Here is a 72,089-nt window from a genome sequence, read left to right as displayed (position 1 = left end):
CTAGAGGTAGAGAAGGCTGGAGATGGGCTGGACGAGTCTCAGATATTAATCTGAGAGTAAAATTTGTTCTGTGTCTTAAAATGGCTGGAAAGTTCTGGTACCTGCCTGCGATGCTGTCAAGGGGAGGGGAAGGAGAGCCAGCCAGGCTCGTCTGAGAGCATCGAAGGGAGAAATATAAAGCCATTTCCTGTTCGTACCCCATCGGGTTCAACCCATTCAATATATGGTTATATATACAAGAGGCAACTAGGGACCGAGGCAGCACAATATAACATCAAGTGAATTAAATCAACTGTGGAGAAAAAAAAATGCACGGAGAGAAAATACTAAGATAGTAGGAAAGGAAAGGCCCTTCAAGAGACCCGTGTGGCTGGGCCTTCCGGTGGTGCAGACTCTGCCCAGAGGGCAGAGAGGTAGGTGTGGGCAAGACCTGTGTGAACAGAGGCACAGGAGCCAGACCCTGTGCCAAAGCTGCAAAAGGCCTGGATTCTATCCCAGGAAGGTCTACGACCCTCTTAAAGAACTTTTATGGCCCCCATCCTGGGCGGCGGATGCAGATTTTATGTGTGTCTGCAGGGGACTGAAACTGTCTTCAAACACAGAATTATAATGATCAGACGTCTGTCTCTGGGACAGGAGCATTTCCTCGAGCTGACGGAGCTGGCAGGCAGTGCCAGAAGTGGATTATAAATAACCTGCGACCACTCCACTCCTTCTCTCTGCTGAGGGCTGGCCCACGTCTCTCTCTCCCACTTGGCAAGAGCCCAGAAGGGCCGTAATGAACAGTTTTGCTTTCTCAGCTGCATTCATCCAGGTTTCTGGGATCAAAGATGTGCTGCCTCCTCCTCCCCTCCCCTCCCCTCCCCTCCCCTCCCCTCCCCTCCTCTCCTTTTTTCTCCTCTCCTGTCCTCTCCTCTCCCCTCCCCTCCCCTCCCCTCCCCTCTCCATCCCTCTCCTCCCCTCCCCTCCCCTCTCCCCTTCCCTCCCGTCCCCTCCCCTCTCCTCTCCTCCCCTCCCCTCCCCTACCCTCCCCTACCCTCTTCTCCTCTCCTCTCCTGTCCTGTCCTCCCCTCTCCTCTCCTCTCCCCTCCCCTCCTCTCCTCTTTTTTCCTCTCCTCTTTTCTCCTCTCCTGTCCTCTCCTCTCCCCTCCCCTACCCTCCCCTACCCTACCCTCCCCTACCCTCCTCTCCTCCCCTCCCCTCCCCTCCCCTACCCTACCCTACTCTCCTCTCCTCCCCTCCCCTCCCCACCCCTCCCCTCCCCTCCCCTCCCCTCCTCTCCTCTCCTCTCCTGTCCTGTCCTGTCCTCCCCTCTCCTCTCCTCTCCCCTCCCCTCCTCTCCTCTTTTCTCCTCTCCTGTCCTGTCCTCTCCCCTCCCCTCCCCTCCGCTACCCTACCCTCTCCTCTCCCCACCTCTCCTCTTTTCTCCTCTCCTGTCCTCTCCTCTCCCCTCTTCTCCTCTCCCCTCCCCTCCCCTCCTCTCCTCTCCTCTCCTCTCCTCTCCTCTCCTGTCCTCCCCTCTCCTCTCCTCTCCTCTCCTCTTTTCTCCTCTCCTGTCCTGTCCTCTCCCCTCCCCTCCCCTCCCCTCCGCTACCCTACCCTCTCCTCTCCCCACCTCTCCTCTTTTCTCCTCTCCTGTCCTCTCCTCTCCCCTCTTCTCCTCTCCCCTCCCCTCCTCTCCTCTTTTCTCCTCTCCTGTCCTCTCCCCTCCCCTCCTCTCCTCTTTTCTCCTCTCCTGTCCTCTCCTCTCCCCTCCTCTCCTCTCCCCTCCCCTCCTCTCCTCTTTTCTCCTCTCCTGTCCTCTCCTCTCCTCTCCCCTCCTCTCCTTTCCCCTCCCCTCCTCTCCTCTTTTCTCCTCTCCTGTCCTCTCCTCTCCTCTCCTGGCTTGGGAGTAGAGTGGGGACTCTTTGGGATCTTAGATCGTGGGAGAGAATCGAAAGATGTCACTGGCCTATCAGTAAGGAGTATTTAGAGGAACTACCCCCACAAAGAGGAGGCCTGAGACTGAAGTTGTACAAAGAGGCCCTCAGCCAGGTGCCCACCTTCGTTTCGGAACTTTGTGGGCTGCAGGAAAGCAGTGATTAGCTGCTTTTCAGTGGAGACCCCACGCTAAGCCCCTGCATGCTGCCATGAACAGACCCAAGTTGTAAGAGCAAATCTGGGCTCTTTTTCCAGCCCCATGCATCCCTTCTGCCCTTTGAAACCTGCGAGGCAGCATCAGCCAAATCAGAGCTGTGCTGTTCACACCCACAGGCCTTACATGCCCACCCTCCAGCGCTGGCTCATGCTTTCATGCAAAGCCTCTCACCCACCAGGTCTCAACCCTCCCTCCCTCCCTCCCAGACCAAGCCTCAGGCGGCCCTGCCAGACATTGCCCCCCCCCCCAGACCCTGCTCCCCTTGCAGACCTTACGTCCTTCCTTCATCTGCTGTCCTTCCCAGGGCTTCTTTCTATAAAGCGGAAGAGCCTTGTTCCCCCAAAGGGGCGTTGCTGCGGACAAGAGCTCACAGAAGGGCTTTTAGGAGTAAATGAGGCAGAGAGCCAAGACAGTAAAGCCCCCTTGGGAGAGTAACTAGGGCTCTCAAAGTTCTGCCTAAGGAAACAGCTCAACCCCATTCAAGTCAGAATTTCCCAGGCTCTTGGACCACGGAGGTCTCTGCTCCCATACCATCACTACTAGCCCACAGGTGTGGTGTGTGCTGTGCTGCGGGCTGTGCTTTGGGAAGAGTCACATGAGGACCTGTGGTGCCGTACAGCCCATCCACCCTGGCAGATCCATGGCTCTGGTCTGATTGGTCTTTACCCTGACGCCGTGCCTGGCACGTGGTAACTGGTGGCCATGAACGGACAAATCCCTGCTCACCCTGCATGCGCAAGGAGAAGTTAGATCGGTGCTGGGGTAGAAGAGACACCGATGGGCTTGCCATCTACCTGCTTCAGCCCACCCCCTCTGCTCTGCCCTCTGCCCCTCCCTTCTCCCAGTCAGGACCCTGGGCTTCTCCAGAAGGCTGCAGTTTCCAAAAACCCCATGAAGCCTAACAGACAATGAGCTGCAGTGGGGGAAACAGGGGCTTTGGGGCCAGACAGACCAGATCCTGCTCCCTCACTATGGATGGGTGATCTTAAAAAAGTTATTTCACCTCTCTGAGCCTCAGTTTCCTTATCTGTAAAACAACCATTTGCACCAGGTCGGCATGACTCCTCACAGAGATACCCTCCAGGTGGGAGATACCCTCCAAGTGGGAAGGAGCCCGGTCCAGCATGGGGGTGGGGCAGTGGGGGGCCCTGAAGCATTTCTGGGGTCTCCACGGGGGATTGCAGCACACTGGCAGCTGCTGACCCACAGGGTGTACATGTGGGTCTTCAAGCCTCCCTAGGAAGGCAGCAATACTCCTAGACAGATTCCTGGGATCAAGTAGAGGAAAGCCTGGGTTCTGTGGCCCAAGAAGAGCTGGGAAGGAGGTGAGGCTCTGGAAAATAAGTGGCTGCAGGTTATTCCCAGGCCGATGGGGCCTCAGGCATTCTCACAGTCTTCCATGCCCCATGCGCATCAGAAGCAGCAGATTGGTTCTGTGGGTGCCAAGACTGTGAGGAAGAAGAAAGGATGCCGCCAGTCTGAAGGGGATTTGCAGACATTGTAACATCTTCACACCACCCGTGGGAAGCAAACCTGGGGCCAAGGTGCCTGAAGAACAGGCCCAGGAAGCCAGGTGTCCTACCAACCCCAGCACCTGTGTTAGCTCCCAGAACTCATGTGTCCCCAGAAAGGGGAGGACCACAGATGCACAAACGCACAGGGTCTTATGTGTACCACTTTGGTGGAATGGAAACCAGACACAAAAATTGAATTGTTATACAAAAATAGAGAAAACTGCATTTGTTGCATGCCAGAACTTTTTTGACCTAGTCTCCCAGCCACTGAATTGAGTGAAGCTGCAGGCGCGCCCCCTGTGACCATGATCTCCGGAGGCTCCGGATCCAGAAGGTGGTCGCTGGGGACCGGCTGGAGCACAGAGCACCATCCTCGTCACTGGTCCCTCTGAGCGCCCAGAGGGGGGCAGATTCTTGCAGGCCTTTACACTGAAACCTCACACTACCTTCAGACTCTCTGAGGCCGGGACCCTTGTCCCCCTTGGTCAGAGGTTTCTAATGGTACAGATTTAACAAGATACTATGTAATGTCAGGCTGCTAGTGCTGCGCCTGGTACAGACGAAGCAAGCTCTTGATAAATGGTGGCCACTATTGTTGCCATGGTCACAGAAAATACACCTTTCTGCCTCTCCCCTCTTTGGTGTGCTGCTCACTCTTACTATCCCCACCAACACTCCCAAAAAAGGCCACCAATAGTCGACGTGATTTGTCCTTAGCAAGCGGTCATTAACATTTCTCCTGGCTATTATGTTTCGCTAGGGACAAGGCCTTTTTGTCACAGCCTCTATCCACAGAGCCTGTCAGCAGGGAGGGAGAGGGGACCCTGAGCAGATGTGGGGCAGAGGTAGGTCCAGGCCCACCGCTGGTCCCTGGGTGGCACCGTGGAGATGCTAGACGTGGAGGAGCCCCCAGAGGAAGAGGCACTCACTCCTTGGTTCCACAGACGGGAAGGCAGCCCAGAAGACACGGGGCATTACTCTGACCACTGTCTGGGCAAAAGCGGAGACCAGGCTGGAAGCCAGCTGCCTCCCCACCCTCGGCTCCTCCCCAGGGCCAGGTTCACAGAGGAGGAGGACTGCTGACTCCTCCTCCTAATAGTGGTATCACTCATTTACTTGGATCGACTCCCAAAAGGGTGGTTCTGGGAAGTCAGGAGGCATCAAAGCAGCTGGATAATCTCCCTACATGCTCCCTAAAGACCTGCACTGAACTAACGGACCCAACTCGGCCTCCTTTTCCAGGCCCTGCAGAACAGCAGGCGGACCCTGCAGCTGCCTGACAGCTTAGAGGACCTGGAGGCCCCACGAGGCCCCAGCAAGTGAGCAGGTTGGAGCAACGGTGTCCCTGCCTTGTCTTCAGGTTCCATCGTGGAAACTGTAGCCTGCAGGGATGTCGCCTGTTATAATTGACACTGCCTGTGGGCTTGCCTGTGCCAGGCATGGAGGGGCTTCAGCAAAGAAAAAAAGGGGGTCTGCTCCCTATTTCTGTAGATGGCTGCACCTTGGCCACACCCCTCCTGGTTTCTTCTCTTTGCCTTCCCATCCTGTCCACACCCAAGTCCTAACCTTGTGACTGCCTCAGTGTCCCTGCTGCCATCTGCACACTCGAGACCATAGTTTCTCATGCCTGCAGGTGAGAGCCTGCCTCGTCCTCCCCTCTACCCATCCTGTCCTGACACACTTACCTCTGCCGATTACTTAGTCTCACTAGTCCTTGAATCTAGACTTGCTAGTAAGGCTCACCAACAGGCCACCCCAAAGCCTCAAGGTAGGACTGCTTCCTGGGTGACAAAGGTCACTCAGTTCGGGTGCTCTCTAACCATCCAACCAATTAACTAATTAACTAATCAATCAACCAGCATTTTGTGCCCACTCTTATATAAAATAAGATCTGTCTGAACCCCTTCCATAATACAAATGGGGAAACCGAGGCCCAAGGAAAAGAGCTTGTCCAAGTTTACTTTGTTACTCTTCCATGGGAGTGCCTTGGTGCGCATCTGGCCCCCCTTAGGGGCCAGGATGGGGTCTCTCACCCCAGCAGCCCCACAAGGCTTCACACAGACTTGCCCTTTAAAAATTTGGTTGTGGGGTTATTGAGAAGCTTTCTTCTTTTGAAAAAAGACTTCTCACAGAGCAAGGTTCAATGTAAAAGGGGCCCTCGTGGGGTGGACCCCAGGCTTGCTGGAGGAGGTGAGAGGACAGAGCGTTTCTGGGGTCTCGTGGGGATCATAGCACACTGGCAGCCTTCATGCTCCTCTTTGCAGGAGGTGGGCTCAGATGGCATCAACCCCAGACTGATTTGCAAAGCCATGCAACCCTGCCCCGCTGTCAGAGGATAGATGTGATTTGTCCTTAGCAGGTAGTCATTAAGATTTCTCCTGCCTATATAGGGCTGTGCCTTCCCCTCTGGCCCCAGCCCCCAATGGCATTGAGAGGGGACAACTCTGAAGCAAACCCCCAGGGGCAGTGAGTGCAGTTCTTGGGACCAGTGAGCAGGACTGGAGGTGGCAAGGGAAAGAAAAAGGAAGAAGCTTTGCCCGTTGCCCTTCTGAGCAGCGAAGGCCAGCGCCTCCCCCTGTTTGCCAGTCTCACTCGGCTCGTTCGCTCACATCTCGCCCACCCCTCCATCATCCTCCAGGCTGCACTCAGCCTCATCACTCCTTCATGCATTCATTTATTCACTTGCCCATTCATTCTTTCAACTGTCCTTTCACTCCTCGGTTGCCCATCTCCACAGTCTCCTCTCTCTTCCTTCAATCATTCCATCAACTCATCTCTTCACCCAGTCCCCTCCCCCTCCTTTTCTCCTTCACACACCATGGTGGACATCACTGGTTCCAGTATTTCCAGCTCTCCTCCTTCTAGGCAGGGGGAGGACTTTGACCTGCTGGATCCCTTGGGGTAGATAGTCAGCTCTGGCCAATGGGCTACGTACCAGTGGAGCTGACATGCATCTCTTCTGAACTAGAGCCTTTAATTGTCAGATGAGGCCCTCTAAGGTATCTGTTAACTCTGTCACAGTGACCAGTGACATTCCAGATAGCAGTTTCTCCAAAGAGCCTGAATTGCAGAGTGTGGGGCGCGCGGTGCCTAGCTCCCGCCCACCCGCAGCACGTGGAGATGCCCAAATCAGACCCGCTTCCAGAGAAGCCGCTGTGGAGCAAAGAAGGCCGCCAGCTGTGGCCCTCACATGGACCCATGTCAGGCCACACACGTTTCCCTACAGCTGCTCTCCACAAATGACTAGTCTCAATGGCTGGGACGCTAGAGCTGGGCCCCTCCTGCCAAGTGGGGTTCTGCTCACGGGCAACTTCGGTCTCAGAGCTCCCCATCAGCCAGGTCCACACTTTCTCAGAACTTCATTGGTCAGGCTCTCCCTGCCCAATCTTTCCATTCCTCTCTCCTTTCCCATGTCTCAGACCTGCCTCGCCGTCTAGGGTTCTCCCTGTCTCTGCTCCCTCCCCCTTCATGCTGCAGGGCCACTTCTAATAATGGTGTATCTAGTCCCATCCTGGAGCCTGTTTCTCAGAGGAACTAAGTAGACAAAGTCCATGGAGCACAAGCAAGCACTAACCATTTCTTGTTTGTTTGTTGCTGCGTTATAACCTAGCCTTATTCTCTCATTCATTCTCTCATCCAGCCACTCAACCTACGCTCAGCAACAGGAGGCTTCCTCACCTGTCACCTCTTTATTGACCCAACTCTCACGTCTGCACCTGCCTGGCATATACACAACTCTGGCTCTTGCTATGTAGACTCCCTTGGGAGCCCAGGTTCCCAGTAAAGGTGAATCTCCTGTCTGCCCCACTCCCGGCCCTTTCTAATGTCTATGGACACTGTCAAGGCTGACCCAGTGCCTGACCTTGCTGAGTGAAGTGCAAGACACCAGTCCTCCTAGTCAAAAGCCACCCAGGCAAAACTTAAACCATGTCACCCAGCCCCAGGCAGAAAGGACCCTTATCTCATGCTGGAGGTGGAGCAAACATGTGCAGACAGTCCCGCTGAGATTTCTAGAGGAGACGCAGCAGGGAGTACTGCCATGAAACCAGCTCCTCATTCCCCAACCCTGTACTCTCTACTCCCACTGAGTGATGCGCTCATTGGCAGCCCCACCGCACACATTGGACATAACGTCCTTCTTCATTGGCCTGGGAGGTGGGTTTTTATAGGATGTGTACTTCGGGGATCCAGCAACCTTCCAAAGGCTCCCGGGACCTGGAGCTCCCCTTTTCCTGCCAACCTTTCCTGGCATGCTAACAGATGAATGACTGCTGACTCTTCTTGCCCTGTTCCTTCCTGCACATGGTCTCCAGCATGTTCTGCTCAAAGATCCATTCATGTCTCACTAAGAGCCCTCCATAGCTCCCCATCACCACGTCTCATTAAGAGCCCTCCATAGCTCCCCATCACCACGTCTCATTAAGAGCCCTCCATAGCTCCCCATCACCACGTCTCATTAAGAGCCCTCCATAGCTCCCCATCACCTTAAGGAGGAAGCTGAACACTTAGCATGCTTTTCCTGGCCCTCCTGAGCCCAACACCAGCCAGCCCCCTCTGGCTACTCCCATAGCTCCTCAACAAACACACTATGCACAGCAAGTTGCCCTGGCTGCCACCCTGTGCCAACGGAGCGTGGACTTGGTAGGCTTTCATTCTTTTGACTTTGTTCATTCCTTTCCTATTCTTGGAGTGCTTCTCCATCTGTCACAGTCCACTTTGTTCCTAAGGACACTGGTCAAGGGTAAGCTTCTCTGTGACTCCTGATGCAGCTGCCTGAAGTGGGGGACCTGGTCAGGTTCCCACGGCATGTGGGTATGGCTGGAACAATCCCTAGCTGCCCTGCCTGTCTCCCTTGTAGCCACCAAGGTTGAGAAAGAGCTCTGAACCTGCCATCAGCTGGGCTTGGGTTGCATCACAGTCCTGCCACCTTGGAAAAGTTACCCTAGCTCTGCGTCTCTGCTTCTCCACCCATAAGGTGGAAATAGTAACAGTGAGCACCTGGTAGAGTGTTTGTGAGGGCTGAAAGATAAATGGTGTGTGCTTCATTTTGTCTCTGTGTTTAAATATGCATATCCACAGCACGGGAAACGACCCGGGGGAGTGCATCCCACGGTGCTGACACTGGCTGTCTCTGGGCGGGGAGAGTTATGGGGATCGTTTCTGTCTTTGTTTTCCTTAGCTGAGTTTTCTGTTTATATATTTTTAAATAATAAGCATGAACTGCTTTCATAATGAGAAAAAAATAAAAGATAGATATTTCAGGGGGAGAAGAATGAGTGAGTGAGCACGCCTGGCTTGCAGCAGTTACCTGCCTCCAGGAGGGCTGTGGGTTCGTATTCTGGTCTCTGTGCACCCTCAACACTCCTCCCGGTGCCTAGTTCCTTGTAGGTGCTGGTGAACTTGTCTGGCCCAACTCCTTTGCTCAGGAGATGGTGAGCTCTAAGTCCAGAGAGGGAATGATTTGCACAAAACCACACTGAAATGAATTTCTGATCCCCAGACCTCAGGCCCCAGCCCAAGCTCTCCCCCTTCTGGAACAGACCAGGCAGACAGGTGACGGACAGGGGCATGTCTGCCCATCTCCTCCTGCATGGCCTGCTTTGCCGGCTGGGTCAGCGGGCTCCATCCTGGCCCAGGCCAGGCTGGTTCTAGCTCTAGAATGATCGCAACCCATTCCCGTAAACCTGACGTCAAAGATCATAAGGCCCGCCAAGGTGCTGGAGCACCTCACAGGGGCAAAATCACTGAGACAGGCCGAGGCTCATGTGTAAGGACTGGAGCCCCCAGAGGAAGTGGGGCCACCACATCACAGGGCCAGACACAAGGAACAGAGCTCACAGGCCCCTGCCTTCCTCTGCCACCAGTACCTCCCCTCCTCTTCTTCCTCTTCCTCCTTCTCTTCCTCTTCCTCTGCTTCCTCCTCCTCCTCCTTGTCTTTCTCCTCTTTCTCATTTTTTGGATTAACCTCAGGAGAATCCATTTAAAATAAAAGCAAAGTCCACAAGGATTATGTATCCTGAGAGTAACATTCGATTTCAAGAGCAGCAGAACAGCTGTCCAATGACAATGACACAGGAGTGGCCCAGGGTTGTCACCCAGGGTCTCAAACTCCGCTTCCTGACAAAACCTTAATAAAACAACAAGAATGCCCAGCATTCAGGAGACTGGGGCCTGTTTGGATCCTCTGCTTTTTCAATCCTAAAGAAATCAAGTCATTTTAATATCAAGAACCCCATGTGTCAACCCCATACCATTGGAGACGGCTGGGATGAGCTGGAGATTGCTGGGACAGGAGCGCAGGGGTCCTCGAACATCTGGCCTCGTTGTGAGATAGGAAACCCACATATGCGGACATCACACACACATGACCATCTCTAATAACCTGCAATTCCAGTACTGCATGTCTTGAATACAGTTTGACCAAGCCCTGGCACCCAAAGAAACTGGCATCCGGAGACCACCCATAGCACTATTGCTCATTAACTTCCTTTAGCAGCTTAAACCTGCTGGGAGCCCAGCACTGGAGAATGTATGCGGAGGCTCACACCCTACAGAGAGAATGGGGTAGAGGGGCTGGGACAGTTTCCATATGAGAGCAGGTTTCTATCAAGCAGGATATGTTCTATTTAGAGCCCTTCTCCTTTCATAGAGCAAAAGGAGGGAGGGAGGGAGGGAGAGAGAGAGAGAGAGAGAGAGAGAGAGAGAGAGAGGCAGTGAGGGAGGAGCAAAAGAAGAATGTGAACTCAGACAAGATCTGTTATGAACTGAATTGTGTCCCTGAGTTAGTATGCTGAAGTGCTAACCCTAGCACTCAGAATGTGACTATATTTGGATATAGGGTCTTTAAAGAGGTAATTAAGCTAAAATGAGGTCATTAGGGGTGCCTTAATCTTAACTGGTATAATTGGTGTCCTTCTAATAAGAGAAAATTAGGACACAGGCAAGTACAGAGGAAGACCATTTGAAGAATACAGGAGGAAAAAGCAGACATCTATAAGCCAAGGGGTGGGGAACCGACCCTGTTGACACCTTGATCCCAGATTCTAGCATCCAGAACTCTGATAAAGTAAGTTTTCGCTATCTAAGCACCCCATCAGTGGTGTTTGCTCTAGCAGCCCCAGCCAACTAACCCAAGAGCTAAAGTCTACTGTGACACTATGACTCCACATGATTTTGGTGGGCATGTTTTCCCATTATGGGTCCCTTCCTGAAAAATATGCAATTAATATTAATATATTAATATTACATATTAATGTTCTACTGTTATTGTTTTATAACTGCATTAGCATAAAGACAAATATATTAATATGATATGTTGAAAGAGTTTATTCAACTTAAAAGTTTATATTTTCTTTTAATTTTAAAAGAGATTAAAATGTTTTTGTGGGTGCATGTTCACTGTATCAGTTAGAGCCACTGGCCCTGCATGTGCCTCTTAAAGCACTCCTTGCTGACTCTGGACCTCCGGCCAGGCCGAGACCCCATTCAGGCAGTTATGAGAAGCAACGGCTCAACTCCTGGGTGACGATGCCTGGCCCAAAGTGAGTGTCCGGCGTGGCCTCTAAACCTCTACTGAGTAAATAAACTGCCCTCCACCTTCCCAGCCTGCCTTCTGGTTCTCATCAGTGACCAGGGCTTGAAAAGCATGCTTTGTGTAGCTCCTGGCTGCATCGTTGACTGTTTTAAACAGCTTTTTCTCCTGAGTGACAGCAGACAAAGCCAACAGGGAGAGTGGGTCCTGCCTCTCTGAAGCTGTCTCTCCCCACTGCCTGCCCAGACCTCAGCCGCTCCTGCTACACTCTGGCTCTCCCACTGATCTCAGGGACCCCAGAGCAGTGCTGGGGGGAGAGGCCCCAGCAGAATGCACAACTGGACAACATCAGTGGTTGTAGACATTTTTTTCCTGCCACAAAGTCTTTTCTTCTGGTGAATTCCTATGTAGAAACCCAGTGGGTAAGAAAGAATAGAGAACTGTCTTTGTGGAACCAGGGGCACACTCACTAAGGGGCTCCCACAGAAGCCTAAAGGCCCCATGGAGCACTTTGAAAGCCACTGTGCTGTATAATCTCTGAATCCTAGAGTGGGGAAGAAATGGCCTAAGAGTCCTCCTATTCCAAGTAGACCAAGGCCGGAGCAGGGGTGGGAACAAGAGGCCAGAGCAAGTTGGGGTAGCACCCCAGAGGGATGAGCAAGAGAAACTAGAGTGAGAGCCAAACCTTGTCCTGAGTACAGAGGGTCTGATCCTCCTACACACCCATCATGTGCACAGCAGTCATGGACACAATGGCCATGGGCATGGGGGTCATTAACACAGAGGTCAGGGACTACATTCATGGGCACAGATATGGACAGAGTAGTTGTGGACAGAGAAGTCATGGAGTCTGATCGTGAGCACTGTGGTCCAGGGCAGGGCACAGGGCTCAGGGGATAGGAGTCGTAGATATCATGGTCATGGACACTGCATGCATGCACACAGCAGTCATGCACAGAACACAGAGGCCTTTCTGCTGAATCCATTAGTAGACTGGTGGCAAGTTCCCACCCCTCCTTAGGAGATTTCTGGCAAGCTAATCCCTGCATAGCTTGGATGTTAAATCATTGCTCCTTCTGCCTGTGGCCTGCCCAGGTACATCTGGCTTCATTTAGTCTCCCCCATTGAACAGAAACACATGTGGCCCTGGCGCGCCTCTGAGGTGGGAGTCTGTGTGTAAGGGCTTCTGGGGTGGACGGGGTGAGGGGCTGTGAGGAGGGATCTAAGGCATCCCTTTCAAAAGTGTGGTTTTTGGCATACAGTGTCCTATGAGATGTTCATTAAGTTCTATGGAAAAAAGGTTGCCTCGGTCAAGTAAATTTGGCAAACACTGCACTGAACAAAAGTAAGCAGAGAATTGTGGGATTTCTCGCGACTTTGATAGGTGATCCTAAATGGAGAGGAGAGAGTACAGTGTTTCCATCTTTTGTTGGAGTAACAGGGAGGATTTTGGCTGCAAGTGAACATGAAATCCAGTTCTAAACAGGTTAAATTCTCCAGGAAGGCATTAGCTCGTACAGTGGGCAGTCCAGAGATGGGCACTTCCAGGATCTGGCAGCCAGATACAGTAATGTCACTGAAGCTAGAAGCCGTCCATCGCCTCCCCTGCCATCCTCCGTGTTCTCCGTGGACGGCTACCAGCAGGCGTCCAAGAAGGCAGCTGCAGTATCAGTACGGACACCACAAGAGTCAACACAGGGGGGTGCCTTCCTCCCAAACACCTTTCGTGAGTGGGTTAAAGTTTCCCACAAACCTCCCCAAAGACTTCCTTCCACATTTCATTGGCCAGAATCATGACACATGTTCCTGTCAAAACCAGTGACTGGCTGCTTTAAACTCATGGTTCCCACACTGTGGGCTGAGGCAGCCCAGACTGCCACACGCAAAAAATAATCACGGTGCTGCAGGATGTTCACAGTCTTCAAGGGAAGCACAGCAATACTGGACGCCAAGTGAACTTCCAGCTCGTGTTACTGCGTAGTTTCCACATTAGGTCACACCACATTCCTTTGACGGTATCATATCTTTGAGAAACAGTCTGGTGGTTGCTATGATAAAAAAACAAGCACTGAATGAAAACCATCGAGGGAGGTGATGCCTAATGTAAACCCAACACTGGAGAAGTCGCGCAGTCCCAATAGGTGCAAACAACCCATTAGTAAGTAATTGTCGTTACTCAAAATAAAAATTACTTCTTTCTTTCACTTCATGTATATTGTTTTTACAGTTGGCTGACAAGTTGTTCCAGCATCAATATTTATTAAGTTATTTGAGCCTCACCAAGCAGAGTGTTAGGAGATTTTTGTTTGTTTGGTTGGTTATTTTTTATTTATTTATTTATTTTTAGCATAGGCACACTGAGAGAAAAATTACTGAGACAAAGGGCCATCACAGAAGAAGTTTGGGAACGTCTAGGTGAGACCTAATCATGTTTTACTCCTGGTGAGAGGGGCTGGGGCTTGAGCCTGCTTCACCTGGAGCCCACGAAAGGGGACATATAAATAGCAAGCCCTTATGAAGAAAGAAGGAAGGGACTCTGTGAGGGAGACACCCAACGTGGCTGCTGAACCAGGGCTCCACTCCTGCCCCTCGCAGGAAACCAAGGTTCAGCCCAGCACACGTTCAGAATTGCTGATCCGAGCAAGTGCTTTTGTTCAGTGGGCTTCTTTCTTCCCTGCTGCATTGTCACTGCCAGGACTTGCTGGTCCCACCGCTGCGGAGTGCCTGCTGCCTGGGACGGCTCCGGGCGGTGACTGCAGCAGTTCAAGTTCCCCAGCCTTCTGCTTCAGGAGCTCTGCGCCATCCTGTTCACTTCTTCGTCCACCAGACAAGCTCAGACACCAACTCCCACCTTCCTGGCAGGTCTGAATGGGCACCTGTGCTCTAAGGGAAGCCACATGCCAGCCTGTTCTGCCCAGACTCTGGCCAGGGCTTGTGAGTTTGGGTGGTCCATAGGGACCCTCCTCAGTTTCCTGCATTGGCTCCAGCCTGAACGCCAGTGAGCATGTGCTACAGGCCAGACCCTGCTCAGCTCTCACACCTGGCCCGGCTCCTTCACCACAGCCCTCCCCATTCTCACTGCGCTGCAGCTGTTGGCCATGTTCCTGCCCCAGGACCTTGGCACTTTCAGTGTCCACAACCTGGGAAGCCCTGTACCCCCTGCTTCTCTCTCATCAAGATGTCTACCCAGCCCCATGCACTTCTTCGTGTTGCTCTGCTGTATTGTCATCTCCATGTGAAAGAAGCCGATGTGGTCATTTCCTGTGTGTCTTTTGGCTGTCTGTCCACTAGAGAAGGAGTGCCCTCATAAGGAAGGACCCCCCAGTCTAGATCACACCCATTCTCCTTTCTGGAGCAATGACTGGTAATTATAAAATACCCTTTCAATATCTGTTCAGTGAATGGTCAATCCTCACAATAGCCCTAGGAGGCAGGAGTCATGCTCCCAATTCACAGGTGAGACGATGGAAGCCCCGGAGTGATAAAAGCCATGCCACAGCTTATAGACAGCAGCTGGGCTCCTCCTCTCCCCATGTAATCTGGCTTCCCCTCCCGCTGTCCAGTTGACATCAGTGTCTCTGGTCACCTATAGGGAAATGCAGAGTACAGGCCAAGTGGGCAAACACTCTGGATTCCTACAGCAGCCCCCAGGCCAAGTGCCCTCAGGGGCCCACAGGTAAAGTCCAGTGTCCAGTGTGGTGGCAGGAGACCAGCAGTAAGGTGTGCCCTGGTCATTCCCCTTTCTGTGGTCTCTGGCAGACATATAACAACCCCCACTGTGGGCCTCAGTTTCTCCATCTTTTGTTTTTTCTGAAAGAGAGAGAGACAGGGAGAGAGATGAGAAGCATCAACTTGTAGTTGTATCATTTTAATTGTTCACTGATTGCTTTTCATACGTTCCTTGACTGAGGGGCTCAAGCAGAGCTAGTGACCTTGGGCTCAAGCCAGCAACCATGGGCTTCAAGCCAGTGACCTTTGGGCTCAAGCTCAAGCTGGCTAGCCTATGCTCAAACCAGATGAGCCCACGCTCAAGCTGGACACCTCTGGGCTTTGAACCTGGGTCCTCAGTGTCCCAGGTCAATGCTTTATCCACTGTGCCACCACTGGTCAGGCTCAGTTTCCCCATCTTGACAATAAGAGTGCCAGCTTGACTTAACACATTACTGTCTTCCCCTTCTGACACCAGAACCCCTAGTTCAAAGAATACAGTGGGTTCACAGCAGGAGAACTGAGAGGCCTCTGCTTCCACCAGCCCCCAGTACTCCACTGCCCCTTTCCATTCCCAGGGCAGTTCCTTCACTCTGCCTGAGCTCCAAGAAGCAGCTCTGCTTTGTCCCTACACACTAAACTATACCTTCTGGGGGACAAAGTTACACTGGACCAGCCCTGTTCACAATGAGGACCCCAAACCCTGGGGCCCTACCTTTCCTAAGGTCACACTGCAGAAGGTGGCAGGCTCGAGTTGGAAGCCCAAGACACCATCTGTGAGACATGCAGCTTCCACACCAGCCAAAGACTCACTCCCAGGTCCTGTGCAGCATTTCTCCATAGGTGGCAAGTATCAGAGCTCTGAAATTTCTTAGCAACAACGAAAAAGCTCTTTCATGAGGAGCTACAATGAAAGAGGGGAGCACACTGTACCACATTCCTCATCTGAACCCAGAGGGGACAGCTGGCCTCTTCCACAGGTGTCCCTGTCCATCCCCATTTGGCTGAGTTCATGTGGTTTTGGAAACTTTATTGACAATGCAAATGGTTTCTGCATCTGCTTTTCTGAGTGATGGGCTTCCTCTAGGGGTGGGGAGAGCTGGGCTGTGTCTGTTTCTCCTTCCTTCTCAGACACGCTGGGCGGCAGGGCCTTTAAGGGGCTGCCGGAAGTTGATTTCCATATCCACTTTTAGACTCTGGCCTGGTGGACAAGGGCCCAGTGTGACCATGGCCCAGGGAGGGCTGGCAGTCCTGCTGTGACCTCTGTGTTCCCAACAAGAATACCCCACAACGGACACAGCACTGAGTCATCAGTCACGTCAGCCCCCAGCACTTCCCCGGCCTGAGGAGCCAGCTGGTCACCACAGAGGTTCTTGGTGACAGAGTCTGCGTTTCTCAGGCTGGCTTGTCTGCAAATGCTGAGACCTCACACAAGTTACTTGAGCTCTCTGAGTCTCAGAGGTCGTTTCCTGGTTTTACTGGAGAGGAAATAATTGTGCCCTCCTCAAAGACAGTCATCCACAGTAGTTTGGAAATGGAGAAGTGAGGTCAGGGAAATGAAATGAATTGTGTGTCTTCTCAACTGGACAACCCTGGGGCATGGCTGGGCTTCAGCGTGGCTTCCCACCAAGGAAGGGGCTGTTGTCATGGTGCCGAGTCCTGGAAGAGAAGCCAGAGACGGGAAGGGGATGGGGCAGGTGTGTAGAGACCTTCCAGTGAGAGCCTCGAAGGAGCTGAGTGTAAGACAGAGACCAGAAAGGACCTGTCTTCCAACCTCTGGGAGCCTGTCCCCAAGCAGGAGGACCCACAGGGCAAAAATGAGGTAAATGTTCAGAAGCCAAAAGAGGTCCTTCCTGATCCATGGAAAGAGGAAAATCTTTCTAGCATCTCAGCAGTGCAGAGTGGGGGTAAGTGGACTTGGGGTTTGTGTCGCCCATTACCCATTTCTCCAATGTTCAGGTGGCAGCCGGACCTGAGGTCCTTAACCAGGTGTCTGTGGAAGCCGCTGTGGCTGAGGGTCCTGTAGTGGACATCAGTGCAGGACACTGGAGAACTGGGACAACCTGCTGAGACTCAGGCAAGCTGCCATTGCTGGCCCAGGCTGATCGTGCTAAGTGACAGCACTCAGGCAAATAAGTCACAGATGCCAAGAACTGAACTCCCCATGCCACCAACTCCCACCCCACCTCTAGGAGCCTCATGCCCCAGCCTGGCCCTCAGAAGATATTCAACAAATGCACTCCACGATCTCACCCAGGTTCTAGACGCAGATTCATGAAAGAGACACCATCCCTGTCCTCAGGAAGCTTCCCTGGAGTGAGGGTTTGAAGAGTTACATTTAGGCAGGGTCTCATCCCACAAGGGCAGGAGGTTAGCCAAATGAAGTAACAGTTATCAGCGCCCACCCTGGGTCTAATGAGCACTTTCATGCTGTGTGGGGAAGGGAATGCCAAGGCTGGGAGGGGTGGGACCCTCAATCCCTGTTCCCCAGCTGATCAGTCCAGGAAGCAGCTCTTAACCCCCAGTTAATCAGACTCCAAAGCTATCCACTGGCCAGGCTGCCCCGTGTTGAACACAAAGGTCCCCACCCATAGGCTGGGGGATGGGCAGGGAGGAAAGAGGGGGCTGGTGAGCACATGACTTGCCCATGAGCTAGGGACAAGTATTGCCTCAGACTTTCTCTACAGGGCTTCTCATGTCCCACTATGTTGCACCTCTCGGGACATGGGGGGCTCCCTCCACCATCCCCCACCATGTGCTTGAGTCTTCCACATCATCTTTGAGGAGCAGCTCTGATGTGACAGCAGCTTGTCCCACAGAGAGTGAGGATCGGCATTCGGGCTCTGACACTCACTGAGATTTACTCAAACCGACCCCCTCCTCGGCCTGCGGTCTGGGAGACCACGGTACGCATGCCCACATGGACAGGCTGCAGGGAGCTCCGTGTGGGCAGCCCCGCCCACTAGCCCAAACCCACAGCACATGTGCCATAGGTGCACAAGTGTCACACACATTCACTGCCCCTGTGCAAGGGTCGAGGGTCTCCCACCATCAACTTTTTGTCAATCCCAACAGTTAGTGGCATTGTCTGAGCATTAAAAAAGGCCTCTCCTCGCCTGACCTGTGGTGGCGCAGTGGATAAAGCGTCAACCTGGAAACGCTGAGGTTGCCGGTTCAAAACCCTGGGCTTGCCTGGTCAAGGCACATATGGGAGTTGATGCTTCCTGCTCCTCCCCCCTTCTCTCTCTCTCTCTCTCTCTCTCTCTCTCTCTCTCTCCCCTCTCTATAACGAATAAATAAAAAAATCTTAAAAAAAAAAAGGCCTCTCCTCTCCATCTTTGGCATAACACATGCCCCTTGAGGGCACAGTTCTTTCCCCCACCATGATGATCCTGACTAGGCGCAAAGGCAGGGTAGGGCATGGCTCCCCGTATGCCAATACCTCCAGCACCTTCCTTGGCTAAACATCCTTAAATCCTACAGGCCTCCTTCAACAGATGTGGTTTCTAGAATCTACACCAGCCTGAGCACCTTTTTTTTTCTTGAACTTAATATCTGCATGCCTCCTACCACCTCCTCCCTGTGCCCCACATGTGAATGAGGCTTTCAGCCCTGGTGCCCACTCCATGCACAGCCTGCTTAGGGCGGCAGGGAGAGAGCAGGGCCTGGGGGAATGTCTGCAGGGGGAGCTGAGAGAGCTTACCGCGGCCCCACCGCAGGGAAGGCGGAAATCAGCCTCCATCCACTCTGCTGCGAGCCCGCAGGGCTCCTAGTGTCTGCAGCCAGCTCCCCTAATTCTCTGCACAGCCATCTTTCTGAGAAGCCAGATGCTCTGTTGCCTGCCTGCCTGGACTTCATCAGAATTCAGCAAAAGGGACATAAATAAATAAAGAAAACTGTGCTGAGCTCTTTCCTCCTAACAATCGCCAGCGTGCAGACGCTTAAAGAGACAACATTTTTGCAGAGGAACAATGGGCGAAGGGTCGTGGAAGAATTTTCTGTTAGATATTATTGTTAGTTGCATTTTTAAACAACAAACCAAAGGAGGGGGATGTCATTGAGATTTTTATCAGGCCCAGGGGGCCTCCTGCACTTCAACTTCTGTTTATTTATTTGTTTTTGTCAATATGTTTGTGTCTGAAATTTTTAACTCACGTGCTTACAGCTAGTAAAATTCTCTCGTTGGAGGGCAGCATTTGAAAACACAGTATTTTTAATTCCTTTCAGCTGGGCCCCGATTGCTAGCTCTTTGGTTCATATGGATTCCTTATTCATGGTCTTGCCCCCTCCCCATCTCTGTGTGCTAATCAGCCTGTTAAACATATGGAATTGTTCATGCTCAAAGCGTTTAGCAGTACCCAGGCCAGGCTGGCTTCAGATAGATGCACCCAGCACCTTTGGGCAGAGCCCCCCAGACTCCATTAGCCTGTTTTGGGCAGAGCCCCCTGGGCCACAGGATAAACTTCAGGGAACGCCGCAGGGCCACCATGGTGTTTTCCCAGGGGATACAGGGCAGGGAGTCGAGAGGCTGGAGGGCTGTCTGCTTTGCAATGTTGCTGTGTGACCTTGGCAGTCCTCTTCTCCTCTCTGAACTTATCTGTAGCAGTCAAGGGCAGGGTCAGACTAGAGGCAGAAAAAGCACTGAGATAGGCAGGCATCCCTGGACCTTTTTGTATCGGGACCTCTGGATGGTAACTCAGGACCAGCCCTATGCCGGCCCTCTCACGCGATGGCAGCCAATGGTTGACTTAGCCTGACATATGTCATGGGGGTAAGAGAAAACGAGGGGTCCCATAAGAGCACCTGACTCATCAACTACCCAGATTCACCTTCACAGACTTTGGAGATCTCTGTCTTGCCCAACAGTTGAGCCAGAGACTAGCATAAAACAGGCAGTCTGACTTCCATGGAAGTGGAGGGGCTTCAGCTCTCACTGGCCCTCCTCCTCACCTTTGTGGTGCAGATGAGGCCACAGAGGCTCAGAGAGGGTTCACCACCTCACTTGCTCAAGCCATAGGATTGTCAAGTAAAACTCAGAGAGCCCAGTTAAGTTGTGATTTTAGATAAAGAACAAATAAATGTTTTAGTATAAGTATCCCACAGTTATTGTGTGGGACAGACTTATCCTACACGATTTTCATTGCTTATCTCACATGAAGATTTAACTGAGAAGCCTAACCAGGTGGTGGCGCAGTGGATAGAGCGTCGGACTGGGATGTGGAGGACCCAGCTTCAAGACCCCAAGGTCGCCAGCTTGAGCATGGGCTCATCTGGTTTGAGCAAAGGTCAAACCTTGGACCCAAGGTCACTAGCTTGAGCAAGGGGTTACTTGGTCTGCTGTAGCTACACAGTCAAGGCACATATGAGAAGGCAAACATTGAACAACTAAGGTGTTGCAACGAAAAACTAATGATTGATGCTTCTCATTTCTCTCAGTTCCTGTCTGTCTGTCCCTAACTATTCCTCTCTCTGACTCTCTCTCTGTCTCTGGAAAAAAAAAGATTTAACTGAGAGTCCTGTTTTTGTTTTTACTGACCCCAGCAACCCAACCAGGATAGAGTATATGGACACCAGAGCTGGAAGCAGAGCCCAGCCCCAACCCAGCCCTCACCTCTTTCTTCAGCACCTCCCACCACCACCCATCCTCTGCCTGTAAAATTGAGTGGGGAACAAGGTCACTACAGTTATGCTTTGAAGGAACTATCTTCATTCTCCCAAGCCATCAGCTTTTAAAGTTCTGGAGCCTGAAATGGGTTCGGAACAAATTCAATGGCTCTTTATTCATCATGGTGGCCCTGCCAAGGGTTAGAATAGATTCTAGCCTGCTATCAGCACCAAGAATAATCTATTGAAGGAATGAATGAATGAATGAATGAATGAATGAATGAATGAATAGTAGAGGAGCTGAAATGCAATCTCTCTGAGTGGCTCTTAAAAATGGAATTTATGGAACCATGTAGGATGCTCACCTGAGTGGAGGTTTCCCAGTAGGAGCAGCGTTAGAGCTTTCCACATCCTGCTTCCCAGATATCGGCTCTCTTCAATGATCAAGAACGGGGTGGGGAGCTCTGCCATGGGCTGGTCTTGGGCCTGAGTCCTCTGCCCACAACCCCCAATGCCTCTCTTCCTGGCCCAGTCACTCCTTTGCAGAACCTTTTGAGCCACTGAAGCAGAGAAGGGTGAGGGAAGAAGGTTGCGAGTGAGCACTGGGCCATATCTTAAAGTGCCAGCCACATGACCATCTGTGCAGCTTGGCCTCCTCAAGCCTGCTGGGGAAGGAAGTATGAAACCAAAGCCAGATGAACATGGGGATCCAGCCAAGTGCGTCTCTGCAGGCTCTTCCAAGCACATGCCAGTTCCTCACCTGCAGACACACATGCATACTTGCCTGTGTGTGCCTGCTTGTACACAGAAATTCTAACTAGTCACCTAGCTGGTCAAGGTTGATGGACTTGAGGGGAGGACAGCTTCTCTGCCCAGATTCACCCAAAATCACAGTCCACCCACCAGAAGTACGGGGAATGCTCAGAGGACTTTCCAAAGCACCTCCTGATACTCAGGTACTGCTCACAGTGGTCAGAGATATATCGAATATGGAAGAACAGGCCCCAAAATAGGGTAGTATCATGGGATAGACCAGAACTTAGGAGTGGGAACATCTGGTTTTCCTGAGATCACCTTCCCAGAGAAACCTATAACCCCTTCCTCTTCAGACCTCAGTTGCTATATCGATAAAATGGGGACTCTACCCCTTATCCTGTCCACCTCATTAGCAAGGAAAGCCTCTAGGGTGGTTAGAGTAGGCCTCACTGTGAAGGCACCATTTAAATAAAGACCTGAAGGCAGAGAGGAATAAGCCATGTTAATCTACTGGGGAAGAGCATTACACATAGAGGGAACAGCCAGTGCAAAGTCCTCAAGGCAGGTATGTGCCCGGCATATTGAAGAACAAATAATGAAGCCAACACCCATGTGCATAGCAGCATTATTCACAATAGCCAAAAGGTGGGAACAACCCAAGCATCCACCAATGGGTGAATGGATAAACAAAATGTGTGTCTATCCATAAAAAGAAAAGAAAGGAAAGCTTCTTGTGGACAAGAAGGTGTCTGGGAGAACTCACAATCCCTGCTTTCCACGTGTGCTTCCAGGATTGAAAAGACCTTTTCTATCTTAATGTCTCCACACAGCCCAGGGTCTAGTGCTTGTGCAGACCGGGCCAGTAGAACTCAGGTGCTAGAGAAGCTTCTACAGGCTGATCTCATGTGTTGCATCACCTGTCACCTCCCTCGTTCTTCCCACTGGACCTCTATTAACCCTGACTCTCAAAAAACTTACTGTCAATTCCACACCTTTGTTTGTTTCCATGCCCTGCTGCTAGCATTCCAGCCCTTGCCTGTGTGGGCCTGGGGGGTCACATTGTGCCCTGTTCCCAAACCTTCAGAAATCCTCTGTCTGAGGGCACCTCCACCAGACCTGGCTGAACCATGTTCCCGAGCCAGGAGAGGATTAGAGGCCCTCACAGAGCCGGAGCTGGGGATTTGGCAAAGAAAACCCTTCCCTTTCAGCTGGGCAGAAAGAAGATGAAACAGAGCCAACAGCCCCAGGACTTCCTGAAGAAACCTTGCCTCTTATTTCCTAAGCTTCTGCTGATGAAGCAAACTTCCCCCAGCCCTCAGCTTCCCAGATCTTGCAACAGGCTGCCCCGCAACCAGGCACAACATGGGGACCTAGGGGCTAGCCTGGGATGGCAGGGACGAGGCTCCCAGCCCAAGTTACTGCCCATGTCACCACCCACCCAACTCGCTCTGTGGCCTCCTACGAGTCCCTTTCCTTGCAGACACCTTAATTTCCTCAGGAAATTAATACAGCAGGAAGTAAGGTTGATCCAGTGAAACTTCAGAGCTGAACGGGTCTTAGAGAAGCAGACTCTAGTGGAGAAGGGGTGCTGGCACCACCATCTCTCCTCGTCTGCTCCCCTCCAGCATGCTCACACTCACTCTCGCCTTCCCATCTCACTCCCTAAGGCAATGGTTCTCAAACTTTTTGAAGTCGGGCACATTTAAAATCCTACAAATAATTGTAGGTCACTACATACACATTTCTGAGGAATATGTTATATAATTAAGTCAGATATTAAAGAAAAAATATAAAGTCCAAGTGTGCTTTTATGGTAATTAAACAAAATAAATAAGACAAAATTAAATTTATTCTGACATTAAAAACCATTTTTATGTTACATTTTTTGAGTTATGCTTTTTAGAATTTGTAAAAAAGAGGGGTTAAAAAATTAAAAAATGACAAAAATGTTATCTTTTTATATATATAGATACATTCTTAGTAAGATTTAGTAAATTCGGCAGGTCCTGGTGCAAATGTGTTAAGTTTTTTCATTCTTGTGTTAATGAGAAACATGAGCCTGATGTGTCCTAGTGCTTTCTTCAATGTTTGGGCATATATTTGAAAGGTAAACTCTCATTTCCTCATCAATAAATTGAAGAATTCCTCTCTTTTTACTCTTGTGTTGAGTGCAGAAAACTCCCACCATACATATCATCTTAACTTTACACCAAACAAAAGATAGAAGAAACTTGCCTCCAGTCTTTCCGGGGAACATGGGGGGTAGTGTAAACAATCCAGCACCACAGCTTAATAGCCTTTTGCAACCTAATTAGGCAAGTGAGATGGGGGTTGGGCAGACTGTCAGCTTACAGCCAATTCCCCACACCTCTGTCCCCCAAAAATCTAAACTCCAAAACCCTGTTGGTTTTTTGGTCCCCAACAGGCACATATTTCTCTGGAATACAATAGGTTGCACCTGGAAATCTTGGGTGCACCAGTGCGCCCTGGCGCACACTTTGAGAATCACTGCCCTAAGGGGATCTCTGGGCTCCTGGCCTTGACTGATCTAAGACACCTGCCTCTCAAGTCAAAGACAGAGGAAACAACTTTGAAAGGCCCCCAAGGGCCCAGGCTAGAACAATGTGAGCAACAAGTTAAATAATGGGGATATCAAATTACAACTAGCAAAATAAATGTTCACAAGTCCATATGGTTATAAATAAATAATGAACAGATAAATTAGAGGAAGAAGCTCTTCCTTATGGAAGCATTTCAATTAATAAATGTAGAATGAATGAGGCAAATTAAAATTTTTGCCTTTATAACATCACAGTAATAATTATTGCAGACAAGATACTAAAATTAATGGGTGAAAATGTGAAGAGAAACGAAATGTCTTAATTGTCACAAAGTGTCTCCCCCAAGATATTTATCAATTATGAAGGGGGAAAAACACAGTAATTTGCAGTGGAGAAACCCATCATATCACACCTTAACCAAAAGATCAAGATTCACGTCAGCAGTAATAAGACATATCAGCATCATATGGTGCCTAACATGATGCACCAAGAAAGGTACAACACTTGCATGATCTTCTTGCCAAAAGTACATAACCCCTATCTAATCAGGAGGGGAAAATCAGTCAAGTGTAAACTGAGGGGCATCCTGCAAAGCAACTGCTCTACCATACTTGTTCAAGATTATGAGCAGCAAGAACACCCCAAATCACTGTCACAGAGTGGGAGGGATGGAGACATGACACCTGAATACAACAGTGGGGTTCTGGATTGGCTTCTGGGACAGGAAAAGGATGTTAATGAAAAAAACAACAACTGGGGAAATCTGAATGAAGTCTGAAGTTTATTATTGATATTTCCCAACATTAATATCTTGGTTTTAATCGTCAATTATATGAGGCTAACTAGAAAAAGCTAAGAGAAAGATATCCAGGAACACTCTGTACTATATTTGAAACATTCTTATTTTAAATAAAACATGAAAAATAAAATATCAGCCCATATTCCACTCTTGGGGCTCTTCATTGGTGTCAATCAATAGACTACAGTGTTTCCTCCCATAGCCCATCTCTTTATAAATGGGATGTCCTTGTTGCCAAGTGATTTGTAAATTTTAGTGCATCCTCATAACGTCCCTCTGAAGGAACTATTAGTAGCTCCATTTTACAATTAAGAAAATTGAGATCAGGGACACCAAGTAGAAGCACTAAGAGTCAATCTGAATACTGTCTGTTGCTGCAGCAACTCAACCAAGTGAGGCCTTTGCTCAAAGTTACAGAAGAGGTTGCAGGCATATGACAGGACATTGAGGGTCATGCCTTTTGTGGTCCTTTGAAGCACAGCATTCAGCTGCCACCTACCCTAATCCAAACACAAAGCTGGTTCTTTGAAGGTAGGGTAGTGGTTAAGAACAAGCTTTAGAGGACTCATGTACAAATTTCAGGTTGACTAGTTATTTATTGTGTTCTTTCAAAAGTTACTTAATCCTTCTGTGCCCAAGTCTCCTCCTGATTAAAATGAGGCCAATATTTATTTCCATCTACAGCCTGGCTCTGGCAATCAAGCACCAGGAACAGTTATACACACTCTGTAAGTGTTAACTTTTATCTTCACTCTCTGCATCTGTCCTCAACCACTTGCAAAATGCCATTTTTCCAGCCCTGGCCGGTTGGCTCAGCGGTAGAGCGTCGGCCTAGCGTGCGGAGGACCCGGGTTCGATTCCCGGCCAGGGCACACAGGAGAAGCACCCATTTGCTTCTCCACCCCTCCGCCACGCTTTCCTCTCTGTCTCTCTCTTCCCCTCCCGCAGCCAAGGCTCCATTGGAGCAAAGATGGCCCGGGCGCTGGGGATGGCTCTGTGGCCTCTACCTCAGGCGCTAGAGTGGCTCTGGTCGCAACATGGCGACGTCCAGGATGGGCAGAGCATCGCCCCCTGGTGGGCAGAGCGTCGCCCCTGGTGGCCGTGCCGGGTGGATCCCGGTCGGGCGCATGCGGGAGTCTGTCTGACTGTCTCTCCCCATTTCCAGCTTCAGAAAAATGAAAAAAAAAAAAAAAAAAATGCCATTTTTCCAGTGGACAACACTGAACTAAACATTGAGTGAAGGACAAAGCCAAAGCTAAGAGTTGACTGTGGAGCAAGGAGCAGAGAGGGGAGTCACCTGCTGTCATTATCAACTGAAAATCCTGAACTGGGAAATGGCCATGAATCATCTATGGGCACTGTAGAAGTTTTAAAATGTCAAAGCAAGAAAGGAGTCCCAGAAAAATCCAACCCCCTATATTTTTTATTTGTTTGAATTTCAAATAATTTTTTCTATAAGTACTATTTGTTTAGCTTTCTCCAATATTATTTTGTATTAGTTTCATGTGTATAGCATGGTTGTTAGACATTCATACACTTCACAAAATGTTCCCCCTGGTATTTCCAGTACCCATATGACACCATACACAGTTATTGCAATACTATTGACTGTTTCCTATGTTGTATTTTATAGACCATGACTATTTGTAACTACTGATTTCTACTTCTTAATCCCTTCACCTCTTTTACCCAGCCCCCCAACCTCCCCCCCCCCGGCAACCATCAGTCTTTTCTCTGCATATGAGTCTATTTCTATTTTTTGTATGTTTATTTTGTTCTTTATTTTCTACATATGAGTGAAATCATATGGTTATTTGTCTTTTTCTCTCTGACTTATTTCACTTAGCATGATAATACCCTCTAGGTGCATTCATGTCATGACAAATGGTAAGATTTCATTCTTTTTATGGCCCAGTAGTATTCCATTGTATATATGTACCACTCATTCATTGATGGTTGCTTTCATATCTTTGCTATCATAAATAATGCTGCAATAAACATAGGGATGCATATATCCTTTCAAATTAGTGTTTGGGGATTCATCAGATATATGTATATATAAAGCAATTCTATTTTTGATTTTTTGAGAAAGCTTCATATTGTTTTCCATAGTGGATGCATCAATCTACCTTTCCACTAACAGTGCAGGCTTCTTAGGAGAGACTCCATGCAGGTCAATGTTAGACACTGCCTGTGACCAGCCCTGGTCTACCTGTTAGGAGCCAGACAGCAAACCGCGTTTGGAAGCTGCCTGTACTGGGTCTAGGTGCACATGGGAGGACCAAGCTGTGTACAGAGACCTGCTGCAGAGTACTGGGTTTGGAGCAGGTCAGCAAAAGGCCCAAGGCACCTCAAGACCTACTGCTGCCTGCCAGCTTCCCATTAGGCTCAGCTACTGAAAGAGCCTCAAGCAGTACACAATTTGGGTGAGGTATACTCTCAGGGAGTCACCAGATAAGGGTGAGTAGTGTTCATCAGTTTAATACAGATTCAAATTCAACACCAGTGCTGGGTCATAGGCCACTCAGCAAAAGTTTCAGTGTAGGCCAAGGCCAACTACCCCTTGTCTAGGGCCCGTGGACAATCCAATGCCCTATTAACTTGTATGTGGTCCACAGGTAGAGGCATCCAACTATTCTAGGTGTGACCAACCTAAGGTTGAAGAATTTTAAAGAAGAAAGAAGAAAATGGAAGGGGGGGGAGAAAGAAAGAAGAGGGGGAGGAAGAGTAGGGGAAGGAAAGAAAAAAGGAGGAAAAAATTATCACCTGATGAGCTCACTAAGGAATCTTAGAATCCCTGAAATTTTGAATATGAATCAATAAATCTCAGAATACTACTGAACACCAAAGTCTAGGCAATCTTTGGTTCCTGTTGGTTCAGAGAAAGCACAATATTTTTAATTGAGTAAAAGGAATGAAGTCAAGCTGAGACCTATGCTTGCAGACATCAACCTAGAGAGGGAATTGACATGAGCACTGGCTCTCTGGAGTGCTGAAGTCTCTTGAACACTAGAAGTTTCATCACCTTGATCAAAACAAATCAATGACTCTCTCCAGGTCTACATGTGGGCATTTTGTGGTAATCAGGCTAATTAAACAGATTATAAAACTTCAGAAATCTGTAGTTTTGCATAGCTAATGGGTTGGCCTTAGCTACTATGTTTTGAAAATGTACATCTTGCATTCAAGTGCATGCAGGTCTCCTGAGGCCAGTGCAAATGCCTGGATGCCAAAAAACCAGCCTCCTGGGAGCATGCAAGGTACATATATCCTGCACACTTTGTTTTAGGTGGGCTTTGCAACACACTGAGTTCTCACGCGAATTTGTCTCTAGCCATTTTTCACTTCAGTGGCCTGAGTGATAAAGTGAGAAAATTAAGTGAGATCAGTGGTTTTCAACCCTTGGTGCAAAGAACTACCTGATAAATGTTTTTTAAATAACATTGCCCTTACTCTAAATGAGTCAGAATATGTGGAGTGGGTCCCAAGTATTGGCCTGCTTTAAAAACATACCAGGGAATACCTCCTTCAAGGCATGATAGATCAACAGATACCATAACAGTTCTCCCATTATATAAGTTTCTTATTGGTGCGGTAACAAATTACCACAAACTTAGTGGTTGAAAATATACAAATGCATTATCTTACAGAGCTGTAAGTTAGAAATCTAAAATAGGGTTCACTGGGCTAAATTCAAGGTGTCAGCAGGGCCACATTCCTCTAACGGGTATAGGAAAAATCCATTTCTTTGCCTATTCTAGCTTCTAGAAGCCACCTTTCCTTGGCTCATGTTTCCTTCTCCATCTTTAAAGCCAACAACATCAGATCAAAGTTTCTCATGCTGCCACCTCTCTGGTGCTCTTTTTTCATCCTCCCTCTTACGGGCCCATCTGGATAATTCAAGACAACCTTCTTATTTTAAAGTCAGCTGATTAGCAATCTTAATTCCCCTTGCCGTATAACCTAACATATTCACTGGTTTCAGGGATTAGGACATGAACATCTTTAAAAGACCATATTCTTCCTTCCACAGCATCTAAAACAATTAGAAAAAAAAGCATAGAAAAAAACATTTTTTTTTCAAACATTGGACAATAAGCTTCACAACACTTTAGTCCTTGAAAAAAGAGAAACAAAGGAGGTGAGCCCTGTGATTCCAAATATTTCTGTCCAGAGGCACTTAGTGAATTTGGCAAAGGTTCCTGAGAATCCAAGCAGAGCAGGGAGTCCTCTTGAGCTGAGTAGAGAGAGATTAGAGTTTGGGAAGGCTGAGACTGCTGGATTTTGTGGGATAGAGAACTGAAGAAGAAGAAGAAGCTATACAAAAAAAGAACTCCAGCAACCTACACAGGCATCCCCTGAGTCTGACTGGACACTAATCTATGAATGTACAGGGAGATACTCCACAGGGCTAGAGAAAGAACAATACTAGAGAAGGAACAACTACTGGGAAACTTTTTGCTAAACAAATACTGAAGCTCAGCAGGGTTGAGAGACATTTATTTGAGTTCTAACTAAAAAAAATGAGAGACCTCACTGAGTACTCAACGCATTCAGAAGAATTAAAGGTACACCTTAGTAGTAGAACTAAGCCCTAGACCAGTAGTTCTCAAAGTGTGCGCCAGAGCGCACTGGTGTGCCCTAGAAGATTTCCAGGTGCACCTTATGGGATTCCAGAGAAATATGTGCCTGTTGGGGACCAAAAAACCAACAGGGTTTTGGAGTTTAGATTTTTGGGGGACAGAGGTATGGGGAATTGGCTGTAAGCTGACAGTCTGCCCAACCCCCACCTCACTTGCCTAATTAGGTTGCAAAAGGCTATTAAGCTGTGGTGCTGGATTGTTTACACTACCCCCCATGTTCCCCGGAAAGACTGGAGGCAAGTTTTTTCTATCTTTTGTTTGGTGTAAAGTTAAGATGATATGTATGATGGGGTTTTTCTGCACTCAACACAATTAAGAGTAAAAAAAGAGAAATTCTTCAATGTATTCACGAGGAAATGAGAGTTTACCTTTCAAATGTATGCTCAAACATTGAAGAAATCTCTAGGACACATCAGTCATGTTTCTCATTAACACAAGAATGAAAAAACTTAACACATTTGTGCCGGGACCTGCCGAATTTACTAAATCTTACTAAGAATGTATCTATATATATAAAAAGATAACTTTTTTGTTGTTGTTTTTTTACTCTTTAACCCCTCTTTTTTACAAATTCTAAAAAGCATAACTCAAAAAATGTAACATAAAAATGTTTTTTAATGTCAGAATAAATTTAATTTTGTCATATTTATTTTGTTTCATTATAAAAGCACACTTGGACTTTATATTTTTTCTTTAATATCTGACTTAATTATTATAACATATTTCTCATAAATTAGTATATAGTGCACCTACAATTATTTGTAGGATTTTAAATGTTCCCTGACTTCAAAAAGTTTGAGAACCACTGCCCTAGAGTAAGGGCTAATCTAGATGCTTCAAAGCTTATAAACAAGTCTCATAAATACAAGGTGATCTGAAAATAAACTACCTAGCTCCAGAAGGTGACCCAGTGCATTTTATGGAAGAAAACAAAATCCAGACACTCAACAACCTCACACACAATGTCCAACATCTAATAAAAAATAACCAAACATGAAAAAGCAGAAAAATGTAACCTAGTCAATAGAATAAATTTATTGAATCAAATCCAGAAATTAAAGAGGTGATGGAATTAGCATAGAAAAATAACTTTAAAGCAGCTATTATAAATATTTTCAAGGACAATAAAAATATAAGCATAATAAAGAAAGAAAGAAGACTAGAACATCCTAGCACCCAATATTACAATATCTGAAATTAAAAATTCATTAGGCAGGCTCAAGAACAGTTTAGGCGTTCTAGAAATAAAATATAAGTAAAAGTAAAAAAAAAGGCAAGAGAAACTATCCAAACAAAAGCAAAGAGAGAGAAAAAGATAATAAATTAAACAGAGCCTCAATGACACATAAGACCATAATAAGTGGTCTATCATATGTATAATTTGGAGGCTCAAGGAAAAAGAAGAGAACATGAAAATTACTTAAAGAAGTAATTGTTGAAAGTTTTCTAAGTTTCATTAAATGCATAAATTGGCATATTGCAAAAAACTCAACAAACTCCAAGGCAAGATAAATACAAAGAAAATCACATCAAGGCATTTCATAATCACATTTTTAAAAACCAATTATAAAGAGGAAATCTTAAAAGTAGTCACAGAAAAGAAAATACACATCGTGTAGAGGAGAACATAACTAAAATTACTAAAACTACCTTGCTGAATCTATGCAAGCCAGAAGACAATGGAACACTATCTCTAATGTATACAGAGGAAGGGGAAATGACTAGCAATCTAGATTCTATATCAAGTGAAAATATCCTTCAAAAGTAAAGGCAAAATGAAGAATTTTCAGACAAATAAAAACTGAGAGAATTTATTATCACTAGCAGAGTTGTATGATAAGAATTATTAAATAAAGCTCTTTTGGCTAAAGGAAAATACCAGATGAAAATCAGTTCTACAAAAATGAATGAAGATACTGGGAATGCAAAATAAGTGGGTATATTTTAAAAACTTACACATTTTTCTCATTTTCTTTAAAAGGTAGCTGACTACTTAAAATAAAAATAGCAATGTATTATAGAGTTTATAAAGTACGTATAAGCAAAGTATATGACAATAATAGCACAAAGGACAGGAAGGAAAAGGAATTATACTGTTGTAAGATCTTAAATCATACATAAAGTAGTATAATATTCTTAGAAAGTAGACTATGGTGAGTTAAGCATATATATTACAAACTCTGAAGCAATTACTAAAAACAAAATAAAGAGGTATAGCTAATAAGCTTATAGAGAAAATAGAACCGAATTCTAAAATGTACTGAACTGACACAAAGTAAGGGAGGAAAAAAAGTAGAACAAAGAACAGATGGGAAAAATAGAAAATAAATAGCAAGATGATATATTTGAATAAAATATATCAGTTATCATATTAAATGTAAAATTTCTGAACATTCTAATTCAAAGGCCCAAAATTGAGAGACCAGATAAAAAAGCAAGACCAAACTACATGGTACTACAAAACACCTACTTTTTTTTTTTTTTTTTTTTTTTTTTTTTAATTTTATTTTTTTAATGGGGTGACATCAATAAATCAGGATACATATATTCAAAGATAACAAGTCCAGGTTATCTTGTCGTTCAATTATGTTGCATACCCACCACCCAAAGTCAGATTGTCCTCTGTCACCTTCTATCTTGTTTCCTTTGTGCCCCTCCCACCCCCTATCCCTCTCCCATTCCCCCCTCCCCCCCGTAACCACCACACTCTTATCAATGTCTCTTAGTTTCACTATTATGTCCCACCTACGTATGGAATAATACAGTTCCTGTTTTTTTCTGATTTACTTATTTCGCTTCGTATCATGTTATCAAGATCCCACCATTTTGCTGTAAATGTTCCGATGTCATCATTTCTTATGGCTGAGTAGTATTCTATAGAAAACACCTACTTTAAATACAAAGACATAGCCTGACCTGTGGTGGCTCAGCGAATAAAGTGTCAACCTGAAATGCTGAGATTGCCGGTTCAAAACCCTGTACTTGTCTGCTCAATGCACATATGGGAGTTGATGCTTCCAGCTCTTCCCCCCCTTTCACTCTCTCTCCTCTCTAAAATGAATAAATTTTTTTTAAAAATTAAATAAATAAATAAATAAATATAAAGACATAAGTTAGAAATAAAAGATGGTATAAAATATACCACACAAACACTAATTGTAAGAAAGTTCTATTATGTCAATAAAAATAATTTTAATTTAAAAAAAGGTGTATTAACTACATTGATACAGGTCAAGTAGACTGCATGAAAAGGAATATATCCAGGGATAAAAAGAAACATTACCTATGATCATGATAAATAATATGAATAATTTTATGCCATAAAATCAACAACTTAGACAAAATGCACAAACTCCTTAAAAGACACAAACTACCCAAACTCACTCAAGAAGAAAATTTAAAACTGAATAAGCTATACCTATTAAATAAATTTAATTTGTATTTATAAATCTTCCCACAAATAAACCACTAGACATCAATAGTTTCATGTAAATTTTATTTTTAAGAATTAGGTAAAGAAAATATTGTACCTAACAATATTTTCTCTTTCAGAAAACCCTTCCTAACTCACTTTATAAAGCTGAATTATCCTGGTGCCAAAACCAGAAAAAGATATTAAAATAGAATACTACAGACCAACCTTTTATGGGGCAAAAATACATTTTAAATATAAGCAAATTGTATTCAACAATATACAGAAAAATAATCCACCATGATCCAGTGGGATTTATCCTAGGAATAAATGTTAGTGTACTACTACTATTCCAGTATCAGTAAAATCAAATGATTATCTTAGTGGAATCTCTTCCAAAATCATTTGGTAGAATTCAATATCATTATAGTAAAAACTCAAAATATAGTAGGAATATATACATTTACTTCCAGGCCACGCTTCTTGGCATGAGGCCCAAGGCCTTGCTCTCCTCCCTGAACTCGCTTCTCTCCCCAGGATTTCAGACACACTGAGGCCCAGCAGTCTAAAGTCAGCTCCCCAGAGAAGGCAGTCCTGAACACTTAACTGGGACCATTTTCCAAGTCAGCAACTGTGTGCTGTGTCCTGGAGCAGTTCAGAAAGTGGCCCCACGACCCTAACCCAAGGTTCTGAAGAGGTCAGTTGACTGGGAATTCCAAAGCTCTGCCTGTTGATATTCTGAAATTGCCACCGAACTTCAGAAACTGTTCACTGACCCACAGAACCCCAGACTGTGGCAGCTCTCAGAAATCTGCAACAACTGTGTCCTTTACAGAGAAGCTGAGGCCCTGACACTACTCCAACATCACACAACACCTTGGAGGCCAGTCCAGAGCTCCAGCCAGGGTGCTGCTTGTGCTAAGCACACCGGGACAGGCAGAACCCTGGGAAAGCGACCACCACCCAATCGCCAAGCAAAAACAGGTCTCAGCATGGCCCTGGGTTTCCTCCTTACCACAAATATTCCCAACCTCACCAAGGTAGAAATAATTATTTCTACTTGTAGTTAATGCCCATAGAGATACATCTGTCACTTAGATTTAACAACTACTAACAATTTGAACTGTTTGTCTTGGTTTTTTGTTTGTTTGTTTGTTTGTTTGTTTTGCTGAAATATTATAAAGCAAATCACAAATATCATAAAATTCACACCCAAATTCTTTAGAATATATTTCTTAAAAAATAAGAGCATATACCTATGTTAATTATAAGTCATTAAGGTATCTAACAAAACCAATAATAATTTATTTTATTATACTGACATGGTTTCAAGTGTCCCACTCAATATAACACACCGCATCATGCCTCCCACCCCATGTAAAGTCTCTTTCCACCCCTTTTTCCCTCCCCTTCCCCTACCTCCACTCCTTTCTCTCTCTAGCTATTCCTACCCTGTTGTCTGTATCTATGTGTTATGTATATATATAATTTGCCTAATCCCTTCACCTTCTCTGATCCCATCCCCTCATCCCCCTTACCTCGAGAGCTATCCATCTGCTCCCAGTGACCCTGCCTCTGTTTCTATTCTGTTCCTTGATTTATTGTATTCATTAGATTCCACATATAAGTGAGATCATATAATATTTGTCTTTATCTGCCTGGTTTATTTCACTTAGTATAATAATCTCCAGGTCCATTCATGCTGTTGCAAAAGGTAAGATTTCCTGCTTTTTTATGGCCACATAGTATTCCATTGTGTATATGTACCACTGCTTTTTTATTCACTCCTCCACTAATGGACATTTGGCCTGTTTCCATATCTTGGCTATTGCAAACAACATTGCAATGAACATGGGGATGCATATCTTCTTTTGTAGTGTTTTGGGATTCTTAGGGTATATTCCTAGAATAGCTGGGTCATAAAGCAATTCCATTTTTAACTTTTTGAAGAAATGCCATACCGTTTTCCACAATAATGATTTCTTTTTTTAAATTTAATTAATTGTGTTTACATAGATTCTAGGGTCACCTGAATGCATCCCCCCTCCCTCCTATTCCCCTCAACATCTCCCTTTCCCCCCTCCCTACAGCGCCCTCCCCCCTTCCCTTCAGGTTTATCCCATCCTACCATCCCCTTTCCCTCTGTCCTCTTTTCTTCTGGTCCCTTTGATCCTTCCTCTGTCTCAATTCTGTTCCTCAGTTCTCACTGTTCCTTGGATTCCTCAAATGAGTGAGGTCATATGATATTTTTCTTTCTCTGCCTGGCTTATTTCACTCAACATAACAGTTTAAAGGTCCCTCCATATTGTTGCAAAAGGTAATATTTCCTTCTTTTTCATAGCCCCATAGTATTCCATTGTATTATAGGTCTACCAAAAAGTTCTGTTTGTTTTTGGAATAAAACAAGATACAAATTTTTTTTTTACCGTCAATAAACTTTATTAAATAATATATTTCCACACCAATCCTATCTTCCGAATATGGTCCGAAATGGTTTGCTGAGCTGAATTAAGCCTTTCAGCCATCTCGATGTTGTCAGAAAAGGATCTTGCTCCAACATGGTCTTAACAACATCATCATCGACCAAAGATGGTCACCCAGAACGTGGCTTATCAGAAAAGTCTAAATCACCTGTTTGGCATTTTTCGAACCATCTTCTGCATGTCCTATCAGAAACTGTACCTTCACCAAACACTTTCAATAAATTTCTACATACTTCTGTAGCATTTCTTCCTTGTTGAAATTCGTATACAATACAGTGGCGTAAATGAACTTTATCAGTAGCCATTGGGTACACTATTGCTTCACACATAAGACTAATGTGAATCAACTTTGTTTTAGTTAATTTGCTATGTCAGTATGTATACATTAAGTGATAAAAATAGAGAGTCACACATGCACCAAATAAACATGTGCTTACGTGTCGAAACCTGTCGTGATAGAAACGGACAGAATTTTCCAGTAGACCTTATATGTACCACTGCTTTTTAATCCACCTGTCCACTGACGGACACTTGGGCTGTTTCCAGATCTTCGCTATTGTGAACAATGCTGCCATAAACATGGAGGTGCATTTCTTTTTTTCAGTCGGTGATACGGTGTCCTTGAGATATATTCCTATAAGTGGGTTAGCTGGGTCAAAGGGCAGTTCCATTTCTAACTTTTTGAGGAATCCCCATACTGTTTTCCACAGTGGCTGCACCAGTCTGCATTCCCACCAGCAGTGCAGGAGGGTTCCCTTTTCTCCACATCCTCGCCAGCACTTATTCTGTGTTGTTTTGTTGATGAGCACCATTCTGACTGGTGTGAGGTGGTATCTCATTGTGGTTTTAATTTGCATTTCTTTAATGATTAGTGATGTTGAACATTTTTTCATTTGTCTATTGGCCATCTGTATATCCTCTTCGGAGAAGTGTCTATTCATTTCTTTCACCCATTTTTTGATTGGATTGTTTGTCTTCCTGATGTTGAGTTTTACAAGTTCTTTATAAATTTTGGTTATTAATCCCTTATCAGATGTATTGTCGAATATGTTCTCCCATTGTGTGGTTTGTCTTTTTATTCTGTTCATATTGTCTTTAGCTGTGCAAATCTTTTTAGTTTGATATAGTCCCATTTGTTTATCCTGCCTTTTATTTCATTTGCCTGTGGAGATAAGTCAGCAAAGATATTGCTGCGAGAGATTTCAGAGAGCTTACTGCCTAAGTTTTCTTCTAAGGTACTTATTGTTTCACAATTTACATTTAAGTCCTTTATCCATTTTCAGTTTATTTTTGTGAATGGCATAAGTTGGTGGTCTAGTTTCATTTTTTTGCAGGTAGCTGTCCAGTTTTCCCAACACCATTTATTAAAGAGACTGTCTTTACTCCACTGTATGCTCTTACCTCCTTTGTCAAATATCAATTGTCCATAAAGATGTGGGTTTATTTCTGGGTTCTCTGTTCTGTTCTATTGATCTGTATGCCTGTTCTTATGCCAGTATCAGGCTGTTTTGAGTAAAATGGCCTTGTAGTATAACTTATCAGGAAGTGTGATACCTCTCACTTTATTCTTCCTTTTCAAGATTGGTGAGGCTATTTGTATTCTTTTTTGGTTCCATATAAATTTTTGGAATATGTGTTCTATATCTTTGAAGTATGTCATTGGTATTTTAATTGGTATTGCATTGAATTTATAAATTGTTTTGGGTAATATAGACATTTTAATTATGTTTATTCTTCCTAATAATGAGCATGGTATATGCTTCCACTTGTTTGTGTCTTCTTGATTTCTTTTATCAATGTTTTATAATTTTCTGAGCATAAGTCTTTAATCTCCTTGGTTAAATTTACTCCTAGGTACTTAATTTTTTGGTTGCAATAGTGAAGGAGATTGTTTCCTTAATTTCTCTTTCTGACATTTTATTGTTTGTGTATAAAAATGCCTCAGATTTCTGAGTATTAATTTTATATCCTGCCACCTTGCTGAATTCGTTTATTAGGTCCAGTAGTTTTTTGACTGAGACTTTAGGTTTTCTATATAAAGTATCATATTATCTGCAAATAATGATAGTTTTACTTCTTTTCTAATTTGGATGTCTTTTATTTCTTCTTCTTGTCTGATTGCTGTAGCTAGGACTTCCAGTACTATGTTGAATAAGAGTGGTGAAAGGAGGCACCTGTGCCTTGTTCCTGATTTTAGAGGAATTGCTTTCAATTTTTGTCCATTAATTATAATGTTGGCTGTGGGTTTGTCATAGGTGGCCTTTATCATGTTGAGGTATGTCCCCTATATTCCCACTTTGCTGAGAGTTTTGATCATAAATGGGTGCTGTATTTTATCTAATGCTTTTTCTGCATCTATTGAAATTATCACATGTTTTTTCCTCCTTCCTTTTGTTTATGTGATGAATCACATTAATTGATTTACAAATGTTGTACTAGCCTTACCTCCCCAGAATAAATCCCACTTGAATATGATGTATGATTTTTTTCATATATTGCTGGATCCGGTTTGCTAATATTTTGTTGATGATTTTAGCATCTAAATTCATCAGGAATATTGGCCTATAATTTTCTTTCTTTGTGTTATCTTTGCCTGGTTTTGGAATCAGAATTATGCTCGCCTCATAAAAGGAACTTGAAAGTGTTTCTTCTCCTGAATTTTTTTGAAAGAGCTTGAGAAGGCTAGGAGTTAGTTCTTCTTTGAATATTTGATAGAATTCACCAGTGAAGCCATCGGGCCCAGGCATTTTGTTTTTTGGGAACATTTTGATAACTGTTTTGATCTCTTTTGTTGTAATCGGTCTGTTTAGGTTTTCTGATTCTTCCAGATTGATTTTTGGAAGATTATATGTTTCAAGAAATTTGTCCATTTCACCTAGGTTCTTTAATTTTGGGGCATAGAGTTCTTCATAGTATTTCCTTATAATATTTTGTATTTCTGTGGTGTCGGTTGTTATTTCTCCACTCTCATTTCTAATTTTATTTATTTGAGTCCTCTCTCTTCTTTTCTTGGTGAGTCTTGTTAAAGGTTCATCGATCTCGTTTACCTTTTCAAAGAACCAACTCTTGGTTTCATTGATCCTCTGTATTGTTTCTTTAGCTTCTATGACATTTATTTCTGCTCTGATCTTTATTATTTCCTTCCTTCTATTACCTCTGGGCTTTACTTGCTGTTCTTTTTCTAGTTCTTGTAGATGAAGGGTTAGGTTGTTTATTTGAGCTTTTTCAAGCTTCTTAAAAAATGCCTGTAGTGCTATGAACTTCCCTCTAAGGACTGCTTTTGCTGTGTCCCATAAATTTTGAGTTGTTGTTTTCTCATTATCATTAGTTTCTAGGAATTTTTTTATTTCTTCTTTGATCTCATTGTTTGCCCATTCATTATTTAATGACCTGCTATTTAGTTTCCATATGTTTGAGTATTTTTGAGTTTTTTTGTTGTGGTTGATTTCTAGTTTCATGCCATTGTGATCAGAGAAAATGCTTGATATGATTTCAATCTTCTTAAATTTATTGAGACTGCTTTTTTTTTTCCTAACATGTAGTCTATCTTAGAGAATGTACTATGAGCACTTGAAAAGAATGTATATTCTGCTGCTTTAGGGTGAAAGGTTCTAAAGATATCTATTAAATCCAGTTGATCTAGTATGTCCTTTAAGTCTGCTGTTTCTTTGTTAACTTTCTTTCTTAAGGATCTATCTAGTGATGTTAGTGGGGTATTGAAATCTCCTACTATTATAGTATTGCTGTTGATCTCTCCCTTTATATCCACCAAAGTCTGCTTTATATATTTAGGTGCTCCTATATTAGGTGCGTAGATATTTATGATGGTTATATCTTCCTGTTGGATTGCTCCCTTTAGCATTATGTAGTGGCCTTTTTTTATCTCTTACTATAGTCTTTGTTTTAAAGTCTATTTTGTCTGATATAAGTATTGCTACCTGAGATTTTTTTTCATTTCCATTTGCATGAAATATTTTTTTTCAATCATTTTACCTTCAGTCTATGTTTATCTTTTGTTTTAAGGTGTGTCTCTTGTAGACAGCATATGTACAGGTCCTGTTTTCTTATCCACGCAGCTACCCTATGTCTTTTGATTGGATCATTTAATCCATTTATATTTAAGGTTATTATTGATAGGTAGTTGTTTATTGCCATTTTATTCTTTAAAGCTGTATTCCTTTTTTTGCTATATTCTTTTCCCACTTTGATCTGTTTACAATAGGCCCCTTAACATTTCCTGCAGCTTTGATTTGGTTGTAATAAATTTCTTGAGTGTTCTTTTGTCTGGGAAGCTTTTTATTTCTCCTTCAATTTTAAATGATAGTCTTGCTGGATAAAGTAGTCTTGGTTGTAGGCTCTTGTTCTACATTATTTTGAATATTTCTTGCCATTCCCTTCTGGCCTCAAGTGTTTCTGTTGAGAAGTTGGATGTCTCCTTATGGGGGCTCCTTTGTAGGTGCTGGCCTTCTTTTCTCTAGCATCTTTTATTATTTTCTCTTTATCGCTTAGCTTTGGTATTTTAATTACGATGTGTCTTGGTGTAGGTCTTTTGAGGTTTCTCTTTAACGGAGTTCTCTATGCTTCTTGAACTTGTGAGACCCTTCCTTGCATCAATTTAAAGAAGTTTTCAACTATGATTTGATTGAATAAAGTTTGTATCTCTTGTTCTTTCTCTTCTTCTTCAGGAACCCCTATGATGCAGATGTTATTTCTTTTCATGTTGTCACAGAGCTCTCTCAGAGTTTCCTCAGACTTTTTGAGTCTCTCCTCCTTTTTCTGCTCTGCTTCCATTCCTTTGTTCATCTTGTCCTCCAACAAGCTGATTCAATCCTCAGCTTCATCCATCCTGATTTTAATTCCTTCCATTGTGGTCTTCATTTCTGATATTGTATTTGTCACCTCCAACTGATTCTATTTTAATATTTCAATGTCCTTTTTTATACTTGCTATTTCTTTATTTAGGTGTTTTTAATGACCATCCATTGTTCTAAGATCCCTAAGATCCTAACAATCATTATTCTAAACTCTGCATCTGGCAGTTTGGTTATTTCCATATCACTTTGTTCCTTTCCTGGAGATTTCTCTTGCGGTTTCATTTGGATTGCACTTCTCTGTCTTCTCATTATGTCTATGTGTTTCGGGTGTGTTGTTTGTAGGGCTGGTTGAGTCTAGGTTTGGTGTTGTCTGCCTCCAAATTTTCAGTTGTGTTATCCACAATAATTATTTCTTAAAATCCAATGTCCATCTCTAGTAGTAGACACTTCTGGCATTCTCACTGGGGAGTCAGCCGCAGCCACAGTGGGCAGCACCCTTTTGAACTAAGCCTCCCACTCAAGCACCTGCATTTTCATCAGAGGGCAGGTTAGCACTGCAGAACCTTGCTTTCCCCTTAATGGGGCAGATCCAAAGGGCCAGTCAGTTAAACCCTAGGAGCAACCCTAAACCAATGAGAGGCAGGATTTAGTCAGTAGACACTCAAGCTTCTTTGCACCTTGAAGGACATTTCTATTGTGCTCTATGCAGTCACTAAGGGGGTCCCCATGTAGTGAACCCCTGTGGTTCACAGCAGAAAACCACTCACTAGCTTAGCCTGCACTGGCTTTCCTCCCTTCCTTGTTACACGCTAGCTCTGTGCTTCCTGGGACAGCCTCCTAAGTAAACATCTTGCATCTTGTTTATAGTCTCAGCATCTGTTTTGGAGGACCCCAAACTAATAAAATATTCACATGTTTTCAGTTGTTTAAATCACTCTGTGTTTTCAATAGGTCAAAAACTGATAGCCTAAACAATGTGCTGCAGAGGAGTGGTCAGGATTAATGAGAAGGCATCCTTGGTTCTGCCACCTGGCCTGGTTGCATGACCAGTGGTACTAGACTCCTCTTAATTTTGCCCTCTCAGCTTCTCAGCCCCCTTTTCATATCAACCACCCGATCCTAACTCTTTGCTTCCAGCCCTGCCTGAAATGGACAAGTGAGCCAGGCCTGAGCACTCAACATTCCCCACTCCCCTGGCCATGGGCTTCTGTTCAGAATTGGGCACATGACCCTGGTGAGCCTAGGAGAGTCAGCACCAAGATTTGACTGAAACCATTGGAGAAGAGGGGTTCACTTCCTGTTCCTGCCAATCAGGCAGGATGTGAGCCTGCAGCTGCTGGGGGCCATTTCTGTTACCACTAGGCAAAGCCAGCATGAGGAGGAAGTCAATACAGAGGAACAAAAGCCGAGACATGAGGCTGACAGTCCCATACAGTACTGAGGTCTAGTCATGCCTGACTCCTGGCACGTAAGTCGATAATTTCGCTTTTGGCTTGAGCCAGGTTAAGTTGGGTTTCTCTCATGTCCAGACAAAAAGTAAGTGCTGATGAGTACAGTCAAAGAGTTCACCCTTTTCTGGGAAACCCTGGCTCCCCAACTCAGTGGCTCTGCCTGTTTAGTGCTCAGATACTCATCAAGGTTGTATATAAGACTGCATTGGCTGGATGCTGGGTTCATAAGAAAGCCAGGCCAGGTTCACTCCATCATGGTCTCCTACCTCCTTCTAGCCTGTCCTCCACACTGTCTAAAAAAATGACCTGTGTGTGTCTCCCACTGTGCTTTAGAGGAAGCAGAACCTAGACCCTGCAGGGGGCTATATTCATTATTTCAGCAGTTGTGAACTCCCGGAGCTCTGGAACATACAGTATTGGTACTATGCTGAGGCCCACCATACAATCTCAGGTTCATGGAAGGAGCCAGTAGATGCTATTTTACCATCTAGCATCTCCTTTCCTTGAGGGAAAAATTACATGCTAGAGACAGGCCAGCCACTTGGGCATTCACAGAAGGCTTAGAAGAGTGCTCTTCAAGGTGCCGTGGGTTTCTTCCGGTAGGAATGTAGCTACTGCTGTTTGAGCTACTTCTGTGCCTGGCATTTATACCAGGTGCCCCACGTGTATACCACATACGTCTTCTCAAGACAACCCAGAGAGAGTGAACATTGTTTCTATCCGATAATTGAGAATACCAAGGCCTGGAGAGGTAAGTGATTTTCCAAAGTCACAAAATATTTATGATGGAGCTTGTGTTCAATTTTAGATCTAGAAAACATGTTTTTTTCCCATAATGCCTTAATCTTCTCTCACTAACTTTAGTAGGGGGTCGACAAGTCTGTATAGGATTGTGAACAACATTTAAACTGTCTGGGCACTGATGCCCTGGCCAGTGAACTGGAAGGTGAGACCATAGGACACTGTCCATGTGGACACAGAGAGCATGTTAAAGAACCAGGGTCTTCCCAGCTGGCTGTGGTTCTGAGCCAGCACTGAGCATCTTCTCTTCACTTTTTAATGAAAGTCCTTAGGTATTCTTGTGATTAAGCACTGTTGACAGCTGTGCCATGGGGACCTAAAAAGGATGGAAAATGGCTGTGACAATCAGACTGAAGTGGAGGGAGTGGCAGTACCTTGTTACTGAGCAAAGCAAGTCCACATGGAGGCATAGGAAGTGATGCCCAAATTGGTGAAGGAACTTAACTCCTACCCACAGCACAAGCAGTGTTTCCATTCCCCTCAAACCAAGCCATGCCTTTGGAGTGCTTTTAGCTGTGTGAGGACCATGGGTACCTGCTATTGAGCAATTCACATGATTTAGGGAAATGAGGCATTTGTATTTTTTATTACTATTTCCCTTCTCCTCATCACCACTGCCACAAAGTGGACGAATAGAGTTTTCAAGACATCCACATAAGCACAGAGAAGAGATCACTCAGCAATGCCTTAAATGTCTTCTTCCAGTGTCATTGTCCCTGTTGAATAGGTAACCACATGCACAACTCTGCTGGGCAGGTCAGAACAGCCTTGACCCAACTCGCTTGGACATGGAGGGTGTGGGGTGGTCAGCAATGGGAGACGGTCCCGTGAGACACCAGACCCGGGAACTTTGGCTGGAACTGCCCACATCCAGGCAAACCAAAAGAAACTTCCCAGGAGCCCTTTGGAAAAGAGTGACCATCTGCCAGCCAGTGAGATCTCACCACATCATATTAGCTTGACCATCCTACAGACCCTTTAAATATCTCCCACGTGGGTCACCCTATGCAACTTCCCTGGCCTCTGTGTCCCTGGGACCAGGGAACCTTGTTGGGCGAGATGCACTCTGTATTCAATAAAACCTTTTTATTATTCCACACTTCGTGGCTCCAGCCCCTTCCTTCTTCCTCGGTGGGGAAAAATACCTTATATTTGGTGCCAAAAACCCGGGAGGAGTTGAAGTCTGCAAGGACCGCTCCTCTCCCCTTCCCTTCCGAGAAAGAACCAGGACCTCTGAACTTCCACCCAGTTTGGCACACAGTGCAGTAAGTCCCCTGCCTCCAACCTCCCCTCAGTTCTTTCTGCCGAGACTCCCTGTTTGAAACCGCAACTGCATCATGAACCTCTTCCATTCCATTCGAGTGCATGTGTGCCCGTGGAGACGTCCCGAGCACATTCACTTTACTTAACTGTTTGGTGGCCAGAGCTTGAGCTGTGGGACGCCAATGCTCAACTCTGACCACTTCGAGAACTGAGGATGGCCGTGGAGGCACAGAAATCTAAACCTAATCCAAAAACACTCCTGGAGTTGCCTTATTTGAAATCTTTCCCTCCCTAAAGAAGAAGAAACTGTTTTTCTCTGCTGTGGCCAGGCCACAGAGCCCACTGGATAATCAAACCAGGAGACCTCCTGAAGGGACTTTCGGTTTTAACACCCTCACCAATTTAACTATCACCAAAAAAGCTGGGAACTTGTTGGAGATCCCTTACATTCAGGGCTTCTAGTTATTTGCGCTCCCGTCCTAATCTCTGTGCCACTTGTTCTACGTGCAGGCCCTTTCTGGCCAGAGAAACCTCACCTAAACCCTCCAGTCCTAATCTTTCCTCCTTTGCCTGACTTCCAACTCTCTCCCCCTCCTCCCTGACCCCCGGGAGTGCCCCTCTCTCTGCACCCCTCTCTGGTCCCTCTGTGGACCTCTTTCACTCGGGTCTCTTCCCTCTAAGAGCCCCCTCCCCTCCCTTTGCTGGATCCTGTTTCTCATTTACCTGTAAATACCATTCTCTCTTTCTCCTCCCCTGCTGGCCAGGGGCCCCTCCCTTCTCCACTGTGTTCTTAATCCCCTCCTCCGTCAGGCCATTCTCAGCCTGCCATTGGCTCTTACACTGGTTTGCAGGATGTCCAACCCCAATTTTCTTGCAGGAAGTTCTGGCCTTGTCCTGCCTCTGGCTCCAGCATTTCCAGCTGGATCTGGGTGCCAGGCTCCCCAGGAGCCCACCTCCTCTCATTCTCACCCCCAACCCCCTATCACAGGAGCCTGTGAACATGGCATTTAGAGTTTTTAATGGTCATGGCTAGTAGGAACAGGCCAAGGTTGTTTGCCATACCTGCATGCAGCAGAAGGTAACTCTCCAAACCCAGATTCTTGTGGCAGCTCTGGGGCCGGCAGAGCAACAGGGGCAAAGCACAGGAGGTGCACAACCCAAGTCCAAGCCACAAAGAGGAATCCTCACCAGCAGTTTGTTTTAAGTGTGGCAAGCAGGGTCCTGGTCCCGGCAGGGCACCTGCCCGCAGCTGCCCACTGAGCCCTGCCCTGATTTCAAGCAGTCCGGTTACTGGTGGAGCTATTGCCCCTTTTGGGCAACAGGCTCCTCAGCGTCTTTACATGGAGGACGAGCCGCCCAAGATGGGAGGCCAAGCCAGCCAGGTGGGCCCATTGTTCAAACTCCTAGAGAGCATGGACGGCTGACATGGCCTGGACTCAGAGACCCCCATCATCCTCACCAAACCCAGGGTAATGCTGCAAAAACAGATAAGTCCATCTCATTTCTTGTGGACACGGGAGCTGCCTTCTCTGTTTTGCCATCACACTATGGACCTCTAGTTTCCTCATGAGTCTCGGTTATGGGAATGGATGGGACCCCTTCCTTTCCCCTTCGCACGCCACTCCTGACATGCAGTTTTGCCTCAAGCTTGCCTCCATACAGGACCACTGGCATTTCCAGCTCACCAAAAGGTTGGAACCTGCAGATCCCCCTATTACTCCTCTTTTTTTTAAATCCTTACAAGACTGCATCCACAAAGTTTCTCCAGTCACGACCAAACAGATGTTCCTTCTGACACCCCTCAAAGCCACCACCTTCCGATCTCCCCCTCCCCACGATGCCCCTAACCAGCAGGAAGTAGCCAGACTAATAAGCGGCGCCCCTAATTAACACAAAAAGATCGGAATGTGGGGTGGTCAGCAATGGGGCCGGTCCCGTGAGACACCAGACCCGGGAACTTTGGCTGGAACCGCCCACATCCAGGCAAACCAAAAGAAACTTCCCAAGAGCCCTTTGGAAAAGAGTGACCATCTGCCAGCCAGTGAGATTTTACCACATCATATTAGCTCGACCACCCTACAGACCCTTTAAATATTCCCCACGCGGTTCACCCTATGCAACTTCCCTGGCCTCTGTGTCCCTGGGACCAGGGACCCTCGTCGGGTGGGATGCGCTCTATACTCAATAAAGCCTTTTATTATTCCACAGTTCATGACTCTGACCCCTCCCTTCTTCCTCGGTGGGGAAAAATACCTTACAGAGGGAAGGCTTCCGGTCCCTGGGCTGGGAATCACAGCACTGTAGAAGGTGTACACCTCCGTTTTCACAGCAGAAAATGGGGATAATAATTGTGTTTTCTCATCGTCTTCTCATGATGCTTCAGTGGATATAAATAATGCATATAAAGTGCCTGGATTTAGCTAAAAATGTTCCTGAATGTGCTATCTGTTGTTAGTATTCTCTCTTTATCTAAATGCAGATTCTACCTGCAAAGATCCATTTCTTTTTTTTTTTTTAAACCTGACTCAGAATACATAATTATATAGTCTCAGATATGGCAGAGCCTTCTTGAGATCCCTTATCCAGTCAAATCCCTTTAATCTAGAGATGGGGGAAAAATTAGACTCAGAGAGGTTCAAACACTTAGGACGATTACACAGGAGTTAGTCTCGAGCCAAGACAAACTCCAGCCCAAACGATCAACCCGTTCCCCGTCAGCACACTTGGCAGTTTCTCATACTGCAGACATGGTGAGTCCAACAAGGATTTCGGCAGATTTTTTTTTAAAGATTGATTTTGATGTTTTGAGGCTTGTGAAACCAGCAATTTTAATCAATTTTTCAAAATTGCTAATTTCATCCATCCAAGGAACTCACATACAAACAGAAGGGCTGATTGAAATTTAAATGGCGGCTGGTTTGTTAGCTGCAGGCATCAGGCTGGGTGTTTTCATATGCAAGTCGGCAACTGTGTCAGGCCTGGCAGGCAGAGGAAGCAATCTCCGTGAGACACTCAGAGGCATTAAGAATTCAGGCAGCCAAAGTGAGAGGCAACAACACGAAATGATAAAACAAAGACAGATCATTATTAGCACCAACATAATGTGTTCCTGTGTCCTCCGCTCTCATTTAGAGCCCTGCCCGTTGCCTATTGAAACTGTAATTAGGCTGATAGGAACCAGAGGATTAAAGTAACTTTCTCCCCGAATTGCGGGGATTTCAAATCAGTGAGATGGGAAGGAGATAAACCTGAGAGGGATTTTAATATTCTGGGCTGCAGTTCCCGGGACAGCACAGGCTGACAAACAATGGCTGGTGCCTGCCCAAGGCAGCCTGGGGAGTGGTGTCACGCGGCTGCCAGCCCAGCCTGGGGATGGCAAGGCCTCCTTCCACCCCAGACAAACCCGGCCTTCGTTCTTGACACCTCCCATTCTTCCAGCTCATTTCAGGTCTGACTCAGAAAACCTTCACTAACCCACTCCTCCTGCTCCCTGTAGCCTCTGCAGGCCCAGACCGCCTCCCAGCACCTGCCACAGCTGTTGTGACAACCTCCTATTGGGACTGGGAGCTCCAGGAGGGCAGGGCTCCTGGGTCCCTCACTGCAGCCTCTGGTGCCTTTAGTTAGATGCCAGTTTTTTCCTAACTCCATTAAGCCCCTTATGGCCGCCTTTCTTGTCCCTTCTCTCTTAAACCCATTGCAGGACCCACTCTCCAGGCAACCCTGGCAAGGCATTGATGTCCCTTCCATCTGTCCCCACACTGCCTCTCTGTCCCCTCCTGCCCCAGGCTCTGTCACATAAGGGGACCACTTACCCACCTTAATATGCTGCACACCCCACCATGCCCCAGCTGGTGCACACTGACTACTCCAGCCCTGGGCTATTTTATTTGTCAGAATTCTACGTGTCATTTGATAGTCTCAGAGGTCTTAGCTGGAGCCCATTGGAGTCTGTCATTCTCTCCTCAAGTGCCCATAGGACCCTGTTCAGACACATGTCATAGCTTTCCTCCAATCTGTGGCCCTCTGCCTATGATCACATGGTGGCCCTCTACCAGACTTGAAGCTATGCAAGGGGAGGAAACCAACCATAGTCATCCTTACATTGGTGGAAATCAGTGTTTGGCCAGAAACATGGACTTAAAACTTATTTGAACACTGATCAGCCCAAATGTGTCATTTGAGACTTCAGGGGCAGTCAGGCTGGGAACTCTTACTGCCCCTCCCTGTGTCTTCTTTCCCACGAGGAACTCAGCAATCCAGAGACGGTTTCCTGCGTGAATGTGCACGTGTGAGAGAGTGTATGTTGTGTATGCGTGTGTGCGTGTGCCTGTGGTTGGCGCATACATGCATACAGCAAATCCTGAGGAGCTGGGCAAGGAGGAAGTCTCCCTCCCTGGGCGAGACTTCCACACAGGGGAAAAGAGGTCGGCCTTGCCTGGGAACAGGGAGCAGGTCAGCATTCAGATTTCCCAGGATCGTTTGCATAAAATCATATATTGCTTCACATGGTCCCTCACATTCCACATGTTCTCAGATGCCTCAAGAGCTGATTCAAAAATGGCAAAGAGCAGCATCTGACAGTCGCTCACCACGCGTCCCCTGCGGACCTGGGAAGTGCCGGTTATGGCACATGCTCGTCCTTCCCTCTCTGGCCTGTTTCCCCACCTGCAAAGTGAGGGTGGATTTCAAATGACTAAAGGACTATGCAGCTCTGAAACTGTGACAACCAGCTAATGTCCCTTCAGGGTCTGACTGCCACTCGACACCACCTGGGCTGATACAGAAAGGGGGCAATGGGACAGAGAACAGACCCTGGGGGTCATAACGGGAAAATCAGCTCCATGCCCGCCTTGGGCTCACAGGGGCTGAGTGGGGGCGCTGGAAGGGGCTCCCGCCCACTTGAGCGATGTGGAAGCTGGAGCCCAGGAGGCAAAAGCACAGACTGGTCCATTCCTGGGGAGCTCCAGACCAGGCGCCAGGCTCCTCGAACCCGCCCCCTTTCGTGCTCCTATATAACACTGCTCACTGTTGCTGAGCAGGGAATGGCAGGAAGCACCTGAACTCTGGGCTCACTTTCCTTGTCTTCTCCTCTAAAAGACAGAATGTCTCTGCTTGGAGAAAAAGCACATGCAAATGTGTTTTCTGCTTATGCCTGCTCTGTGTGTGTGTGTGTGTGTGTGTGTGTGTGTGTGTGTGTGTGATGTCCATGTGGGGGTGAACGTGTGTGTGAAGGCAATTTGATGTGGGTTGTATATGTGAAAGTAAGGGAACCCTGTGGATACACATATGTGTGTGAGTACACTAGCAGGTGTATGTGGGCGTGTTGTGTGAGCTGCATCGTGACCATGTATTCATACGTGTGAGTGTGGATATGTGTATTTAGGCGCATGGGGTTATCAAAGTGCACCCATGTAGGTGGATGTGTGTGTTGCTGTGTATTTGGGATTGAGGAGAATGAGAGGCCATAAAATGCACACTTTTCCTAAGATGAAAACCACAGTGCCTGGTATCAATGACGAGTGTCAGTGGTCTCTTAAAATCATCCCCATTTAGGTTAACTTATGGCTTCTCTCATGACACCACAGATCAGACAAGTAGCATCAGATGTCACATGCATGTTCCCACATCCTGGGAGGGCTCATTGGATTTGAGTCACCAATGAAATTGTCACATTATTTTCTTAGGTTTCATTAGAAATAGATTTGCTTAGAGTCAGATCAACTCAAGACAGCTGTTGAGAGGATGAACTGAGAGGGACAGTAGATGTGTGAGGCCCAAAGCCGGCACCTAGCACATAGTAGGTGCTCAGCCACAATCAGCTGTGCTTTGTTCTGACAGCTGTGGAGCCTGCGCCTTGGCCGCCAGACACTATTGATGCCTATTCCTCTGGTGCTGGACACAACAGACTTCGGCAAGGTCAGCCGCTGCCCAGCGGCCCCTCGTCGTGCAGGCCCCATTAGTTGCACAGTGCCCCAAAATACAACAGGAATGTTTCCTATGCCATCTCCTCTGCTAAATGCCTCTGTGACAGCTTCTTGACAGGAGCGCAGCGCCAAGGTTAATGTATATTAAGAATATGTGCTGCAGGCATCCCACTTCAACATGGAAGCAAGGGGAACCCTCACCTCATGTGGGCCTTTCCGGAGCCCCCAGCCCTGAGAGCTGGCTTCACAGACACCCCACCCAGCTTCACCCAGGTGAACCTGTGGAATTGCAGCCCAGACAAACATACCTGGTCAACTCCTCTGCTCTTCTCACAGTTCAGGACACCCTCTACTTCATCCCTGTTCAGCCACCATCCAGCCTCAGCTCACAGGGCACTCACCACCCCCAAAGGAGGTCCGTTGTCTTCCTAGAGCTTTCTCTGGGCCAGGCTCTGAATAGAACACAGAGAATGAGATTGAGAAAAGGACACAGCTATGGTCCCAGAGGGCTTTCAGTGGAATGGGAAGTTCTAACTAATTATCATGGAGAGGGCAGGGCTGGCCTGCACACTCTTCCTTTGGGGCTTCACGCCCACTTGTCTTCCGATCCAAAGAAAGGCAATGACCAAACAAATCATAGGCCATGGTCTGCAACTCCAAGGTTTCCATCAGGAGCTCTCCCTGATGCATCACAATTTTGTCTTCCTTACATCAAATATCCAGGAGGTAGAGAAGGTTGGCATTGTTCTAGGTTTAGTCCATGAGGTCAGACTGGGTGGTGGCCTATTCAGGAGGCCAAACTCAAGGGTGGTTTTCATTGGTCATAGTGTTGCTGAGAACATTCTTTTAAGTTGTTCCATTTATAAGTTCCATGTCCCACTTACCATCCCATGAAATTTATTGTTTAGACTGAAAAGCTTTATTTACTGAAGCTCTACTAGCTGCCCAGTCTGTGCTCAGGGCTTCCAGGAAGAGGAAGATGAGATGGAGAGACAAAAGAGATGTTATATTAGTGTTAAATCATACCAGCTGCTGCAGCAGAAAACCCCCAAAATCTCAGAGTCTTCACAGGATAAAGTCTGTTTCTTGTTCATATTACATGCCTAATGCAGGACAGTGGGAAGCTTGGATCCACACAATCACACAGGTAACCAGGCTAACAGAAGATCTGTCCTCTTATAGCTGAACCATCTGGATCACATATTATCTGTGGTCACTGCAGAAGGGGGTGAAAGGGATGGAGGAGGACACCTGCCAGCTCTTAACTTCCTCAGCCAGGAAGTGACACATGTCACTTCTGCTCACAGTCTGGAACTACCCACATGTCTCCACCCCCTGCCAGCAAGGGAGACTAGATATATAAGGAATAACATGGATCTCTGGTGAGCACTCAATGTCTCTGACATAGACAGTATGATCTTAATCCTCCAGGGACTTACAAATTAGGCAGGGAGAAAAGAAAAGGCCACTGGGGAGGAGAAACTGGTCTTGAGTTTGTGTAACACTAGAGACCAGAGAAGGGAAAGGGGTCCATGAGAAGGTTTAAAGCAGGGGTCTCCAAACTTTTTACACAGGGGGCCAGTTCACTGTCCCTCAGACCATTGGAGGGCTGCCAAATACGGTGGTCCTCTCACTGACCACCAATGAAAGAGATGCCCCTTCCAGAAGTGCAGTGGGGGCTGGATAAATGGCCTCAGGGGGCCTCATTGCGGCCCGCAGGCCGTAGTTTGGGGATGCCTGGTTTAAAGTAATCAGGGAAAGCTTCCTGTAAGAGGTTAACCTAGAAAGAGGTAATTATTCAATACCAAAGTGGGAACAGATAATCTGACTAGTCTCAGAAGAAGGAAGGTAGAGGCCAAGGAAGGAGGGAGTTTGGTCAGGGACAGGGGGCCAGAGAGTGAGGCCTAAGGAACACAGCCTGAAAAACTGGGTGGGAGACAATGGGACAGTTAGTATTAAGTGGGCATTTGGCAGAGTTGAGGCTTCTGGGGAAGAATTAGCAGCAGGGGACATGTTAAAGAGTCCTTCTGAGAATCCTTGAGTGAGGAAATGAAGATAGTGAGAATGGCACTGAGCAGGGACCAGACAAGAGAGACATCAAAAATGGAGCCAGCCTGTCCCCAGAACAATCACCTTGCTAGTGATGGGAATGCATCTGAGCCCATAAAATTCTGACCTCTATCCCACCCCAGAGTTTCTGGAAAAACTGCAGAATTTAACCCAACAGAATGTCTGTTCAAGTGTGCTGAAAATGAGATGATTTGATTTCAGGAGGTAAAGTACATCTTGAAGTTAAATTTTTGGCTCTACTTTGAAATCCTCTCTAGTGGGTTCCAGTAGCTGGCTAATCCTTAATGGATGAAGCTGGGACTCTCTTCCCCTCCTAGCCACTTAAGAGGATGTAAGGACACAGAGGGCTCCCTTTTGATAGCACATTTCTCCCCAGTACAGGGGCCAGATGGCACTAGGCTTGGAGGCAAGGCATGGAAATGCCTGAGTTCCTGGATTCGAGAAGGCAGAGGGAGGCAGAGGATTCTCTCACATCTCAAGTTGGGTTCTTGTCCCAGTGCCAGTGACCTTCCAATCCCAGAACCTGCACTATGTCCTGAGGCCATAGGTGGGAAAGTAGGGTGAGGGGACATGAAGTCATGACCAGGAATGACCTGGGAACATTTGCTTGGAGGGCACATGGTCAACTTTCAGTTGTCTGATTGGCTGAATAACATCATATGCTCAGCTCCATTGTGATCAAATTCCAACTGACAAGTGAGTTCATGGGATTTATAGGAAGGCCCAATCTTCTAACAGACAAACTTACTCACCAATGCAATAAACCACCCTGGAAAAAGGACTGAAGTCCCCACCCCTGGAAATCCCAGACAACCACCAGTTTCTCAGTGGTTTTAAAGAGGAATCAGACAAGACCAGGGCTAACACTAGAACAATACTGACATACTAAGGGACGTGTTTATTATCCTGGTGACCAAAGAAGTCTTAATGTTGTTATAGGGTTGCTAGCCAGTCTTGGTTTGCCCAAGACATGCCCAGCTTTAGTGCTGAAAGTCACACATCCTGGAAAACCCCATAGTTCCAAATAGTCACTTTATATTGTAGGCTCTACAGGCGACAACCACAAAACTCACATGTTATCCTTTAGGTTGGGGGAAGTCAGTGGTTTAGGGTTGTGACACCACGTTTCATCATCATTTTTTATGAATACTAAAGTATTTTCTTTTTTTTAAGGATCAAAGTTTAGAAAGATTTCTTTTTAAGTAAAAGTGGACTCAAGGTTGTTCATATGCAGTCTGACAACATTCTGACCTATGTGCACTCTAACATGCTTTCTTGTGTGGGAAGGAAAGAAGTGAAACTATCATTAGCCTGCCAGGGCACTCCATTACCAGCAGCTGAAATGAGCAACAATCCCCTGAGCCGATTGTGAATTACAATAGAATACTACTACCTCAAAAATCAGGCAGCCAACACCCTCCATGAAATGTTCTTGTCAAAAGAATTGAACCTGAGTCTGGTGGAGCCTTTAGATTGAGCCATTGGTGTGAGACATACCAAGGAGAGAGGAACCAGTTCAACACCACAAGGACAAAGTCAATCAAATTCCAAATGAGACACTCCATGGGACTGCTGACCTGTATTCTTTATTGATTCAAAAGCATGAGAAATAAGGGGGTCAGGGTGGGAAACAGAGAGGCTGTTCTATTTAGAGCCATGAAAACCAAATTAAAGAGACAGTCCAGATTGGATATGATTCAAACAAAGTAACTGAAAACAAAGACATTTGGAGGAAAGAGGAGGGATCAGCAGGATCATTTGAATATGGACCGAACTTTAGGGTAGCCACTCAATACCTTTAAGCATGACTCTTTCAGTCCAGCTGGTGGGAACAGAAACTATAACCATCTTCAAGTAAACTCCATGCTCTGCCCTCTCTGTTCCTTTTGGGTGGGGTTTCCCCTGATCTCAGGTGATTTCCTCATAGGCATATGCTGATCAATACTCAGTTTTGCCAAGTACTGGAAGGGGACCCTCTGTAGCCCTCAGGGGTCCTCTCTCCGTCCCTCCCCTCTCCAGCACTCTGTCATGTGCGCTCTCACCTCCATGGTCTCCCTGTGCTCTTGGCTTTGCCTCGAGTTAGGAGGTCCCGCAGGCACCGTGGGTCCCCTTCTTGTGAGGCAGCCTGAGAGCTCCCTCCAGGCAGGTGGCTGGGGGCAATCATAGGGCTCACCTTGTATGTCTCCTATCTTTCATAGATCACAATACTTCAGCTCCTGATGCCCACTGTCTTGAAGACTAGTTTTTATGTATTTTGATTATTTTTGTTGTTACTGATGTTGTGATTTCTGTTTCAGGCCTTTCAGGCCAGAAGTTAGAACTAGTCCTTATTATTCTGTGTTGGCCAGAAGCAAAGTCCTCCCAACAGTTTGCCTGGGTGGACAGAGCAGGAATGACGGAGTCCAATCCACAGACCAGGACCCGCAGTCTGAGAAGTGGTCTGGGCTGCCAGACCTAGCCCCTTATGGAGTCCAGCCTTTGGTCCCAATTTCAGAACCCCTTTTGCTGGAGCAGGCTCCTCAGGTAGGTGGTCCTGGCAGGTGTCATGCCTTCCTAGGGCTTGCCAGCCCCACTGCGGCCTGCCCTGCAGAGCGAAGGCACTTTCTAGCACTTTCCATAGGGGTCTGAAGAGCTGGCAGTAGCCTGTGCTAGTTGTGAGTTTCTGTCAGCATTTTTTCCTGGTATCAACAATAAATAAAGTAAACATTTGTCTTACTTGAGGTTTCTGGCTTTCACAAACTGTTTCCCATCTGTCTCTCTTTCTCCCTCCCTCCGTCCCACTCTGCAGCTACCATTCTTACCTCCTGCCTCCCCCACCCCACAGCACCTTTCCCACTCACTGCTCACTCACACATGCACACATGTATGTATGCCTGCACCGTGTCCTTTGCTCCAGCGAGAACTGTTGAATTTTTTTCCTTTTTTCTCATTTCTTTTCTCTCTTTGGCCCTTTTCTGAACATCTTACTATTCTGACACGGAACATCAGAATCCCAGTTCCAGCTCTGCTCCTTGCTGTGTGACCTTGGACGAGTCATAAAACCCCTAAGCTTTTACTCTCTCTGAGCTATAAATCCCCATCACGTACCAAGGATGTGGGACCAGAGATGTGTCACAGAACAGCTTCTTGCTGATCACCTGATGCTGTGTGATGTGAGGCAAACCTGGGCTGGGGGTCCGAGGCCCTGACTGTGTGGCTCTAAGCAAGTCCCAAGACCTCCCTGAGTAACCAGTTCTGATCTGTGACCCAGCGAAGACAACTCCTCCACCGCCAGCACTGTGGGGTGGGGTGATGGTTCTGCTTCTTGGAGGGGACTCACATCTGACACAAACAGTCCATGGGGTCCTGGTCACATGAGGAACGTGTGGCAGTGAGATGGCCCCATTCATGCTCAGGGAGGGAAAAGGACTGATGGGACACAGACCCTGGCCTACAGCCAGGCACACACTATCGACGGGCCCAATGTGTCTGACACAAAGGACATGGGTCATAGCTAAGAACACAGTTTACAGCCAGCTCATTTCTTTTATCTTTCTGATCATGTTTACTTTAGAAAATTGGAAAGATACAGTGAATTAAGGAAAATTAAAAATAGCTCATATTTCCTCCTGCTCCTTGTGACAGCTCCTAACGGACTGAACTGGGGTTGGGTTGCATTTGCAGGGATTTGGAATGGTGTTGGTGCCAACATGAACTTGTTAAGGTGAACATGTTAAGGACACTTTTTTTATGGATTCTTGTTGTATTGGCCAAGAGTTTGCTTAAAGGCTTTAATCACTGTAAAAAAAAAATAGAAGACTGGATAAAGAAGATGTGGCACATATACACTATGGAATACTACTCAGCCATAAGAAATAATGACATCGGATCACTTACAACAAAATGGTGGGATCTTGATAACATTATACAGAGTGAAATAAGTAAATCAGAAAAAAACAAGAACTGCATGATTCCATACATAGGTGGGACATAAAAACAAGACTAAGAGGCATGGACAAGAGTGTGGTGGTTAGGGGGAGGGGGAGGGGGGGAAAAGATGGGAGAGGGGGAGGGGGAGGGGCACAAAGAAAACTAGACAGAAGGTGACAGAGGACAATCTGACTTTGGGTGATGGGTATGCAACATAATTGAATGACAAGATAACCTGGACATGTTTTCTTTGAATATATGTACCCTGATTTATTGATGTCACCCCATTAAAATTAATAAAAATTTATTTTAAAAAATAGCTCATATTTCTTCATCCAGAGAAAACCAAACACTATATATAAGTGCAGCTCAAACCCATGTTGTTCAAGGACCAACTTCATTTCCAATCTGTGGTTGGGGCCCACATATGCAGAGGGCTGACTTCAGTTATATGCAGATTTTCAACTGTGTGAGGGGGTCACCATCCCTAATTCCCACGTCGTTCAGGGTCAACCATATATATACATATTATATATATAATATAATATATATGTACATATTATCACACACTGCTACACATGTTTTGAAATTATATACAGGAAGGAAAACATATTGATGTATATATATGCTAGCGAGAATTTCATGAGCCACATAAGCATGCAGGTACAGGAAATAAAATGCCATTTTTGTTATTTTTCTGTAAATATACTTCATTTCTTTCTTGAGTCCCATTCTCCCCAGAGCAGAGATGCTTATCTAACCAGTCCCATGTGAATGCTGTCACTGCGTCTTCTCGCCACATGCGCACCTCAGCGCGGTGGCGCGGAACGTGTCTGCCTCCTCCTCCTCCTGAAACACTGCTCCGCCTGCCTCTGCGGGAGAGGGGCTCTGGGCTGGGGAGAAGAGGGCCCTGGCCAGCTGAGCCATGCTGCTCTTCGGCCGTGGATGCCCACAAGACCTCGGTGTCCCCTTCGGCCAAGTGCATTCAATCCCTCATCACATTCACAAGGTCCCTTCACAGACGGCTGCCAAGGCCCCTCACACACCTTGCTTGAGGGAACCGGGAACTGCAGGTGCCCTCAGGGGTCACCCTGGGTGGTGGGAGGCGAAGGAGCTGAAGTACACAAAAAGAAAGAAGTTCACTGCTTACAATGTCACAAGGCCAAGTGGCCAGTGCCCCCGGTGACAATACACATCCCTCCCTCTAGCACCCTTTGTCCCAAACTGTCTACTAATTACTATAACAAACACTTGTTCAGTGCTTTCTGGGGCAGGAGGGTTCTAAGCATTTTATGTGTAATAACTCATTCCATCCACACAACCACCCTGTCAGATAAGCATTGTTATTAGATCTCTGTTATACGAAAGGAATCGGGGTCCCAGAGAGTGTAGACATCTCACCCCAAATCCCACAGAAGAAAAGACGTAGAACCAGGGTTCCCTCTGAACAGCAGAACCCAGAGCTCACATCCTCGTCGTGGCCAACATGCCACCACCTCTGTGTGCCTTGCACAGACACACCACACTTCAGATCTTCTTCTGTCATTTGAGGTGATAGCATTGGAGCAGTTGTTCTTGAATCAGGCCCATGGGAAGGGTTGGAGCCCCAGAGATTCACTCATCCTCCCCATGTTTGACCAACCAGCACAAAGCACCCACTCTCTGCTCTTGTATGTGAGGAGCTGCGGGCACAGGGCAGAAGCAGGCACAGTCCCTGCCTCCCCAGGAATCCAGGCCTCCTGTGAGGAAGGCGGACATGGAGACAAATGAGACTTCCCTGCTAAACGAGGGTGGTGACCATCACGCCTCTCTCAGGGCTGGAGTGTAGATGAGATTAGATAGCGCATGTAAGCGCTCAGCACCATTCCTGCATGTGGCATTGGATAAATGTCACCTATTAACAGTATTTTAAAATGTCACCACCCCATGACCTAGACAGAGCGAAGAAGGGCCATGCTTCCCTGAACAGGCTCAGCTAAAGAGTAGCAAAGGGAGGGTCAGGGGTGCTGCTAGCCACCCGACAGAGGCCCCGTTCAAGGGAGACAGCCAGGACAGGAGCCAGGCACAGACAGCCCTCCACCCACGACCTTCCCCAGCACCAGGCATCTCAGTGTTACTCCTGGGTTCCTCCTCAAGGCCCCTATTAAAATGCAAATGTTCTCCAGAACAGTAAGGCATCAAGGCTTAGAAATACAATGATCCTGAACTGAGATGCAGAGGACGAAGGAGCTGAGTGTCCTGTTTCCCAGTCCCACCGGAGCCTCTACCCTGGGCTCACACATTCTTTCCTTCTGTGTAATCCACAAACATCTAGAAAAACTAAAAAACAACTCTGCTATGGAATTTTCCCTCCAGGGTCTCATGGTTGGGGCTGCGGAGGGGTAAAGAACCGGCCAGTCCCCTCCCCTGTGCTGCTTCTGTCACTCCCACCTAATGCTGAGAGTTCCGAAGAGGGAGAGGCTGCCCTTCTCAACATGGCCACAGACAGGACCTGAGTAGGGAAACAGCTGGAACCAAAGGGAGAGGCTGCCCTTCTCAACATGGCCACAGACAGGACCTGAGTAGGGAAACAGCTGGAACCAAAGTACAGAGGACGGGAAACAGGGGCATGGGTGGAAATGGACAGAATGGAGCAAGAAGGAACAATGGGAAATTTAGTTGTGGGCTACAGAAAACCAAGGATGCCATGCAGAGACATCACAATATCAAACATCCAAGTGGGAAAATGAGCAGGTTTAAAGAGCTGGAGTCTAGAGAGAAGCTCTGCCTGGGAGGCACTATCAAGGGCAGAGGATAAGACACTGGAGACTAACTCCTCCCTCATGCCCCTGGCCACCCGTGTCCACAATGACACTGCCAGTCCAGACAGGGGACTGAGAGAGAGATCCGAGCCCCTACTCTTTCCCAAGACCACCAGGTCAGCTGGCACACACAGCTCTCCTCATCCCTCTACCCCCTGCCAGCTCCCTACCAGACACCCCACCCTGGCACCTAGACTTCTTTCCTGGGTGCCCTGGTTAGACAGTTGCCTCACACCTGCACACACATGTGTTGAGCCCCTGCTCCTCTGTAGGATGGAGTTGCATCCTGCAGGAGCAGGGGCAAAAAAAGCATGGACAGAGGCCATGGATGGCAGACCCTAGGACACACCTTGTGCTGTGGAGGCAGGGACAGGGCTCCAGAACCAGCCTGCCTGGGCTCAAATCCAACTCTGCCACACATAGCTGAGTGACCCTGGCAAGTTCTTAACCTTGCTGCACCTTGTTGTCTCAGTCTTAACTAAAATTTGTGGCCCACACCTTGCAGGGATGTGGGTTCATGTCACATGAGACTGCACTTGTAAAGGACAGGCAGGCAGGGGAGCTTGGCCCATGGTATTTCCTCCTGTCTTGTGTAGCATCAACACAGAGAACACACGTGAGAGTGCTCCCTAAAGCCCTGGGCTTCATCAGACTCTCATCAGCTCCTTCCCTACAGGCAGCTAGCTAGGTGCTGGCACGGAGGGGCTCCAGACCACCCACAGGTCCTCTGTGTGGATTTGGAAGTGTTAACCATGCACACATTATACAGCTGGGACAAAGCAGGCAGAGGCCAGTGGCTGGGTCTCTCCTGTCCTGATGAGGCTGATCTTCCTGCTGCTGCTGAAATGCTCAAGACAGAATGCCTGGAGCCCCGCCAGACGCTGAGGCGGAGCCTGTTTGGCACCAACTCCTGAGAAAGAAAGCTACAGAGAGACTTTCTGGACACTGGGGGCCTCTGCTGGGGCCAGTCTGCTTTCCTGAGCCTGCAGCCCTGGGAGGGACGTGAAGGCAGGGGACAGGGTGCTGTGTGTGGCACACCTGGGGCTTGGAAAGGCTATCTCAGAGATAGCCCCTCACCAAGAGCTAAGTGCTCCTGCCATTGGAAGACACAAGCTGCTTGCGCCTGGGTGGGACTCTGGCCCTGGGGCATTGGCCACAGCTGACCCGAGCCTCGCTGACCTGGGTGTGCGGTTGACCCAGGTGTGGGGCTTCACAACAGGAAGAAACACTGCCTCTGCCTGTCTGCAGAACTGAGACTATGCCCAGTCTTTGTCCTCAAGGAGAGCTGGACACACAAAAACGTGGAGACTCAGGGGCAGAAGTGAATCGCCCAAGGGCATTGTGTCAAGACAGGACTGGCTGCCCAGTCTCCTGCCCCACCCCTCACTGCGGTCAATTGCTCTATCCTAACCGTGTGTTAAGGCCACATGGAGAGTGGTATACGGTTAGCTGGAGGCAGCATGTGGTTGGAACAAGCACCTGAAAGGAACTTAGAGAAGCTGAGTTTCAGTCCTGGTTCTACCACTGAGCAGCTGTGTGGCCATGGGCAAGTTGATTTCCCTCTATGATCTGACTCCTCTTCTGTTATTCGGGAATGATACCTGAGACAAGCCACACACACTAGGCTGCAGCAGAGGGTGAAGGAGCCCAGGTATAAAGCAGGCCTAGATAGGACTACTTATTTGTGCTCAGTGTTCCTAAACAGAGGCAGGACCCACCGAGCCAGAGCCAACTGGGGCCTAAGCCACGAGAACTAAGGCAGAGCTCCGTTCCTCAGTGTGAGACGATGACCCAGCCATCACATTCTTTGGGCATCACTTCTATCATCAATAAATGGACACAATAATACTCAGGATGTCATTGTTATGATTAAGGAGTGTGTATAAAACACCATCAAGAAGGGTAGCTGGTAGCATAAATATATTACTCCATTCGAGATAGCTAAGTAAGCCCCATTTGACTTCTTGAGGCTGTGATGATAACAAACATCTTGTGGCACTGAGTTTAATATTTAAAAGATTGCCTTACTGGTCATGCCACAGTGGGGAGACCATTGACCTGGGATGCTGAGGACCCCGGTTTGAAACCCCGAGGTCACCAGCTTGAGTATGGGCTCACCAGTTTGAGCCCATGGCTTGAGTGTGGGATCATGTCTATGATCCCATGGTCACTGGCTTGAGCCCAAGGTCTCTGGCTTGAGCAAGGGGTCACTGGCTCAACTGAAGCCCCCAGGTCAAGGCACATATGAGAAGCAGTTAATGAACAACTAAAGTGATGCAACTACGAGTTGATGCGTCTCATCCCTCTCCCTTCCTGTCTGTCTCTCTGTCTGTTGTTCTGTTTCTGTCTCTCATACTAAATAAATAAATAAATAAAAATTAAAAAGATTGTCCTAGCCTGAATTGTCCTAGCCTGACCAGGCGTGGGTAGACAGTGTTGGGCTGGGACTTGGAGGACCCAGGTTCGAACCCCTGAGGTCACCAGCTTGAGCGTGGATTCATCTTGCTTGAGCAGAGGCTCACCAGCTTGAGCGTGGGGGTGGAGGGGTTTGCTGGTTTGAGCATGGGATTATACAGATATGACCCCATGGTCGCTGGCTTTAGTCCAAGGTTACTGGCTTGAGCAAGGGGTCACTCGGTCTGCTGTTGCCCCTCAGTCAAGGCACATACGAGAAAGCAATCACTGAACAACTAAGGAACTACAACAAAGAATTGATGCTTCTCATCTCTTTCCGTTCCTGTCTGTCTGTCCCTATCTGTTCCTTTCTCTGACTCTTTCTCTGTCTCTGTCAAAATAAATAAATAAATAAATAAATAAATAAATAAATAAATAAATAAATAAATATTGTCCTAGGTCGAGGCCAAGCCATACCCATCCCATAAGCAGTTAGATAAACATGATCATCTTCTTTTTCCTCAGTTTATACAACGAAAGACTGAAGCCTATCCCCTGGGGGCTAAGAAAGCAAGCCCCAAGATGAGGATTCCCTGTCTCAGACCAGAGGAATGAACCTCGGGTTGCACAGACTTCACAAAGACAGGAAGGAGGACCCCAGATGGCACTGGCCTCAAGCACACAGGGAAGGGACCCAGGAGTAAGAGGACCTCATGTAGACAGGGACGGAGGAGCCAGAGATTCAGTGGCTTCGTGCACTTTAGTTGCAGAGGAGAGGGGCTGTTCATTACAACTCCTAGTGAGCTAAGTTGGAAACAGAGAACCACCGAATCCCCCAAGTCCCACAGACAGGCCCAGCTAAAGCCCCTTTCTACCCTCTGTGGTTCACGCCCATCTGCAACCCTCTAAATGGGAAGGATTGTTTACAGGCTGCAGATCCTGGCCCAGAAGCCTGAAACACCCCTGCCCCCAGAGGCATCCGGTGGCCAGGTGGGTAGACCCAGGGCAGCAGGAGGCAGTGAGAAGACTCCATTGGGTCCAGGCCTCCCCTCTTCTCCTTAGTTGGAAATCAGGTCTGCTGCTGCCGCCCCTAAAGTTCCTGGTATGTTAATATCATGAGGGATCTTAGAGGAGGGGAGCTGAAGAGGGCTGAGAAGGCATAAAGAGAACCTAGGGTAGTGGGTGCAGCTAGGCAGCTCATTGGCCTCCCAGTATTTCAATCAATCATCACTGCCCTGCCATCATGAGGAAAGGAACAATAAGAAGGAGGGCAGGCACCTGGGAGGTTTGCAAGGAAAAGACTGGCTTCTGGGAGCTGCTGGGAAGAGCAGAAAAGATGAAAGCAGGCTCTGGGGAGAGGGTGTTGTCCGCACCCTAGTTTTTCCAGCTGCACCTAGCTCCTAGCCCTGCCCAAGAGGAAACGGTGGTGCAGTGGCCTTCACACCAGCATGGGAGCAGCTTTGCCAGCCAGAAATCCAACAGAACCAGTCTTGCTGCCAGGTACCCTGTGACTGGCTTACTTGCTTACCCAGTGCTTAAGCCAGGGAGGTCAGAGTCTGCCTCGGACACTTCCTCCCTGCCACAGTCAGCCCTTCACCAAGCCCTGCTGAGGTTTCCAACTCTCTGTCTTTTGAGTCCATCTACTTTCCTGGTCCCACTGCCACCATCCCTGCCAACCCCCCTCATCATCTCCAAGAAGGATCCTATCCTAACTTCCCAACCGCCGGTCTTCCGGCTTTCCTCCCAACCCCCCACACCCCACCAGTTCCTCCTCCTCCACCCTGCCAGGGCCCCCACTTCCACTGCTGTACCGTAGGGCAGGAATTCACTTACTCTGCTCACCCCTGGGTCTTCCAGGACTCAGCACATGGCCCAGCATAGTAAGTGCTCAATAAAAGTAAGTGCTATTTATAGAGTGAAAGGACAGAAGGAGGAAGCAGAGGGAGGGCCAAGCAGCAAGACCTCCTGTCCAAGGGAAGTTAGACAACAGAAAGAGCAGAGAAAATGAGAGCTGTGGAGGCTGACGTGAGTGCCAGGATAGCCAGGATATTTTGTTCCCTTTATTTTAGCTCAGGTGGTTAAAATCTTGCTGGGTCAGGCAGGGCTTGTTCCTTCTCAGAGCCTGTGAGCCAAGTATTGTAACCCCTGAGGTTACCTGGCCCCTCTACTGTGACAGCCCTCTCTGCAGAGCTAGAATGAGCAGTCAGGTTATCTCAGCCACCTCTAGTGACAGTGCCCACCTCTAGAAACCACTACTAGTAAGATGGCCCATACTGAGTAGCCTCAGCCTCCCAGGAATTGGGCAATCCAAAGAGGATGATTGAGAACACTCAGCAAAACCCAGTGACACACTCAAGCTGACCAGCATCCTCAGGGTGGAAGTCAGCTCTCCATCCCCCTCCCAGTTCTCCTATACCAAGAGACCTCAGCCACTGCTCTGCTCGGAATGGGCACCCCTCCCTGCCCCCCTGGCTGCCTGCTCTGGCCTTATACCAGTTGGTTAATACCACTTCTTGAGTTTGGAGCCCAGAACTAAACGCAGCTCTTCCAGGAGCCCTGGAGGGAGGCTGATTAGAAGACTGAATGTGCCCACATCTGTGCCAGGGATGGATGCCATCAGCTGGAGATTTAGACACTCTCTAGAGCTGCCAATGGGGAAGCTCGACCTCAGACGGGGGGGGGGGGGGGGGGGCTTGTCCTGTGCCAGGGCTGAAGGACTACCTCTCTGTCCAACTCCATCATCGAACTCCACCATGAAAGAATGGGCAAGAGCCTGGTGAGAGCCCTTTGCTAGTCCCACCTCTGCCCTTCCATCCTTGCAAGCAGGCTCATCACCCCACACTCCCTCCCACTGAGACAGCCCCCAGGGTAGTAGACACAGGACCTCACTCCGACTGGGATGAGAGGTTACTAACATCTTAATGCATCACCTTTCCAGGGCAATTAGCATTAGCAGGATCCAGGATTTAAACCAAAACAGTAAAGCAATGAGGAGGGGATTTGGGGGCTGAAGAGAGGATCTGGAACCTTCCCAGCATCTTTGAGACCATTCCAAATTTATCAGCATTTGTGATGCAGGCCTGGGCTTTGTCAGCTTTGCCACTTGCTAGCTGTGTGGACACATCACTGAACCTTTCTGACCCGGTTTCTTCATCTCTACAATGGAGATAATATTGCCATGCTCTTCAAACCACTGTGAAGGGCAGATGAAGCAATGGGGGTTGATACCTGGCATAGAGTGGGTGTTCCATCGCCACTTCCTTCCTTCCTTCTCCCTGTATCAGCACCTACACCATTTTCCTGGAGGAGTGGTCAGAGAATGGGCTAAGACAGGATGTGGGTAAAGGTATTATATGATGCCCTTGACTCTTGGTTATGTTCTACAGCCTAAGCCAGGTAACTAGATGTGAAACTATCCCAACTGTCTATCTACCTTTTTCCTCAGAGCAGTCTGCAAATCAGAGGAGCACCACAGAGAATAAGAGGACCTTGGAAATCAAATGGTTCCCTCACCCCCCACATTCTGAGAAGTCATAGGAGACAGGGAGCTTCATAATCACATGCCTCTGGTTGGCGCTGAGTCCAGCTTTCCATTTATTGCCACCCCAAAACTCAGTAACTTAAATTAAAACAAACATTTATCATCATCTCTCACGTTGCATGGATTGACTGGGTTCACCTGGGCAGTTCCCACTCCAGGTCCCAAATGGGGCTGCAGTCAGATGTCCTCTGGGGCTGCAGTCATCAAAAGGTTTAACTGCTCTGAAAGTCCCGGTGGCTCCATGTGGCCAGGCTTTCATCTGGGAGCTCAGCTGAGGTTGTCTTCCAGAGCCCCTACACATGGTCTCTCCGTGTGGCTTGTCCATCTCATAGCATGGCAACTGGCTTTCCAAGAAGAATAGCCCAAGAGAGAATTCCAAGGGACCAGGCAGAAGCTGCATGGCTTCTTATATCCTGATTGCGGAAGTCTTGGAAAATCACTTCCACATCATTCTATTGGACGAGGAGGCCCAAGCCCAGCCCAGATTCAAAGCAAGAGGTATAGGAGTCCACCTCTTAATTGGGAGTGGGCAAGGTCATACCGCGTGGAAATAGTGCAATGGCCATTCTAGAAAATACTGTCACATCCGCCAACCTATTCTTCCCAAGCAAAGAAATTTATACTAATGGGGGAGGGGAACGAGCACTACCCCAGGGGACAGGCAGACCTGGTCCTTACTTGCAGTCCCCCGAGATCAGCCAGCTGTCACCTGCACTAGCAAGGCAGCTGTCACCTACACTAGCAAGGCAGCTGTCACCTGCACTAGCAAGGCAGCTGTCACCTACACTAGCAAGGCAGCTGTCACCTGCACTAGCAAGGCAGCAGGTCTTCATAGCTGGCTTCAACTGTCCCCATCTGCTTTAGGGGTGGTTGTAAGGATGAAATGAGATCACCTGCTTGTTAGACTATTTCCATCTAACAAGTGTTCATCAAGCACCTTGTTTATTCATTCATTCAATAACTATTTGCTGAGGGTCTACTTATATCAGCCCAGAGAGAAAGCCAGAATGACCAGGGGACACAGGGTTTGATGGGAGACACATATTTGCTCGAACAGTTACAAAACCCTGCTTGGTGCAGGAGACCTGCGGTGAATGGAGTCAATGGGGTTCAGGCTTTGATTGGGAAAGGAGAAATAGAGAAGGGCTTTAAACACAGACCTGACCTCTTATTGAAGGACCCATGCATGTGTCCTGGGACATAGGGATGCAATAGGAGAGGTCCCCCAGATAGAGCATCTTCTGATGCACGTTTAGCAAATGCAGGCCATCTGGATGCTGCAAGGTGGGGAGAGGAGAGGAGAAAGGCACAGGGACGCAATGGGAAGTGCGGGGGGGGGGGGTAAGGTACAGGAAAGCAGGACTCTGAAAGCCATAGAAAAGTCTAGACTTTAAACCAAGGGAAATCTTTGAATGACTTGACAATGAGCAGACGTATCTTCTAGAAAAATTAAAATGTGGAGAACAGATTAGAAGAATGTTACACAAAAAGCAGCTCAACAATGTTATTTATTATTCTAGTACCACATTCCAGGCCCTGTTCCAAGCTCCTTACACTTATTACCCTACCAAATTTCATAACAACTGCACAAGATAGATACTATTCTTATCCCCATTTTACAGATGAGAACATGGAAAATGAAAGCTTCTTATCCAAAGTCACCAAGAAAGGAAGTGGCATAGCTAAGAGCTGAGCCCAGGTGGTCTTGCTCCAGGGTCTGTCTCACCCTGGGCTTGCTCTGCTTGGCTGTAATCCAGGTGGGAGCCAAGGCAGGCTGGAACAATGGGGATGGGAGAGGCAGAGCCAGGTGTTTCCTACCCACCACTGAGTCCCCAGAGGGGCCCAGAGCCTGGCAGTGAATACATGCTCTGTAACTACATGCGTAGAAGGAAAGGATCCCAGAGCTCATGCCAACTTTCATATCACAGGGATGATTAAACTTCCCCTCTGAAAGCAACATGACCATAGTTATATGGTTGTTCTTCCTAGTGGCCATACCCACCAGCGGCCAAGCACACCAGACAGGACGCTGATTGAGAAATATGGCATTGAGCCAGTCTGCACACTGACAAGTAAGGTTCATCAGAGACCTCTGCAGGTAGATGCAGTCTTGTTGTGCTCTGTCTGCTGCAGTCTCCAAGGACCCAGGACCAGGCTGCACCTCCATAGTTCTCCCCGGTCAGCTCCTCATTTGCCCCCTCTCCCTATCTACCTCCATGTCCCCTCTCCCAGAACTACCTAAAGCATTTAAATGAAGGTATTTTATGTGTCAGACACAGTCCCCTGCCTAAAGGCTGTGTTGCAGCCAAGCTGGAAAAGCATCACTCTGTAGCACACCGCGAGGGTCTGCTGGGAATTCCCTGAGGGGCTGGAGCATAGAGAAGCAAAACAGCTGCTCACTGGGACAAGTGATGCTTCTCAAACAGTGCTGGTCCCGGGTACAGAAACAGGCCCTCACTGACATAGAGAATTGGAGGCAACTGACTTGTCATCTCATTAAATCCTCGGTCCCTGTCCCACTCATCATGGCTCCAGCAACCGCTCAGCTCTCTCTGGCTGTGGCTCCTCCACGCTCCTGCATGAGTGCCAGTGGGGACCCCACACATCAGGCACTGGCTTCCTGGTCACCTATCTACTTTATGTCCAGAGTTTTGCACCCCACCTCACTCCTAACCTCTAGCATCCAGGCTCCTAACAAGCCAGAGTGAGAAAGGTAAAATCTCCTTTATACAGCAGGTGAAGGAGCAGAGGAGGTGAGGTGACTTGGCTCAATGAATGTATGGCCAACCCAAGATTTCAAATCCAAGTGCAATGCTCTGTCACCCTCTTCCCCTTTCTTTTCAAGTCTCTGTCTGGGACCTTTGCATGGACTGTGTCTTACTATAAATGTTTAGAAAGACACTACTTCTGGCTGAAGACCTCACAGAGAGCCAGGCTTCGGGTGTGACCAAATGGATGAGGACAAGTGGCAGGAAAAGCCCCAGTGAGGGCAAAGACACCAACATGATGCTTGGTCTCAGTGAGCAGTGAATGCCGGGGCAGGTAAGACCTTCTCTTCATCTGATATCAACAGAATGAAGGGGTGATGAGAGGATGGACGGGGTACCTTCTCACCCTTGGCCAGTCACCTGGGCTGGTGAACAGACCCTCACAAAACATGGCCCAGCAGATGGTCAATTAGAAATCCTATGGCTTATTATTTTAATCCTGGTGAGAATTTACTTCATGGGCCAGTAATATATTATTTCCTTGAAACAAGTTCTGTATCTCCTCTAGAAGAGGAGACATGCCTGGATTGTGTAGCTGAGCTCACGAAGCAGCGTATAAACACTCAAAATGCAACATTCAAGATGCTGGCAAATTCCAGCATCTCCTGAAAAGATGCAGGTCCCCAATCTAAACCCTTTATATTTTTACTACACTTGGATAATGTGCTACTGAGTAGCATCCATCAGACCTAACCCCACCCCCCATAATCCAGGTCTGATCCTGGGACATCACTGGGCTGCTGGGACTCTGTTCAAGGTCACATTCTGAGGACACTAATGAACCATCAGGAACAGTGTGACCACCAGGAGCAATGATGGGAGCTCCTGAGCTCGTTTCCTCATCCCTTGCCAAGGACAGTACACAGCTGTGCATGTCTATGTGAGCCTGGCCACATTTAGCTCATGCATTGTCCCCCACTCAGGGTCTCAAAGATTCCTCCAGGCACTAACTTCAGTGGTTCTGATCACACGCAGCCCTGGTCAATGCTGAATCTCTAGAGATGTGTCCTGGAAAGAGAACCTATGGGCTTGAAAAGGTCCAGAGATCAGGGCAAGGTGCTAGTCCAGAGTCCAGCCAGAGGTGGGACCCATCTTGTCCAAATGGTCATCTGAGCTCAGGCACTGCCTCCCCAGAGCCTGAAGGAACCAAGTTTGCATTGCCTTGATTCTCTGTCTGTAAAATAGAGTTTTATTTCTTTGTTTTATCATAAAATAAAAGTAATATATGTGCCAAGCCCCAGCAATTATGGATCCTCCCATTCCTGTCTTTTCTGGGTCACCCACTTTTTCACATGGTGGGTAGAAAATCTACCAGACAGAAGTTGGGGCTGGGGTAGAATTCTGATGGTCTTCCATAATATCTACCCACGGCTGGCTGTGGGCCACACCTAGGCCCCTGGAGGCCTAGGGCACACACAAGCCACAAGGAGGCCACGCAAAGATTATCAGCCCCACAGATTAGCCAGAGCTTCTTCAGCTGCTGCAAAATCTCAAGGGAACCAGCTTTCTCAAGAAAAGAAGAGAGGTCTGGCTTCCAGAACGTGCAATCCAGGCACGCAGTTGCCCTGGTGCTCTCTCTCCATCTTCCACCTTGTTTCTCTGAATGTTGATTTTATTCTTTCAATTCCACGTTTTTTGGAGAATGAAATACTGGTCACAGGCCACTCTAGCTTATACCTAAATAAATTGGTACAAAAAAAAAATAGTCTCTTCTGGGCTATTTCCAGTAGCAAAAATCCTGGGAAAGGGCTCTGGTTGGCCTGGCTCAGGGTGTGCAGCCATCACAGAGCCCAGGAGGAGTAGACAGTCAGTGCCCAGGAGGAGGCAAGGTTAGGGCTCAGGGCAAAGGCAGTAACCACCACACTCCAGTTGGTGAAGGAGGCTTGCTGAACTCTAAGAAGGGTAAGGAGTGGGGAAATACTCTGTGTCAATGGATGCCGCATTTGGCATGGAGGAAGCTCCTGTCTCCTAGGTGCTGGGCCAGTCTGTATCCCAGGTGACTCCAATATTATATTCCCAAGTGGTAACCAAAATAAGGGCAACTGATTTTCCCAAGTCATTATCCGAATAGAGCAGCCCAAGGGGGAGGCTGCCCTCAGCTCTTCCCTATTGAATTTTAAAATGAGCAAAAGAAAGGTTTCTAGATAGACAAGGACATTGTCAAGGTCATTCAGGTGGAGAGATTGTCAGGTACAGAAGCATGAAACAGCAAGCACTCTCAGGCTAACTCCGCAGGATTTTCTAGCATCTTCCACCGTTGGCCCCAGGACAGGCACAGCCAGCCCCCAGTCCTGCCAAGGGTCTGCGACTCTGCTGCTGCACCCTCGCCCAGTGGATGTGTGGCTGCCAGTAGGACACTTGCTTCTTGTTTCTCTTACCATCTAAACAGTGTTCACACTAATTCTTCTTTCTGCTTTATGTTAATTCTTCTCCTGGTCTTTATTGGGGCCCAAATCACCAGAGGCAGTGGGGTATTTTGTTAAAACTATGGGTCTAGGAGCCAGGGCCCTTGTTTCTGTTCTGTCTTCAATTTACTGTGTGACCTAAGCCAGGAGCTATGCCCTCTGTAGGACATACATACTTCCTCTTCAAACCAATAGAGGTGGACCAGCCAGTGTCAAATTCCCTTTAAGCTTTTCTGGAAGAATGTTGTATAGCATAGCTTGGCACTGCCATGCTTAACCTCTCTCCATCTCACTTCAACCCCACCTGTCAACTCAGCCACACTTAATTTCAGCCAATTAGCCCCTTACAAGCTGGGCCACTTACAGATCAGCCACAGACCATGACATTAGCTAGGCAGTGATGAAAGGAAAACACTCTACTGCATCCTTGTCAAACCTCTGAGCAGGAAGCATCTCAGCTCAAGGCAGCCATAGACAAAGTAAGTTAACAGAAAGGGATACCTCTGTCTCATCAAGGGTACCCTCCCAAGGTTTGTGCATCAAGCAATCCCTAAAGATATATATCACAGGGCCAACCTACTTGGAGCTGTTCTTGCTCTAAGATGTCCATTGTACATATCACAGTGTTGAGCTCCAAGGAAGAAAGGTGACTTTCCCAAGATCATATAGCAAGGCAATGTCAGAGCCAAGCTCAATACTAGGGGTCCCAACCTTTGATTTCCAGTCTGGACTGAAACTGATGCTGCCTTTGGATAGCTCAGGATTTAACCAGAGAGTGAGCAAGTTTATTCCTGAGACTGTCTCCCTCTCCTCTTATGTCTTGCTCCACATTTGCTCTGGTCAAGGGAGCTCACCCCTATGCCTTTTCCTGCTGTTGCTTCCACCTAGCTTGCCTTCCCTTGGATTCTGTTTAAGCAGCTTCTCCCTGCAGGACCTTACTCAATACCTTGACTTTCAAGGCACCTGACTTCTTTAGTTCTCAATAACTTTTTTTTTCTTTCTCTCAAAGCCTGTAAGTGACATTGTATCACCCTCAGAATGAAAGTCACAATTCTTTCTGTAGCCCACCTGACCCCATGGCCTGACCCAACTCCTCAGCTTTTTCTCCGCTACTCTCAGCTCACTTCTTCTACTGCAGCCACACTGGCCTCTCTACATCTCCCCAAGCCCTTGGAGTGTGTTCCCACTCCCGGGGCCCTGGGCTATCATCCTCCTTCTCTAGTTCTTCACTGTTCTGTACTGCATTATGTCCCTAAGTCACCTCTTTAGAAAGACATTCCCTACCACCCAATTAAATCTGCCTTTGTGTCCCTCAACTCTCTATCCTAAGGCTAATTCATTTTCTTTCAAAGTGATTGCCTAAAATTATATTATTTAGTTAGCTACTTAGTTTATAATCTGTTTCTTTCCCATGAGAATGAAAGACTCATAAGAGCAGACACTTTGCCATGTCCACTGCCATACCCTTCAATCCTATAACAGTGTCTGGCCCATGGGAGCCCTCAACTCATAAATCAGTGAATGAATAAGTAAATGAACTGTTGTAATAAAACATCTCAGAATTAGAAGGAGCTCGAATGCACCTAGTGTGTGCAAGATAATACTTTTCTGGGAAGTCTTTGGCGATGTAAACAATTTGAGTCATTCAAAGTCAGTGTGTCAGCACCATTTCAATGACCCAATCTCATGCAGTCCCACAAAAGAAATATTAAGTAATAAACAATCTAAAGATGAAACTAAGAAAACAATTCCATTTATAATAGTGTCAAAAAGAATAATTGGAACAACATTTAACAAAAGAAATGTAAGAGTTATACTCTAAAAACCACAAAACATGGTTGAAGGAAATTAAAGCTCTAAATAAATGGAAAGACATCTAATGGATCATTAGACTTAATATTGTTAAGTGAAAACACTCTCCAAACTAATCTACAGATTCAGTGCAATTCCTGTCAAAATCCAACAGGCTTCTTTGCAAAATGCTCAGGCTGATCCTAAAATTCACACAGTAATTTGAGGAGCCCAGAATAGATGAAACAATCTTGAAAAAGAACAAATTTGAAGAATTCATACTTTAAAACTTACTTCAAAATTACAGTAATCAAGACCATGTGGTACTTGTATAAGAATAAACACAAATTAATGGAATAGAATTAAAAACTCAGAGATAAACTGTCATTTATAGTCAATTCATTTTCAACAAAGGTGTCAAAACAGTTCAATGAGAAAAGAATGATCTTTTCAATAAAATGGTGCTGGCACAACAGCAGAAGAATAAAATTAGATCCCTACCTCACACCATATACAAAAATTAACTAAAAGTTGGCCAAAATTCCAAATGTGAGAGTTAAGACTATAAAACTTATAAGAAAACTTATAAAAAATACCACATTATCCAGCATAGGCAGTCTGCTCAACAAACTGATCCCCAGAAATTAGGGATAATTTTTTTCTAATTTTGAGTCAGACAATGATTTCTTAGAAATGACCCTAAAAGCACATGCAACAACAGAAAAAATAGAAAAATTGAACTTCCTCAAAATTAAAAACTTTTCTCTTTTAAAGGTCACCATCAAGAAAATGAAAAGACAACCTATGGAAGAGGAGAAAATATTTCCAAATTATAAATATAATAAGGGACTTGTATTTGGATACATAAAGAATTTTTATAACTCAACAATAAAATGAAAAAAACAAAAACAATTAAAAATAGGCAAAGGATCTAAATAGACATTCCTCCAAAGAAGACATATGAGTGGCAACAGGCACATGAAAAATGCTCAGTATCACATTTCATTAG

This window comes from Saccopteryx bilineata, chromosome 9 (assembly GCF_036850765.1).
Source record: "Saccopteryx bilineata isolate mSacBil1 chromosome 9, mSacBil1_pri_phased_curated, whole genome shotgun sequence".
In the NCBI taxonomy this organism is placed as follows: Eukaryota; Metazoa; Chordata; class Mammalia; order Chiroptera; family Emballonuridae; genus Saccopteryx; species Saccopteryx bilineata.
Note: the sequence above shows the minus strand (reverse complement) of the source record.